The sequence below is a fragment of the Lampris incognitus genome, chromosome 2, assembly GCF_029633865.1.
Source record: "Lampris incognitus isolate fLamInc1 chromosome 2, fLamInc1.hap2, whole genome shotgun sequence".
Classification (NCBI taxonomy): Eukaryota; Metazoa; Chordata; class Actinopteri; order Lampriformes; family Lampridae; genus Lampris; species Lampris incognitus.
Window position 1 is genome coordinate 94,784,526 of NC_079212.1, and position 72,089 is coordinate 94,856,614.

The 72,089-nt window shown below is 45.1% G+C and overlaps 2 protein-coding genes across 2 annotated transcripts; both read right to left on the reverse strand.

Annotated features, from left to right (window-relative positions):
* Nucleotides 1-8,044: 8,044 nt before the first annotated feature.
* On the reverse strand, nt 8,045-10,407 carry si:dkeyp-67f1.2 (uncharacterized protein LOC556106 homolog). Its single transcript, XM_056274787.1, has 9 exons — nt 10,330-10,407; nt 10,116-10,223; nt 9,996-10,025; nt 9,610-9,733; nt 9,017-9,075; nt 8,826-8,870; nt 8,646-8,730; nt 8,425-8,551; nt 8,045-8,282 (listed from the first exon to the last, which is right to left on the reverse strand). Exons 1-9 carry the CDS (start codon nt 10,340-10,342, stop codon nt 8,196-8,198), a joined length of 678 nt encoding a protein of 225 aa, XP_056130762.1. The 5' UTR covers nt 10,343-10,407; the 3' UTR covers nt 8,045-8,195.
* A 14,706-nt stretch (nt 10,408-25,113) lies between these two features.
* Nucleotides 25,114-54,261, reverse strand: cfap20dc (CFAP20 domain containing). Its single transcript, XM_056300730.1, is given in 17 exon segments — nt 25,114-25,229; nt 26,166-26,260; nt 33,665-33,726; nt 35,592-35,834; nt 37,941-38,138; nt 38,457-38,498; nt 42,067-42,095; nt 42,098-42,394; nt 45,344-45,478; nt 45,593-45,697; nt 50,151-50,297; nt 51,013-51,163; nt 51,329-51,443; nt 53,095-53,167; nt 53,282-53,375; nt 53,953-54,042; nt 54,241-54,261. Coding segments are annotated over 17 exon segments (2,013 nt in total).
* Between the last annotated feature and the right edge of the window lie 17,828 nt (nt 54,262-72,089).

Genomic DNA, 72,089 nt, shown 5'->3' on the forward strand with positions numbered 1-72,089 from the left:
GGTGGTGGCCTCGCCTAGCCTTGACTGTGTTTTTGGTGTCTTCGTGTTGACCGCGGGGAGGTGTTTCGAAGGTGTCTGGCTGGGAGAGCTAGTGTTGGATCGGCTGGGGGAGCCTGGTCTGCTGCGTCTGGTGGGCCCAGGGACCATGGCCCTGCCTGGGGCTGTGCCTGAGGAGGAAACACCGAGGGCGGTCTGACAGGACGCGGAAGCGGGGCAGGCAGTTATCCTGGCGTTCGTTCTCTTGGACAGTGATTTTTTTTTTTTTGTAGTTTGATATGTGTGTTCTTGCAGTTTGTAGACATGTGTTTTTGTCTTTGTGTTGTACTTCTGTGGGCTGGGGGAAACGACATTTCGTTTCATTTCATGTAATGACATATTTCATTTCACATTTAATTTCATGTGCTTGCGTACATGAAATGAAATGATGAAGTGTTCCTGATTCCTGAAATATATTTGGACTGTTCACATACAACAGACCTCCATCTAGGGATATAATATATTGCATACTACTGTGTGGTTGAGTACGGAGTCCCTGAGTGTTCACGTCAATCTATTTATTTATTTATTTGTAGTTTGCTCGTGACCACTCAGGGGCTCCGTTGAGTATGCAACCTTTTTCTTTTCTGTTTTTTTTTTAAGGAATAGATTTTGAGCCCTCTACCATAGACTTCAAGAGAGCAGGAACCACAAACTGGGACCCAACTGAACCCAAAATATCCTCAGAACGTCCTTTGACATCAGCTGCAGGGTGCAGAGAGGAGCTGTTGTATTGTTCATCGTCATTACTGCACTGTGCCCTCCAATCCCATCTTGTTATTTGAGACTGAGTGGGCAGGACAAAAGGTCTTAAACTACTGAAGGTACTCTGTGATAAAAAATCAACAGCATTAGACTGGGTTAGATAAGAGCACTCACCTGGCCCATTCATGTGCTTCCTACGTTCCACAGGGAAATGGTGGAGATTATGATCTTTCTGCCAAAAGGGAAAGGAAGGAGAAACCGAATATGGTTACCTTATTCCACGCTGTAGCAAACAGTCTCAAGGAACAACTTTTTGCATTTAAGAATAATCACATTAGCCTGGTAAATTTAACCGTAACATGCATGTGACGGCATTACCAAACCTCCCCTAGAAATCCCCCCGGTTCAGAATGTACTTCTGTGCAAATGGCTTTTCTGAGTGTTGAGGCAACACAAAGACACATTATGATGGTGGAAAAATGAATGCAGGGTCAGCTCCAGCTCCATATCTCCAGTGGAGCGAGTGTTAACACTCGGCTGAAATGGAGGGCTGCCACCTCACTAATGACAAAACGCACACACACACACACACACACACACACACACACACACACACACACACACACACACACACACACACACACACACACACAACTTAATTCCTGCTGAATAACTTGGTTGCTGGAATCCGCGGACCTCGGTTCGTTATTTAATGACCAGGGTTCTTCCTCTGCCGTATTTTAAAACATGTTTGCTCAATCAAAGAATTTCAGACCATTTCTCATGGAGTCGCTTAACGTATATGCCGAACAGGCCCAGCTGGGCAGGGAGGAGATCATAAAACACAGATCATCTTTCACGCAGCTGACTGAACGGAGCTAAAGTTATTTATAATATTGCCTATACCGAGTAATGAACCAGAATCACTGTTTGTGGTAGGCTCACAGGGAGGGTCGTCCTTCAGCAGTCATTACATTCAGATAAGGTCTATATGTAGGCACCGTGCATGGGTAAAAAAAAAGTTATTTCAAACATGAAACGTGAGCCTCTCAGCTCCAAAACAATCCCCGCTGAAGTCGAGAACACGGCCCGGCCGGTCGACATATCGGAGAGGAAGACTTCGCATCTCAAATCTTACCCAGAAAGTACCGTAATGAGTGTCCCTGCCTCTCGGGCTGTAATCGCACGCTTGTTGTAGCGTGGGAGGACATTTTACCGACCCTTAGTGAAAATGGAACCGCTCATTTTATGCAACCTCTTATGTTTCTGTATAAATATGCAATCCCCTCATTTAAAGGTAGTTGACTACCGCGCGTGTATAATGTGGTGAGTTTAATGGCATCTCTGCGTGCTGCTCTTTTGATAATGAGGTGGGATTCCCGCTGATTGGCTAATTCCGCAAAATGGAAATTGTGTACAAGAGGAGAATTAACAGGACACGACAGGGTGGACATGGACTGAGGCCCGCTATCCAGTAAAGGCTAGGTTAGTTCATGGATGGTTAACAGATAAAAAAAACCCCCAAAACAAACCAAAAAGCCTGTTCGGTAAGAGCATTCACTGCCAGTTTACATGGAAACAGGTAAAAGAAATGGAAAACCAAATACTGTATCCCCCCAAAAATGCTTACGCAAAGTAAAACGGAGGAGTCGTCTGTATAAGGAGACTTAGCGAGGAGATAGATAACCCCATTGTGACATATTGACATGTGTGCTGAGGTGGCATGTTGTCATTGTCATCATTTTCCCACCTCCGCTCAGGCACATGATGCACCCACACAAAATTATTCACTGTGTTCACACGAATTTGTGTGCTATGTCACTCTGTAAAGCTGCTGTGTCACTTCAAGGATTACAGAGCCATGTAGGCCTATAACCTAGTGCAAATTGAAAAGGGAAAAAAAATGTACACAGCTTACCTTCTTTCCATGGGTGACTCCCATGTCCCCAGAGTCCGTGTTCACACACCGAAAACTCCTGGACTTCTCTCTCTCTCCTCTCTCTCGCTCTCTCCTCGCTCTCTCCTCTCTCTCTCTCTCTCTCTCTCTCTCTCTCTCTCTCTCTCTCTCTCTCTCTCTCTCTCTCTCTCTCTCTCTCTCTCTCTCTCTCTCTCTCTCTCTCTCTCTCTGAGTGCATGCTGGGAGTGACTGTTAGTCTGCAGAGTGAGTTATTCTTTCTCATTTTTTTCTTACTGTGTTATATTATTGTGGTGTGTAGTGTATTCTATCAGTTTAGGGGTTTTTACTGAGCAGGAAATTTACAGATTTAAGAAAATAGTGGTGAAGGTCAGGCAAGGGTTTCTTTTTGTCAGTTCGTTTGTGCTGTCTGGTTGTCTCCCCTTTATTTATGTATTTATTTATCTTCTCACTGAATGATTTTAAATTGGCTCATTGAATTTAAATGGAGCTAGAGACATCAGGGAGGGGGTGCAGCTATATGACCTGATGAAGCTGAAAAGTGTTGATGTGATGTTTGTCCAGGAAAGTTACAGTGGCGGGTCCGGTGAAACTGACTGAAGGTCAGAGCGGGAAGGGGAAGTCTTTTTAAGTTCTTTAACCTCAGGAAGTGGAGGAGTAGCTGATCTCTTCTCCAAAAAGTTCCTACCAATTTCTTACGAAGTTAAAGAAGTGATAGAGGGGAAACTGCTGGTGGTCAGAGCCAAGTTTGAGTGTTGCACGTTATCTTTTATATGCTCCAAATGCCAGCTCAGAGAGAGTCCAGTTTATAACTTCTTTAAGTGACACTTTGTGTAGCTGTAGCTCAAATGATTTTTTGTTTTTAGGAGGTGACTTTAATTGTACTCGAACTTATTATTTAGACAGGAATCATGTTAAACCTCGTGCCACTTCTCAAAGAGCAACTGATGTCATAAAAACATGACTTAGTGGACGTCTGGAGATGGTTGCACAGTCAAGACAGACGGTAAACTTGGCTCATACAAGATAAATTTTTATTTCCCTGGCTAGACTAGATGGGTTTTATGACTAAGACCAAAGACATGTGTATTGACTTTAGACATAATCCCTCCAACCCAGTCAACAGTAAGATTAATGGCCATGAGGTTGAAATTGTTGAGTCATACAAGTACTTGGGCACTATAATTGATAACAAGCTGATCTTTGATTATAATACCAATTTGCGATGCAAACAAAGCCAGCAGCACCTTTTTTGTCTGAGGAAGCTTGTTAAGTTTGGTGTCGACAGGTCCCTGTTGACTTTGTTCGACAGATCTTTCATTGAGTCGGTTATTACTTTTTCTTTTGTCGGCTGGTATGCCTCTCTCAACCTTAAACAGAAAAATGCACTAACAAAGGTGATCAAGGTCTGCAGTAGCATCACAGGTACCCAACAGAAAAGTCTGTCTGATTTATATAACAAGCGGATGTTAAGGGAAGGAGAGTCCATCCTGTCTGACAGCACACACCCCCTGCACCTAGAGTTTCAGACCATGCCTTCTGGTTCCCGCTTCAAATACCCGGTAGTCAAAACCAACAGATACAAACTCCATTCCCTCAGCCATTTCACTGCTAAACTCCATCAGTAAGAGGTAATACCAGCTCCACCTTGATAAACACTGTTAACACCGTTTACTGTTGCATTGGTTTTCGTTGGCTTTGTTCTCCTTGCTACATGTTGTATCTATTTGCCTTATGTGTTCTGTGGAGTGTTTGTGTGTTTAAATTTTGCCGCTGCTACACAACAACTGCCCCTCTGGGGACAAATAAAACCTACTTGAGTTGACTTTTGTTTCAAACATCATTTTAGCATTTTTAAGATGTGTAGCATTTTACCTGTACATTTTAGTGCTCAGTCTTTAGTAGTCTGCAATGCTTTTATTACAAAAGTAAAACAAACAAAACAAGGAATGCATACTGGCTTTTTAACACCAATCTACTGTGTGATGCTAATTTTAAAGATGTTTTTAGCTTATTTTGGAGGATTCATAGGTCTGAAAAGAACAGTTTTGCTTCTTTGAGACAGTCATGGGACTGTGGGAAGGTTAAAATCAAGCACATCTGTCAGCAATACACTATGGATGTCATGCGAAACATTACTAGATCATTGAGAGCTCTAGAGATTAAGATAGGGGAACTCCAAGATTTCATTGAGTCCACAGGAAATCGAGGGCATATTGAAGCTGCCAAATCCAAAACAGCTTTGTTAGCTGACCTACTAGGCACTAATGCTCAGGGAGCAGTAGTTCGCTTACGTTTCCGGATCATCAACCAGACGGATGTTCGATCCAAGTTTTTCTTTGGATTGGAGGAGAATGGGCAGAGCAGGTACATCCACATCTTAAGGTCAGCTGATGGAATAGAACTCACAGAACGCCACGGAATCTCAAGACAGGCAGTGCAGTTCTACTCTGAGCTGTGCAAACAGAGTATGTGGAGCGTGAATGGCGGTTTGAGTATTTCTATTAGGGTTTGCCCACAGTCTGCAGAGATGAGCTGGAGGAGCCACTGGTTTTAGAGGAGTTGTATGTAGCCCTGCAGGGGATGGATGGAGAAAAGGCCCCAGGCATTGACAGTCTTCCTATGGATTTTATAAGACCTTCTGGATGAACTTGATCAAGACCTTATAGAGGTTTTCAATGAAAGTTTTGAAACTCTGACTCTTCCCCTGAGCTGCAGGAGAGCAGTCATTACTCTGCTGCCGAGGAAAGGAGACCTTCAGGATATTAAAAACTGGTGGACAGTCTCCTTCCTCTGTTCAGGTTATAAATTCCTGTTCAAGGCTCTGGCTAACTGGTTGAAACACCGGATGGATGAAGTTATTCACCTGGACCAGACTTACTGTGTGCCTGGTAGGTACATCATAGAAAATGTGTCTTTAATCAGGGATGTTTTGGATGTCTCTAGTTCTTTGGGCACAGGCTTTTACATCTCATTAGACCAAGAAAAAGCATTTGACAGGGTTGAGCACCTTTATTTCTGGGAGGTTTTGGAGTGGTTTGGTTTCAGCCCATGTCTCATTGCTGTGATCAAGGTTTTGTACTGAGACATTCAGAGTGTATTTAAGATAAATGGGGGTCTGAGTGTTCCCTTCACAGTACACAGAGGTGTCAGACAGGGCTGCTCTCCATCTGGCATGCTCTATGTATTATCTATTGAACCCTTGTTACACAAAATTAGGTCCTGTATAGATGGTTTGGTTTTACCAGGATTTAATACTGCTCGTGTTTTACCTGCTTATGCTGATGATGTCATGGTATAGATTACAAACCAATCTGAAATTAATATTGTTGATAAAATTTTGTTTGACTTTGGTCTTATTTCTACTGCAAAGGTAAACTAGAGAATATGTGAAGCACTGGAAATTGGAAAGTGGTTTGGTGGTCTTTCAGTTTTACCAGGGAGTTAGCATGGAAAAAAGATGATATCAGATGTCTGAGTGTTTATCTTGGTAAGGAAGAGATGGTTAAGAGAAAAAGGGCATGTTAGAGAAGTGTTTTTGTGCTTTAGATTGTTTAATTCCTTTAATGAAGTGTGGTCTAAAACTTTTATTTTCCAAGCAGGATACAAGAAAAATAATGTAACAAAGTGGCAACTTTGTTACTTCCTTGCTGGCGAAGCTAAACTATCAATATTACCAGAAAGAAAAATATAAAACGAAAAGGGGGGCATCTGGGTAGCATAGTGGTCTACCAGTTTGAATTCTCGTGTTACCTCCGGCTTGGTCGGGTGTCCCTACAGACACAATTAGCCGTGTCTACGGGTGGGAAGCCGGATGTGGATATGTGTTCTGGTCGCTGCACTAGCGCCTCTTCTGGTCGGTCGGGGCAACTGTTTAGGGAATTAGGGGGAATAGCACGATCCTCCCACGTGCTACGTCCCCCTGGTGAAACTCCTCACTGTCAGGTGAAAAGAAGCAGCAAGGGACTCCACATGGATTAGAGGAGGCATGTGGTAGTCTGCAGCCCGCCCCGGATCAGCAGAGGGGGTGGAGCAGCGACCGGGACAGCTTGGAAGAGTGGGGTAATTGGCCAAGTACAATTGGGGAGAAAAGGAAAACTGAAGAAATAGTCCCAGGGTTCACCTTTGTTTTATTTGATTTTAAATTTCTTAAATGAATGAATAGTATGGTTATTTGTACATCAGTGGTGTTATAATAATGTCATTTGTTCAGTGATGGATGATGAATTTATAAGGTTTAGTAATGCTTTTCCATCCATCCATTACCCAAACCTCTTATCCTGTTCTCAGGGTCGCGGGGATTCTGGAGCCTAACCCAACAGTCACTGGAGGGCAGGCGGTGAAACACCCCGGACAGGCCGCCAAGCCATCACAGGGCCGACATATTCACACCTGGGGACAATTTAGTTCGGCCAATTCACCTAACCTACGCGTCTTTGGACTGTGGGAGGAAACCGGAGCACCCAGAGGAAACCCACACAGACACGGGGAGAACATATTATCCTCAACTGAAAACTAATGTTTTTAGTAATATTTTTAGATCAGAATTAGAATCGGAATACTGATTCTGATCTAAAAATATTACTAAAAACATTGATAATATTATTTCTATGTGTTGTAAACAGGTTGTTTCTCTGATTTTGTTTCGAAGCTGCTGTGAATCTGTGACATTTTATTAAAGTTGCTTTCAAAAGTAGAAAAAATAAAGTCTCTCTCTCTCATCCCCTCAGAGGAGGAAAAGTCGGTTAAAAGAGGGTGGATCGCAACAGATGGGAAGAAAGAAAACGTTACTCGTGTTGGGAAGGCCAATAGGTGAAAGTATTAGGTTTCCATTAATACTTCAAATAGTAAGACAGAACTATAAAATAGAAACTGAAAACCGTCTGAGGTGTCCTGGATGCATGGCATGGCATGGCCGTTGCATACCAACATGGGGATCGCTGGTTCGAATCCCCGTTGTTAACTCCGGCTTGGTCGGGTGTCCCTACAGACACAATTGGCCATGTCTGTGGATGGGAAGCCGGATGTGGGTGTGTCCTGGTCGCAGCACTAGCGCCTCCTCTGGGCGCCTGTTTGGGGAGGGGGCTGGGGGGAATAGCGTGATCCTCCCACGTGCTATGTCTCCCTGTTGAAACTCCTCACCGTTAGGTGAAAAGAAGCGGCTGGCGACTCCACATTTATCGGAGGAGGCATGTGGTGGTCTGCAGCCCTCCCCGGATCGGCAGAGTGGGGTGGAGCAGCGACCAGGGCAGCTCGGAAGAGCGGGGTAATTGTCCAGATACAATTGGTGAGAAAATAATTTAAAAAAAAGATTGAAAACCCTTTAAGAGAAAGCAGTGGTGCATCATCTCAACAACTCTGAAACAAGTGCAGGAGCGAGTACACACTTTGGTTGTTTATTCTGATCATGTATTTACAGAAATTGTGTTAAATCCAAACAACTGGAAAGGTTTTGAGAGAGCTCGTGTTAACCCTGAAAGTGGCCTTGCAAAACAAATGTGTCTCACTGATCAGCATGGATGTCTTTACCGTCCATCTGCTAAAACTTCCTGGGAAAACAGCCACCCACGTCCACTGACTCCGGCCAACCTTGATAGACGTTGGTTTCCTCTTCATTGGCAGCTCGCTGTTCGGAGAACAGACAGACAGACATGAGTCTTTTTGTTACTTGATTTGTACGTGACATATCACTCATCTGAACTTGAATAGCTGTTTTCAGTTAAAATAATACAAGCAAAGCAGATGCGGAATGAAAAAGGACGGTTGACCTTCTCGAAGGGACTCTTCTGGCCTATCCCAGAAGCTCCAGCGAAGACCCAGCTGTCCCTGTACTGCAGGGACATGATGGAAGCACTCCCCAGCCCAACAAATATCTCTTTCATTTCATCCGTCATCCTGCAGGGAGGCAATGATGGACTCGGGTTAGAAAAGTCTCATGGTGAGATAGGATGGACAGATGAATCATGAATCATCCGAGTTATGAACTTACTTTTTTGTCACATCGTCAAAAGACGCCACCAAAACGATCGTTCCCGGCTTGATCGCCTTCAGGTAAGCCAAGATGTCCTCCAGCTCTGTAATCAGAGAGAACAAGAACAGCAATCATCATTTGGGGGTTTCTGCCAATGTTGAAATTTGAGAAATGGCCAAACAAAATTGAAAGCCTTACTTTTATAATTCAAGCAGTCGACCTTTTCGACCGTCCCATTTTGACCTGGGATGGAAAACGACAGAGGATCGTCAGTACTGCAGCACCACTGTGTTTGTGTCAGTTTCGCAGCTCGTTCTGCAACATGGTTATTTACCAGATCTGACCAGCTGGGGCGTGCTGAGAGGATATCAGACGGCCTTTTAACTCACCGTTCACAAGCGCCATGTTTAGCCCCGGGCCCACGTTATTCAGGACGCTACTCATGATGCTGTCAAGACAAGAGGAAGGAAGGCTGAGTTTGTTTGTTTTCTCCCCTTTTTCTCCCTAATTGTACTTGGCCAATCACCCCACAGATCGCTGCTCCACCCCCTCTGCCAATCCGGGGAGGGCTGCACACTACCACATGCCTCCTCTGATGCATGTGGAGTCGCCAGCCGCCTCTTTTCACCTGACAGTGAGGAGTTTCACCAGGGGGACGTAGTGCGTGGGAGGATCACGCTATTTCCCCCAGTTACACCTCCCCCTCCCTGAACAGGTGCCCCGACCGACCAGGACACATACCCACAATCCGGCTTCCCACCCGCAGACACAGCCAGTTGTTCCTGTAGGGACGCCCGACCAAGCCGGAGGTAACACGGGGATTCGATCCGCCGATACCCGTGTTGGTAGGCCACGTATAGACCGCCACGCTACCCGGACGCCCCCATGAAGGCTGAGCTTAAACCACAGCTTTACTAGTTAAACATCCATGCTAGATTTAGTAATAAACAACAGTGTAAAAAAATGGCCAATGAACACATACACTTTACCCTCAACACAGATCTTTGGCCCCACAACATCAGCTGCTCCGCTTGTGATGTGGAAAGCAAAGTGGTCCAGGGGACAGCTCCTGGAGAGGCTGCACGGGGCTGTCGGTTTCTGTGCAGCTGAAAACGCAGCACACCGTGGGATGCAATTTCATGAAACAAAGGAACAAGAACAGAAAGACCGGGTCTGATAAGACTGTGGATGGCAGTGCCTTCACATTCTGATTTTATCATTTCCATCATGGAAAGACGGTGCAACAATTACAAAACCTCGACGAAAGCTGTCAATATTTTATTCAAATAACCTCAGTCTGACTGGAATATTGCCAAAGATGATGTGTTGTATTGAGCTTTTATGAAACTGAGCCCATTTTCCACTTACCAGTTTTGGTCTTTTCCATTGATGGAATTCCTGAAATGAAGGAAGGAGGCGTTACTAAAAAAAAGACATCCCAAATTTTCCATTATTTAAGGTAAAAGGGTAGCTCAAAAATAATCTCACCAAATATATCTTGGATACGCTTGGCTTTTTCACGCATGTTGGGTGAATCGATGGAGAGTCTCCATATTAACAGGGCGATAACAATGAGAGCAACCAGGGACACAAAATCTATCAAGAGATAATAATTAAAATATGTTCGTTTCAAATTTTGACCTTGAGGCCTGAAAGGCAGACAGCTCAAATGAGGCGTTTGGTGCAGGAGACGGGCTCTCACCTCGCTTTCTCATCTCCACAACCCCTCACAGGACTCTGGCTGCTGCTGCGAAGACGTGTTGAGCCGGTGTTGTTCCTGTTATCCGGACTTTCTGTCACCATGCTCGACTCTTTTTGGTTTTACTGTGCACTGGCGGGGAGGGGAGAGACGTTATGATCACAAAAACTCCTCCTGTGAATCATAAAAACAGGGCACAGTATCCTTTACACGCCCATCGTAAACATGTTCACCTGGTTTCTTTCTCAAACAGCGTTGCACACGGGAAGGCGCCAACCGTTAACAGATGTAGACGTGTTCCCCCATTTACATGCGCAAACAAGAGTGCGCAGACTGTGAGGCAAAAGGGGAACACGAGTCTTGTGTTTGTAAACGTTACTACCGTAACCTACTAAAAAGACTCACTGGCCGAGGGCTGAAGGGTCGGCCCCCTTCAGTCGAGCGGTTAGCGACGCCGCCCTGTGGTGTCGCACGCCGCAGATCGAATCCCGCCCCGGGCGGGAAAGTGCTCGGCAGCGGTGGGATCTGGAAGCGCGCAGAGCCTCATACGTCTCTTCGGAGCGCGTAAACGAATCGGGAAGTTGTTCTCCGGTGCTCAGCATGAGTTTCAACTGGTACTGCTTTCTGTCTTCATTGCGTAGACCTTCAACGTATTCTGAGATTTCCATTTTCGAACTTTTCTCCGTTTATGTTTCGTGTTCTCATGAATGACGCAGGGTTAGTACTCATAACCGGGTTTATTAACCAACACGACGAGGATGCAATAAGACAACATACAGGTAGCTGGCAGCCAGCACTGTTACCACGCGGGCCCCCACCCGGTAACCTGTATAACTGAGTGTTCCTCAGTACGGCGTCTGCAGTGGCTCAACAAACATCAGCACTAACGCAGTGACTGATCTACACCCCCCTTTCTTAGCTCTTGCACCTACAATAACAAACCATGTTTTCAATTATCAATACTTGCTGAATAACATATATTGAACAACTGTTCAATAATCACACAGTGAGAATTATCAAATACAAAGAAAACAATTTGCCCTTAATGAATAATATGAAAATAGTTGTCTTAGCAAAGCATGTAATTGTATCTTTACCACAGTTTAATTTTAAGTTTTATACGCTTTCCTCTGTGAGGTTCACAGGTACGCACGTCGTTTCTCGGCCACGTTCTGCCACACGTTCTGCGCGCGCGTCTTGTTTACAACGCAGCTTTTACGTCACGCGACGAGGGGGTCTATGGCTAATGCCGTTCAAGCAGACGCGGCCACAAACGTGTGCAAAACGGGGCTTTGCTTTGACGTGAACCGCCCATATGTAAAGAGGGCTGAAAGAAAATGGTCAAATCCGGCATTTACATGCAAACATTACAATGTACACCAAATACTGGCAAGTCTAGGATTATTTGCATACAGAAAATTGCCAAAGCACAAAGACGACACAAGGCCATGGTGTTTACACACAAGAAAAGCCTGCTAACATTTTGCCTAAAAAAGACGAGGATCACATTTAAATACCACGCAAAACAAAATTTTGAGATTTCAATTTTCAGCTTGTTCGTTTGTGAAAATTCATCAACAAGTCACATATAACACAAACACGCCTCATAGATTGACCCAATCAGACAGACAGACAGCAGCTGTTAGCCCCTCATACATCCAGGCTTTTATGCCGTCAAACACATGTTTCATCTTAAAAGACATCCCCAATTAAAGCTTTAAAAGGAAACACAAAGCTGGTCTTGGCAAAATAATTACATGCCCTCACTCGCACATTTCTCAGATAACACACAATGTGGGATGGTCAGTTTAATGGCCCTCTGATGGGCACCGTTTCAAAACGGGACAGCCTCTAAACCGGTTGCGCTATGGTGGGCCGCGTGTACGCGGGGTGGCATAATGACGCAACACTACACCAGCTGATTTCAGTGATTAGTCCTTCTCCGTCTGGCTGAAGGTGCATTGGCGAGTCAAATCAGCTGATGAAGGGCCGAGATGGAATGATTAAACCACACGCGCACCTCAGTGGCACATGATTGAGTACATCACTATTCGGTAAGCTCAACAATGAGTTGTGTATTGCGTTTTGTGGGGAAAATGTTCAAGTTTACGCGTGAAGGGATCGTTATAAAAACCAGCTCAAACAATGTCAGTTTTTCAAATCCAGCCTCTATCCACTAAATGTTCCCCTTTAGTGGCGGCTGGCCAGTACATCAAGAGATGAAAATCTACTTAAACACGTTAAATATAATTTAGTTGTATAATGCGAATAATTATGAAATAAGTGTTTTCGGTCTGTGAGCGCCTGTCACCAGCATTAAATATTGGCTCCAAATGGTGTTTGGTTGGTTTCTGTCTGGATATATATACTTCCTGGGTGAGGGGCGCCGGCCAAACCATACCTTATGTAAGCCCTCAAATTTGTGGCGAGCAGGTGACCTGAGGCTGCTGTCTGATTGGTTTCTTCAGATTTTCCATGGGGGCGCAGTCCTGTGCGCCCCAGTCACGCCCACTTTTATTGGCAGCGAATTGGTATTGTTTTAAGGTTTTTTGATCTAACGTGATTGGACAATTCTCGTGGCTGTCAATCATGTTCACACCCGCCACGACGCCTCGTCTCGACTGTCAATCATCCACCCTCTACGAACCCTGATAAAATCTATAGGCTACGTTGTCCTTAATAACTCTGTGACTGTGTGGACATTAAAGCAGCTGTCAGGTGTGCTGCGCCAAGGTAAATTTCGCCCCCCCCCCAAACATTTTTAGCACCAGCCGCCACTGGCTTGTATGCTGTGGCTACGGTCACAAGACTGGCCACCAGGCTCCCCCACCCCTGCAACCTCTCGCCTGGCCCTCTCAGCCCTGGGAACACCTGCAGTTGGACATTTGTGGTGAGATCCATGGAGTTCCCCACCACCAACGCTTCATGGTGGTCGCCTACGATCTACACTCAAAATGGCCTGAACTCACCACTTCCGGCACTGTGACCTCACAGATCATCATCGACTTCCTGGACTCTCTTTTCTCTCGCTGGGGCCTCCCAAAGGCCATCACCACTGACAACGGCCCTCAGCTGGTCTCTGCTGAGTTCACTGCTTATCTCGAAAGCAAGGGCATCCGTCATATACGCACTGCGTACTACCACCCCCAGGCCAATGGCGGCGTTGAACGTTTTCACCAGTCACTGAAGAACGGCCTCAGAGCACACATGGCCCAAGGGTGCTCTTTCACGCAGGCCATCCGTCACACTCTGCTGCACTATCGGGCCACACAGCACTCGACCACAGGCGTCTCCCCAGCCTCTCTCATGCTAGGCCGGGAACTGTGCATGCCCCTTGACAGGCTCCGCCCCTCCACACCTCAGGCACCTCCCTCTGGGGTCAGAGCCTCAGTCACTCGTCAGCAGACGCGGATGAAGTAACGGTTTGACCAGTCAAAACGAACCAGGGTGCCAGACATCAATGTGTCAGACTGGGTCAGGGTCCGCAGGCCCCACAGGGACAATAAAATGGCTTCATACTGGTCCTCTCCTCTCCAAGTCACCCATCAGCTGGGCCCAGCCACTTACCTCCTCAGCGATGGCACTCGGTGGCACTCCAGTCGTCTACGGAAGGTGTCAGCTCCGCCACACACAGCTGGTGACACAACCATAGCCATTCCCTCAGCATGGCGAGACGCCCCGGGGCTTCATGCAGCTCCTACACGGGCCCCAGACATTTCTGGGCCTCAGCTTCCCCTGCCATCTCCCTCCCCACCTCGGCCTGCCCAGCCTCAGGCCGCCCCGCGACCTGTTTGCACACGTTTACGCCCTGGCCACCTAGAGGACTTTGTGTCAACCTTTCATGTTTGAAATCCTGCCGGGGGGGGGGGGGGATGTAATGTCTGCACACATCGACAGTGCTGCATTTGATTTGGTGCTGTTCTATTGTGTTGGGATCGATTGGTGATGCCTGCGGGCTCTGGGTTGTTTGATCGGGTCTGCCTTTGATGCTGTGTCAGTCTAAATAAAGAATGCCACGGAGAGGTTGAGTCGAGCGACAGCGCTGTGTCCTGACGTGATTTAAAAATACAATACCACCTATATGCTTATTTAGGTGTCATTAATAATAAATTATTAGGCACACCGTTATTACACAATGCCTAACGTGGCTTGCTTTATTCCACCGTATTGCAAGACTGCACGAACAATATTCCTCGCGCTTCTCCCCACGTCAACAGGTGACGTCACATACATACGGGTGCCCTTACATGCCAAACCGGTACATGACATCCCTCCTTTTCTGGGAAATAAACTTCAGGTTATTTTCAATTCAAAAATATGAACCCATATAATGACAGTATCAAAACTTTCCTAACCAAAACACATACCACATATTATGTATGCTTTCACCTTAATTAGAACCATGTATTAATTCTCCATTAACACATATTCACTTATGAACAGTCTGTAAACATATATGACCTTTTAACATGTTAATTTCACATTTGCATCATCAAACAACAATCGTCACTGAACTTGACCCAACAGTTTTTTTTTTTTACATTTCTCCAGTCTATGTCATATCATCGTCTGCCAGCCTCGATGGCAAGCGTCTCTCTCTTGGAGGCCTGTCTGCCCCCGGGGTGTCATTGCTGGTGTTGCTCCGCTCTGCGTTTTGAGCACCCAGTGTCTCTCTGTTTGATGTGCAGTCCTCGGCATCCTGTGATGCTTCTGCTCCGGCAGGTGTCTCCTGAGTACTGGTGTATCGCTTCACGAATGTTGTGTTCCGTGTGTATCTGGCTCCGGTTGGAGATTCGACGACAACTTGGTTTCCTGATTTGCTCACCACCTTGTGTGGCGTTGTGTTGAATAGTGTTGTCAGTTTATCAGTCTTTTCTTGTCTCACCAGGACCGTGTCACCGACATTGACGTCCGAGTACCTGGCGTGACGCCGTTCGTCTGCATAGATCTTTGATTGTCCTTTCTGTTCTGCGTCTCTGTCTCTTACCTCCAGATCAGCGTGTGCTGCTGTGATGCTTGGCAGCTTCCCCCTCATCTTTCTTTTGAAGAGCAGCTCCGCGGGACTCTTCCCTGTGGTCGCGTGATCGATGCTCCGGTATACTGTCACATACTTTCTAAGTTCTCGCTTCCAATTGAGTCCATCTGAAACAGCGATGCGAATCCTCTTCATCAGCGAGGCGTTTTGACGTTCTACCTCGCCGTTCGCCTGCGCCCATCGTGGCGTTGTTTGCTCATGCTTGATTCCGTTGGTGTCACAGTACTCACTGAACTCCTCTGATTTGAACTGAGGACTCTGGTCCGACCTCAGTGTGACGGGAAGTCCATGTCGACTGAAGATTGTCTCTAGACTGTCTATCACTTTTGACGTGGTTGTGGACTTTAACACGTCATACTCATAGTAGCGGCTGTAGTAATCAACTACAACTAGAATCGAGTCACCTGTCGGCAGGGGTCCGAGTAAGTCAATGGCAATATCTTGCCAGGGCCCCTCTGGTAACTCTGTTGGTCTTAACGGTTCCGGTGCGTCTGGCCGAGCAACAACTTGGCATCCGTGGCACGACCTACAATGTCTCTCGGCTGCTCTGTCCATTGTTGGCCACCAGACTTTGCTCCTGAGGTGCTGTTTAGTTCCGACAATTCCTAAGTGTCCTTCGTGTGCTAGTGAGAGAGCGCGTGCCCGCAGTACTTGTGGTAGCACAATACGCGTTCCACGTAGAACCAACTGTCCTATTACACATAACTCACTAGCCACCGCTGCATATGCTGCGCACTTCTCAAAGTGTTCACTCTCAATAGCTTTACGCACCTCGATCAGCTCCTCGTCGTGGGCTGATGCCTCCTCCACCTCGTGGGTTGTCAATGCTCTGGGTGTGGCACTCACTGCAACGAATCTCACGTACTCGTCGGATCCGTGTGCATGTTTCTGTTTCAGTGCGCTGTTCCCCAGCAGACGTGATAGTGGGTCTGCTATGTTCTTTTTGCCCAAGATATGTACTACTTTAAAATCATAAGGCTGTAACCTTAGGACCCATCACTCTATACGAGCGCATGGTTTCGAGCGTGGGCTGTATATAGATTCAAGAGGTTTGTGGTCTGTAACCAAGTCAAATCGTCTACCATAGATGTATGGGTATAACCTTTCACACGCCCATACCAGACCTAAGGCCTCTTTCTCTGTCTGAGAATACCTGCGTTCACAGTCGGTTAGACCACGACTGACATAGCAAATGGGAACATTTTCTCCATTCTGGGTCTGTACTAACACTGCTCCTAATCCCACTGGACTAGCATCTGCAATGATTTTGATCGGTGCATCTTTGTTAAAGTAGGCTAGTGTCCCTGCTTTGGCTAAGCCCTCTTTCAGCGCCTCAAACGCTTGTTTCTGTTCTGGACCGAATTCAAATGGAGTGTCTTTTATCTTGGCCTCCACAGGTGCCCGTAGGTTGAAGGGTATACGCCTGAGTGGCTGTGCTACTGGTGTCACCTCTGGGTCTATGTGTAGCTTTATCTGTTTTGTTTTCAGCTTCCCTACCCCCTGAAATACAGTCGGGTACTGCTGCTGAAGTGATCGGTTCATGTCTCTGACGGCTGATATGTTGGCACCTATTTTCAGTACACCTAGTTTCATGGCCAACTCTTTTCCTAGTAGTGGTTCTCCATCACCTCTGATTACTATGAATTCTGCTTGTTCACAGCGTTCTCCTATTTTTACTTTGCATGTGAACGCCCCTTTAATGGGTAGAGGTTGGTTAGATGAATAGGAAAATAGTTTCCTTTCCGGCTTTGGGACATATGAGTGGCACCTAATTTTCTCTGACTTTAAACCCTCCCAGGTCTTTTCGTCTATCACATTGCAAGTAGCCCCGGAGTCGACAAGCATCTTCAAGCTAACTCCTCCCACATTTATGTTGAGCCTATCTGACTTGTTTGTATCACTCAATACAAAGGCATAAGCATGTTCTTCTATCTCTATTTTATGCACTTTTTCCTTTCCTGTTGCACCTTTTGTTTTGCATTGCTTTGCGAAATGGTCTCTACCATTGCATTTGCGACACGTTTGGCCGCGCGCGGGGCAATTGGGGTCTTTCCCAAAGTGGTCTGAATGTCCACATCTAAAACACGTTTTGTCCATTTTGTCCGTTTTTCCTCTATCCGCGCCCGGTCTCCCTTGTCCTCTCTTCTGATATTTCCCTCCTTTCTGTGAGACACGACTCACAGTCGCCTCTGCTTTCCCCTCCCTCACAGACATCTCCGCCATTTGTTCTGCAATTTGTTCACACTGTGCCGCCAACTCGAGAGCGCGAGCAAGCACCAAACCACGCTCCTCGAGGAGTCTACGGCGAACATAACTTGACGTGCATTTGCTTACAATTGCGTCTCTAATCTGATCGTCTCTGTCTCCACCAAAACCGCAGTCTTTTGCCGCACGTCTCAAGCGTGTAGCGAATTGTTGTACTGTCTCCCCTTGATTCTGAGAGATTTTCTGAAATGTCTGGCGGGCGAATGTAGCATTTACTTGAGGCACGAAATATCTGTTCAAAGCTGCAACAGCGGCATCATAATCAGTCACCTCTCCGGTGCCGTCCAAAGTGGAAAAGATGTCCTGTGTGTCTGGACCTGCGTGATGCAAAAGAAGTGCTCTCCGGCGCTGCTTCACTGCATCCTCGGTGTTATCATCGATGATCAGACCTTTCCCATCAGCAAACAGTTCAAATGACATTAGCCATCTTGTCCACCGCGGCCCCAAAGTCGCCGGGTCGGAGTAGCAATCAAACGCCGGTACGCATGCTGTCTTTTCCATGCTGCCGCGCTAGCTAGCTACAACCGTTAGCTACACTTCAGATCTAACTAAACGTTACGAACTTTAGCTCATCACTTAGCTTAGGCTCGGTACATCACTCGTCGCCATTGTTCTGATCCGTTATTCCCACCTATATGCTTATTTAGGTGTCATTAATAATAAATGATTAGGCACACCGTTATTACACAATGCCTAACGTGGCTTGCTTTATTCCACCGTACTGCAAGACTGCCCGAACAATATTCCTCGCGCTTCTCCCCACGTCAACAGGTGACGTCACATACATACGGGTGCCCTTACATGCCAAACCGGTACATGACACTGCCTAAATCCTGTTTCCCCTCGGACCCACCCTCAAATTCATGATAGAGAAGGATCACTAAACACACACGCCATTGAAATGAATCTTACTTTACTGGAAAACTCTCACCAGGCCTCTCTCGTCCCACCTCTCTCCAGCGGCTCCCTGATCGCACTAAGCAGATAGGGCTGGTCCTCCATCAGCTGTACATGTATATATGGGCTGGGCTGAGGGCGTGACCAATTACAGCACCGCTACACCACGCAAAACACTGTTAAAGATGAACCAAAGCGGAATTTTATTTATTTATTTATTTTTGCATTTATTTTGTTCTTACATGTTAAAAGCAGACATATTTTGTTATATTTAAATGTATTCAAAGGCACTTTATTATTCCTCTTCCCTCGTGGTTTAATTTGGGCTGATCCAAAATGGGAGTGGATTAAGGACTTTGGAATAAAACAGGGTGTTCAGTCATTTCTTCCTTGTTCAAGGTTTAATGACACGCACACGTTTTGTATTGTCATTCAGTTTCAGAGTGCTATGATTGGTTGTTAGTGATGTTTAGTTTGATCCCCCCCTTTTAAAAATGTGATCCTCTCAATTTCAAAGATCGTGCTGAACCATTTTGAATAATTCAATACCTCCTTGCACCTCGTCCCATTGTCTTTAAATGGAGAAACGGAGTATTTGGTAATGGGTTTGTAGTGGGACAGCAGCAGTCGTTCAATATTCAATCAATCAATATTGACTGAATATTGATCGACTGAGGGGAAACGAGACAAAGTGTAATACCTCATCAGACCAGCAGAGGGTCTTTGTGTACTACAAGTGCTGAAGTAGATGGGAGACAAGTATCCAGAGAATAATACAGGATAGAATTATATATAGGCAAACTGAAAAGCCATTGATATTTATTCATACCAGTCAAGTAATGCGTTTTTGTTTTGGACAACAAACAAAACAACACGTATGTCTGTTAGAGTCTAGGGCAGTGGTATTTGATGATGTGCCATGGAGGGCTGTGAGTACGCAGGTTGCCTTGTCATCGATTAATACACCTTCACACAGACAGGGGAGGACCGCTATGGTACTGGGTTGGGGGAAAAAAATCATTCACATCCCTAATAAGCATATAGTCGAATACCACTGGTCCAGGGTAATACTGGTCAGACAACGTCATAGCTTGCAGATATCAGCAAACGAGTGCCACTTGAGGAGAAAACAAAATGTCCTGGTGGCAGGGGGAGGGGGAGGGGGAGGAGGAGAAAGAAAACGTGCCAAGAGGTTACAGCACTGCTGGCAGGTGCCAGAAGGACCACTGAAACAAAGAGGATTCATTAACCACTCTGAATACATTTCTAATGTACACCAAAATAAAACACGGCAATCAGTACTATTAGTATGCAGCCCAAATTAGCAGATGAAACGACACAGCAGCGATTGCTGCGGGGCAAATAACCACAATTACATACATCACAGTGGAATAATGACACCTCATCAGTGATTAGCCAGCACTGGTATCCTGCGACACTGGACTCTGGCAGGGGCCACTATCCTGTGTGTGGTGCAGAATATATTTTGTCAAAATGGCGTACCTGCTTCAAAATACACCCCAGTCCTGAGACCAGCTTCATATTTCCGTAGTTTTTTTTTTGGGAGGGGGGATACATTAATTGTGTCATGGAAGCACACTAAAGGGAGAGCGAGAGTGGACGCTAATTATGCAGATCAAATGGGTCTATTTTTAACTGAAGTTAATTAGAGTTCAGGGCAGCACAGTGGCTTAGTGGTTGACACAGTCACCTCTCACAGCAAGACGGTCCTGGGTTTGATACCAGCCCATCTGTGCCGAGTTTGTATGTTTTTCCCCACGTTTATGCGGGTCCAAAAACATATGTCTCGGGTAAAATGGAGTCTCTAAATTGTGCATCGAAGTGAGTAAAAGTATGTGTGTGTGGGGGGGGGGGCTTGTGATGGACAGGTGACCCATCCAAGTTGGCCCCCTGCACTCTCCCAAATGCATGCTGGGAGAGACTCTGGTCCTCTGGATCCAGGTATAGATAGATATGGATGAATAATTATAGCTCTTGAAACGTTACAAACCTTGTAAGATCTACTTGATTTTCCTAACATTTCATAGTTGTCAGCTTGTCAGGTGATTGTTAATCTAATTATTTGAAAATGATAAACGGGTGTTTTCACAAACATCAAAAAAGTAGTTATACTCGTGGCATCTCCTGTGGCCCACTTTATTGTATGATGCTTTTCACACACATTTCAAGCTCCACAATGCTTGCCCAGTATGATAGTGTTGCCATTTCTGAAGGAGCAAATTCTGGGTGAAAAAATTATGATTTGGATTTATTGCCCTCCATAAAAACAATGTTGCTCCACTTCAGACAACCTCTTTGTACATGAATGTTTCTTATTTTGTTGGATTTACATCTTTTCATCAATCTTGGCAGACTGATATGAGAACTGGAAGCATAGGATAGAAAAACATGACTTCAACCTTTGTTTTGAGGCTACAGATGGCTGTTAATCAGATCTGTGTTGTGTGTTGTAGAAGATGGGTGCACTGGCGTAAATATAGGTGGTGCAGCCGGTGCAGTGGCACCAGGGCCCGTCGCTAGGGGGGGCCCGTCAATATTTCTGCATGCATTGTCCTAGTCAAATGTTACGTGTCTGTTTTGAGCATATGATGATAGCTTGTTTAGCGCGCGCAATATCATTTACCTATCTAGCCTACCTAAGTAACGTCAGAAGAGTAAAATCAAGCAAGCAAGCATGAGTTACACACATAAAAGTGGATGTAAAAAGAGGAAGGAGAGCAAGGGAAAAAAGGAAAGCTGCAATGTGTGCTGCGTGCATGCCAAACCATGCAATCTACCAAGTTTTGAGTGTGATGTTTGCTCCCCTGTTACTGTCGAATGACAAGGCTATTAGCTATATTACAGCCTAGTTGCTTTGTTGACTTGTTTCATTGCCTTGTCGACTGATTTGATTTAGAGACCGTCTGTTTAGGTTTCCGAACTCTGTCCGTGGTGTGTCCGCTCTCCGTGGTTCTGAAGTGTAGCCAATATTTGACATACTGACCTTTACAATAACTAATCTGTGTAAACTTTGTCTGTTACTTTGATATTTCTATTTTATTTGTTATATTTTATGCTGTGAAGCACTTTATGATTGTATATCTGTGAAAGGTGCTATACAAATAAATTACTAAAATTACTTACTAAACCCACCAGGTGTGTGTGTGAGTGAGTGAGAGAGAGACAGGGGGGGGGGTCTACGAGGGTTGCTTGCACCAGGGCCCATAATAAATATGTTACGCCAGTGGATGGGTGTGATGACCCATCTTCTACAACACACATTGTTAAAGCAGCAACGTCAAAGCTTACAAAAAAAAGGTGGACCTTGACAAGTGTGACCAGCATATCCAGATCCCGACAACAACCAAAAACGCAGCCCAATCTTTGAGATTTATTCCAGGAGATCCTATTACAAAGAAAAATGAAAATTATAAACATGTCAGCCCTGTAAGGTACTATATGCAAAACAACTATCAAATTTTGATATTGAATAATAGGGAAAATATTATCAGTAACAAAATGCTAATTGCTGTGATGGATGGCTCAGAATAACAACTACAGTCAGGACATCCTCAATACACAGACCTCATCAGACTCCTCTCCCACAGTGCAGGGCCCCCCATGCTGGTCTCCGGGCCCCTGATCCTCAAGATGCTGCAGCGTAGAGTATCTGTACGTCATCTCACTGAAATAAAATGAAGTGACAGACCAAGGTAATGTGAAGCGATAAACATTTTCAAATCGCTATTGTTCATGCTTAAATTAAAACAAAAACAAAAATAGCTTACTTGACTGGGAAGCAGTATTTTCTGATGATTAATACAGCTGCAACAACCGCTGACAGTGTAACAAAGATCACAGATGCAATGATCCCTGGATGCAGCCTTGGCCCAACCTATTGTGACAAATGAATCCAATAAGACTGCCGGGCCTAATAGAGGGGCTGTTTAAGACCCCATTAACCATTAGGGTACATTTCATGGTGTGTGGCTGTCATATAAAAGAAAATATGGTCGGGAGATATATGGGTTATACAGTAGCATTGCGTATCAAGTTGGGACAATCAATGCTGGTATTTCTGCTCAAACGATGAAGAAAAACAAACAAACAAACAAACAAACACACACACACACACACACACAAAACCCACCAATATCTTGAAGGATCAGTGATTATAGAAATGTAATTTTATCATCAGCATTTCAAGTTCTGGATGAGGTCTTACATCTTGAGTGGCGTTAAGGCAAAGGTCTGATTGATAATAACACAATAATACACATTTGTGGTAAAACAGGTTTCGATGACCACGTGTTTTCAGATTGCACACTTTCCCAATGCTTTCCATTTCTGTGTCTTTGAATGGTCGTGTCGGGGTCGCCTCATTCATCCATCCATCCATCCATCCATCTACACCCGCTTAATCCAATTCTGGGCTGGCGCGCGGATGGAGCCTATCATGCGTCCTAGCCCGTCAGCAGGGCGCTGGACTACACACTCTGATGGAGTCAACTCTCGGCGAGTGATTGAAGCGCATTTGCGGTTTACACTTCCGTCAACCATCTTTTTTTCCCCTGCCATGGAAAGCACTTTCTGTACGTTATCTGACTTGGCGGTTGTTACTAAGGGGAATCCACTGACACCACTCTCGTGTTTGAAAATACAAATTCCCAGAACGAAACGAAAGTAGAAGTGTTGTAAGTTTGTGAAGCGGTGTCTTAGGCCTAGCGCGTGAGGGTTACGATAGCGCAGTGTTATTTACCTGGAAGGCTGCTTGACGTTTAGCCTCACCTGTTCAGCAGACATGGCGAACCGTCACACTTCGCTCATGGTCCGGCGGCGACGTCCACCCAGTCCTACAAAACAGAACATGACAGAGCTCCGACATTAAACCCAACGGCCCGGTAAACAGGCGGTCTGTTACGCGTGTCGACGAGCCACGCTGGCTTACTGACCGGTTATACTCCACCTGTGACTTCGTCGAACGGGCCCAGACGGCGTCACATCACAGGCCCCGCCCACCACTTCCGGAACACGACCCCGCGCTCACCTGACTGTTCATCCGGCCAGCGCGCCGTGTAACGGACGATTTGAAGAGCCTTGGGGATACTGTAAAGTTAGTAAATTATACATTTGCTGTCATAAAACTTTTTTTCCTCCCAAATAACCATTTATCGTTGATTATGTCTTGCACATGTACCGAAAAGAACAGAATATTAACACGGGACAAAGGCACATAGATACGCAATTCTTTATTGCAGCCATTTGCCGTACGCTAGCAGTTTAGCTAGCTTTGACAATAGTTCAACAGTTTGACAATATTTTGAAAGAAAAGCGGTGCAGGTCACCTCAAAACCCCGATATATTCATAAAACTTACTCTTACCCCGGTGACATATAAGTAGGACCCCACCACGTGGCCTGTATTTATAGCCCTACATAAATGAAATGAAGATTAAAAATACATTTGTGTGCTCTTGATAAAAATCCAAGTTATGTTTCATGTCCAATGAAAACATGTTTTGCACAAGTGTTTTCATCCCCTTTTGTTCATCATGATATATTTACATAAACTGGCAGGTTGCCCACATGCTGATGGGGTTCACAGGCTACCTTTTGTGGTTGTGTATGAGGATGAGAGAGAGAGAACGAGAGAGAGAGAGAGAGAGAGAAAGAAAGAGAGAGAGAGAGAGAGAGAGAGAGAGAGAGAGAGAGAGAGAGAGAGAGAGAGAGAGAGAGAGAGAGAGAGAGAGAGAGAGAGAGAGAGCGAAAGAGAGACAGAGAGAGAGAGAGAGAAAGAGAGACAGAGAGAGAGAGAGAGAGAGAGAGAGAGAGAGAGAGAAAGAGAGAGAGCAAGAGAGAGAGACAGGGGAAGAGAGAGAGAGAGAGGCGGCAGTGATAAAAATACACAAGGTAAACAAATCAAAACGAGCACAGTAGCAATTAGATGTTTATACTTCCAATCAATGTATAATCAAATATAGTGTTTTTATTACCAGATAATAGCGGAATCTACAGTGTTATAGATTTAATAACATTTTATTTAAATTAGGTTCAAAGGTAACAGCAAACTAGCGTATGAGTTAATAACAAGCAGAAGGAAATTAACGGTGCAAAAGACACCTTTCTAAAGGGCATTTGCAAGGTTGACAAGGTAATGATCTAATTATTAACAAAGACGCCTTTCAAGACATCCAAAGTTACCATTTTATATGTTTGCATCGTATTTGACTGAAGCTGCGACTGCCATTTACACTGCAAGTGCTACAAAATCTATGTCAATATATGTACAAAAGATTTGACAAAACTCTACTATTCTTTCTCAAAGCATTACTTTACATATCTACATAGGATGGCTTGTCTGTCATTTAAGAAGAAGTTGTTTTGGTCTCTACTGATGTGCACAGATGTTGCTGAGCCACATAAAACAGCTGCTATTTTCTCACAAACAAAAAGCATCAAAAACAATTTCTCCCCTTATAAAAAGAGTCATTTATAAATAATACAGATTTCTAAAAAAAGAACCCATTGAAACTAAACTTTTTTAATTCAAAGTCACTGGCTTTCAATACATTTCCACTGTCAAACGTTTAGTCAGGCTAATTCGTAGTACTTTCCCGTCTGTGGATCAAAGTAGCAGTTCAGGCGAGGATCATAGAGCAGATTCAAATACTCATCATCACTCTCTCCGTTCGTTGACAAATCCTTTTCTGTAAAATAAAAGTAAAAGTTATTCATAGTTGAGCCAAAAACCCTTACAAGCAATTACTATGTATACTGATAAAATTCTTATCTTACCACTTATAGCATTAATTCTAACCACCGAAATGTGTTAATCGCAGAAGTTATGCTAGTTCCTATCTGGGGTAGGTCAGACGAGCCACAGATCAGAACCGCTGAAATGAAATGCTTCCTAAGAAGCTTTGAGGGTGTGGTGACCTTCAAACTCAGGTGGATTTTAAAGTCTCTGTTGTCTCCACTTTTTTCTCTCATCAGTCAAGGCATGGAGATTTAAGACACCGGGACCCACATCCACATTATGTAGCTGTAAAAAGCTTTCCCTACGGTACTCTCCCTACTTAAAAGCACCAGAATTTAGCTATTAAATTGACAGGCAGTTAAATGTTACAAAGGTTATGGAATGCTCCGGGAGGAACATTTTATCTAATCAGAACTTCAAAGATGATAATGAAAACTAATTATAGGACACAATGTGTAAGAGGTTTGAGAATGACGTTGTAAACTGAAAAGGTTTCATCAATTAACCTCGTCAGCGCGTCTCTCAGGCGCCAACCTGTAATGAGCCTGTTTCTATTGACCTATGGAGTTGTGCGGAGGACAGAGGCCTACCATCTCATGGGGTTCTCATTCTTAATTGGAAACCGTTTTACTGGCTTATATGATTTGCTGTGTGCCATAAGTGTAACACCTCTGTCTTGGTTACTTTTGATACCCACGAATACTCCCACATACATGATGCGATACTGCATGAGATGTATGTATTCTGTGTCTGGAGGGCCGCCTGTTGAGCGTGTCAAAGATATTGGTTGTGTGAACTAACAAGCCTTTGTTTGTTTGTTGTCTCCCTGATTGTGTTGAGAATGTGAGGGTGGCTGGAGGCACGGGGGGGCAAAATGACAGGATACCTCTGATTAGGTCTTTATGATGGTGCTGTGTGTTTTCTGCCCTCCGCTGCTGGCTGGGAGGAATAATGGGAGGGCTAAGCATGTCTATCCACTCCCTGAGGAAAAAAAAAATCATGACAACACATCACCATTATGCTCACCATCCAAAAGACTCTAGGTAGCATATCTATTTATCTGAACATGGTTTCTGTATAATAAATTCCCCAACATATTTTGCTTCTCAAAAAAAGCCAAGCCATCTTAGCCCGCTCTTGTCCTTGAGTTACTTCACTGATGCAGTCATCGTCTCATCCTTGCAGGCTGCACCGGAGGATAATTTATTAGATTCTGACGCAAGTTGTGATTTCCAAGAGTCTCTATCCTGTCTCAGAGTAAAGGGCTCAACCTCGCCTATGGCTGCGAGAATGGGGAGGGTCCAGAGTTCCTTGACACTGTGTAATGTTACTGCAGGAGCACTTCTCTCTATAGATGAGTTTACCCTCCCTGCCGGGCTACCCTCATACATCATTCTTCTTCCAGCACAGCAACTTTGGTCTTAAAATTGTATTTGAATATTTACGGATGGATATGAATAAGAGGGAAAAAAAGGGGCAGGGGGTGTAAAATCAAGGTGGTGAATTCTTATTTTACAGTACTGCCCAGAGAAGCCTGTGCTGACTGATTTTACATTCAACCCGTGTTATATTTGAAGTATGCAACTCTGCAGTTCTTTGAGTTCATCAGTCATTTACTTTGCCTCGGGACAAAACTTTTCCAGGGAGAACATTACTGCGATGCCTGTGATGACGAGGCTAATAAATCATTTCCTTTTATGATTTTAATGTTATCGGATAATTCTGCTGAACTCATACCAGGTTTTCTGTGCAAGAACAATATCAAACCTCTTTCCTTTTCCCATCTGCAGCATTGGTTGAGCTAGCCACTCTGAATAACACAGTATCTTATGAGTTATAAAAATCCCTCATGGAAGTCCATACTTGAAGCATATGCAGTTCTATCCATGCCACCAGGACAGTGTGTCAGGTAACCTTAAATACTGATGACAAATACTTTTTTAGTGGACAATAGCTAATGCTAAAGCAGTTTTGGGGTTTGCATACAAGTAAACTGACGTCTCCTTGGTAGGCCAAAGGTGACTCACAGGTCAGAGGTTAGAACTACAGCAAGCAGCCACAGTCACCTGTATCTTAGAAGGGATTGGTAAAATATCACTTTACATATATGTAACCCGCACTTTGCGTTCGGCCGTCGTCTCCCTACACGCCCTGGGACTCTGCGTTGTGTTTGTTGTAGTATGATGTTTGCGTGGAAAAGGAAAGAGGCGGAGGCTTGGGATCATGGCTGAGACCTGGACACTTTACTGGCACTCGCTTACACTTCACCTCTCATCAATCAGCTGGCCGCTGGCCTCATCATACTCACAGCTTCCGGCAGAAGAAACAAAAAAAAACATGTTTCTTTCTCAATAAAATTAAAATAAAAAGTGCAAATGTGCAAATAAACACATCTCATATCAAAATGCTACCTTACGGCAAAACCAAAGCAAATGTCATCCATTATAAATTAAATAAGGCACTTATTACCCATAAAATTAAACAAAAAACCATGGATAATCTGCTCAAATAATACTGCATCCTGCGTTATATGCCATGCTAATGCTCAACAGGCTAGCCAACACTTTTTGTCACATTTCTCTTGCCAAATACAATGTTCGACATCAAACTTTAACGAGGTTATAAGCAAACTTGTCTATTAACACCACAGAATAAACAGTTAGACAATATGTGCGATATAAATCAATATTTTTATGATAATGCAGACCGCCAGTAACACTGCTCACCTTCCGGCAGAAGAAACAAAAAAAAACAACATGTGATCAACGTAGCCTTTTGCCCGGGACAAGACTTAGGGGTACGGTGTTGCAAAAGGGACAAGCATCGCCATTTGCGGCATTCCCAGGGGAACATACAGCGTAACAGTGTCACCCTGTGGCGGATTTACATTACTACCTTACATATACATAGGAGGTTGCTCTAGCAATGATTAAATTAGGGTTTGATGGGCGTCCGGGTAGCGATATTATGAACCCTACATAGGCCTCGCCAAAATCCCGTTTCTGGCTTTGTCACGTGTGCGCCACCGTAGCAACGCGAAAATATGTTGTTATGGGGTTAGCGCTCATCAAGGAAACGCTGTACACCCACAATTTAACCTGTCTAAGTTATCCACAATCAACATTAACGTTTTTAACTCAATCTTTGCTTGCTCCACGTTTGAGCATAGGATACTTCACCCCTTATCATGACTACAAACAAAACGAGCTCCTATATTGTAGTAATATGACTTTTACATTTATACACAGGTAACAACTTACTGATCAGCTTTCTTAAATGTGAGAAAGTCTATTTATTAGATATATGTTCATTTTCAGACAACTAACGTTACTTACCTCCGTTCTGTTGTTGACAGCCAGCAGTCCAAAATTACAAAAGCAGCCAGCTGTCCAAAATTGCGAAAAATACAAAATTACAAAATTGAAGGTAGCTAACGTTAGCTTTGCTTCGCACCGAGTTGATAGTTGATTGTTTCCTTAGCAACGCAGCGGAAATCCGGCGTCCGTTCGCGAGATTTGGGACAGGGTACGGGATTTTGGCGAGGGCTATGTAGGGTTCATAATATCGCGTCCGGGTAGCATAGCGGTCTATTCCATTGCATACAAACACGGGGATTACCGGTTTGAATCCCGGTGTTTCCCCCGGCTTGGTCGGGCGTCCCTACAGACACAATTGGCCGTGTCTGCGGGTTGGAAGCTGGATGTGTCCTGGTCGCTGCACTAGCGCCTCCTCTAGTCGGTCGGGGCATCTGTTCAGGGGGAGGGGGAACTGTGGGGAATAGCGTGATCCTCCCACGTGCTACACCCCCTGGCGAAACTCCTCACTGTCAGGTGAAAAGAAGCGGCTGGCGACACCACATGTATCGGAGGGGGCATGTGGTAGTCTGCAGCCCTCCCCGGATCAGCAGAGGGGGTGGAGCAGCTACCGAGATGGCTCGGAATAGTGAGGTAATTGGCTGGATACAACTGGGGAGAAAAAGGGGGGGAAACACACACACACACACACACAAAAAAATTAGGGTGCCATGATATTGTGCCTCAGCAGTACTTAGAGAACCGTGCGCCCATTTTGTACAAGCTGGTGTGACAGTTTGAAGAGAACATGAAAGGAAAACTCCGGAAGGAGATGATTAATGAACGTTAGTGCTTTACTGTTGGCATCCATACCACACAGACCTTTTCAATAGACTTGGTATTGACTTGTTCCCATGTCTCTGGTCTATTCTGTGTGGGCACCATGCCAAATCAAATTCCTTGACACTGAATTTCATGTTAATCAATAAAACCTGATCTCGAACATAGCTGTAATTAAAAAGAAGCCAGCACCAATTCTGATACAGAGAAATCTACATGAAAACTCTGCCACATACACTTATTACAGAATATGGATACGAAAAGACCATTTATGAAACAGTGTTTAACACGGACTAGGCCCAAAATTCTTCTTCATAAAACCCACACCATTTCTGTAAAAAAAAAAAAAAAAAAAATCAGAAATACAGCAAATCCACATTTTTTTCATACTCCCCAGTGTAACCAGGTTAAAATTAACGTTTTTATTTTATTTTGTTTGAGTATGAAATATCACCAAATCCTGTCTGTGTGCTGTTATTTGTGTTTACTACATTTTATTTTATGTCATTATTTACTTTTATGTATGTTTTCCAACGACCGTCATATACATGTACTGTCGCTTTAAGAGAGAGGTCTTGTGGGTACACGGAAGAGGGAACGCGGGAGAGGCCATTTTTGTTTTGTGGGAGGAGTCTCAAGCAGCGATCGAGCCGTGCCACGCGTGTTTCTTACCGTAGCACAGTTTTGCTGGTTGAGGAGAACGTAACCTTGAGTATCCCTGTAAGAAGATACTGCAAGCTGTGGGATAAAATACTTGTTTATCCTTTCTTACATCGGAGTCCCGTGGACGGTTTCTCCTTCCAACGCACACGAGTGAAGTCCGGGCAGTGGTTGAACTTCGACCCCCACGTCCGTAAGAAACACCGCTCCCGCTGGAGGACTGGACGTTTGTCGAAGGGTTTGAAACCAAAATAAATGGCAAGGTGGGCCAAATAGAGTCCTGTGTGTCCCCCCTCCTTCCTTGATCATGATGATGATGATGATGAGAGACTGAGGGCCCCCCACAACACCTGGGGCCCCACCGAAAATAGAACACAACGCAGAGCTAATGATGAGAGTGACGGGCGTGCAGCAGGCTGACCAGCATAGGACTGCCCCCGTTACACCAGTTTTAACCTAATTTAAAAATCAATTATAAAACTCCACTTTTTCGCCTTGTATTTGAGCTACATTGTCCATATTCAGGCAAAACTCTAATTTATTCCTTTTCATTTTTCCTGTCTGCACAGAGCCATTTACCCCCCTGTTAACTCCCCTCTGACTCAACAGTGGGCAGGAACACGGTAAAAGATTTAATGGAAACTATTTTCAAGGGCAACATCTTCTGCTACCGCGTCTCCAGAGACAGCACATTGTTAAGTAGGGTGGGCAAGACTATATACTGTATTGTTAAGATGTTAAAACCATTACATTTCTGGCATAAGAGGACCTTTGATGGAGGTCTGACACAGAGTGAATGGCACGGCCGTACGCATCCGCACGCCCCGAAACGCTATTTGTTCGAGATAAGCTCTTCAAATATGGCCCGCAATGAAATGTTACTCAAGTAACTCTAATTTCGTGCCATTCTGGCGGTGATGTTCAAATTAGACTCTCTTTCAAAAGGAGTCTGTTTTTATCTATTGATTTATTTTTTTCTGAAACAGTAGATTCGCCAATCCACGTTTATGACAGATGCCGAGGAGATTTAAATGCCGCGCCAGCCAAAGATAGACAAACGTACCACACAATGAAACATGTTAAATGTGTGAGGGGAAACACGAGCAACCTGAAGTAGCGCCACAGAGGCATTTAAGCTGTCAAGAAAACCGTGGCACTCCGAACAACAGCGCCTTGGTGCCGGGACACTAAAGAAAACAAAGAACTCGCTTTAAGCGTGTCTCAAAATGCAAGGCAGAGAAGGAAGAGAGGGGTGAAAAACAAACACAAATCCAGCTCGGCTCCTTCGCAGCATGTAAATCAAGAGTTGCGTTTGAGTCTAATTTCAGCGGAGCAGCAGCGTGTGCCGCAGTCCTGTGTGACGCAGGCCCGGGGATGGAATTTAGCTTCTATGGCCATATTTATTTCAACAGACATATTTCAATAGACAGCCGAGCCGATAAAACGCCTTCCCGTCCGGACCACAGTATCAGGGCAGGTGAAAAACCAAAAACGCCGTTAACGCTCTGCCCCGCGACGGCTTATAAGAAACGATTCTGTTCATTTTAGAGCGCAGCTAGTTTAAAACTAAATTAACACTTAACAAAATATTTGAAGGCACGTAGCGCTACACATGTTCACAACAGGCTCCCTGTGCTTTTCATCAATAAACCAAAGATGTCGAAGGAGACGACTGCATAATTGAAGTGGTGGAACTATGATGCAACGCCTTTGTCTTCCTCTGTAACATGCCGCCTTGGAGTGTGTACTCAGTATACTCAAAAGGATACGGAGAGGCGTGTGGAGGGAGAGTGCTCATGTGGAGAACAGACTGTGACTCTGCCGGCTGGCTCTTACGGCGCAGGGGGCTGAGATCATAAAGATTCCTCTAAAGAAAGGCGTATTCATCAGCCCCTCCATGATAAAGCAGTTCTAACTAGACAGCAGCATGCTCGGGCCTAGAAGCTGGGAGGACTGTGCTAATAATAACCAGCGACAGCCTTGGATATTAGCCAGACGGCAGTCACACATTATCACTGTGGTACAGGTGGAAATGTGTGACAGGAAGAGCCGCTGCACACTCGCACCACCTCTTTACTCTTCATTTTTACTTTATTTTATTTCCCCCCCCCCAATTGTACTTGGCCAATTACCCCACTCTTCCGAGCCGTCCCAGTCACTGCTCCGCCCCCTCTGCTGATCCGGGGAGGGCTGCAGACTACCACATGCCTCCTCCCATACATGTGGAGTCGCCAGCCGCTTCTTTTCACCTGACAGTGTGGAGTTTCACCAGGGGGATGTAGCATGTGAGAAGATCACGCCATTCCCCCCAGTTCCCCCTCCCCCCTGAACAGGCACCCCGACTGACCAGAGGAGGCGCTAGTGCAGCAACCAGGACACATACCCACATTCGGCTCCCCCACCCGCAGACACAGCCAATTGTGTCTGTAGGGACACCTGACCAAGCCGGAGGTAACACAGGGATTCGAACCAGAGTACTCATGTTGGTAAGCAATGGATTAGACTGCTACGCTACCCAGACACCCCCTTACTGTTTACTGTCGTGTAAAAACACAACTTTAATATATTAATTCCACTGTATTTATCTCACTCAATTATAGAGCAGATTATATACTTTACACAGACAAGTTAAAATAATCCAATTAATGTGTCTCATTAAGGGCATTAATGAAGCTTTTCCAGCAGCCAGTTCACTCTGCCCGTCTATGAGCAGATTTATAACCATCTCTTTGTACTGACATGTATTTTCACTATTGAATGCAAAATGACTTTAAAAAGACGTATTCTTGATATGAAACAGACAGGTGCTGAACAAAAGACTGAATTAGGAAAAAGGACGAGCAGCCTGTTTAAAGATTGGGCACGACTGGGGACACAAGAGCCCCGAACTGTTCTCGCTCAATACTCCCTCTTTCCCAGGCAGCATCTCAATAAAAAAACAAAACAAAGGAATTTCAGCCATAAATAATTTTTTAAGCAAAATAAGAGGGAAAGAAACATTATACCTTTGACAATAAAATGACAGTTAGCGACAAAAAGCCGAGCTTAACACATTCATTCTCTATTCATTCATTCTCGCCTATGGCCTCAGGAAGGGAGATAAGCTCCGCTCTGTGCAGCTATGTGACAGTTGACATTTAGTCTAAATGCTGCAGTCGCTGATTACCATCTGATTATGATTTTTAGGGTGGCTTTCATAGATACGCAGCCAAATCCAACCACAGGTTTAAGGCTGATGAAATATACATGTATAAAGAGAGGGGGAGGGAGAAAGCAAGAGAGAGAGACAGAGAGAGAGAGACAGAGAGAGAGAGAGAATATTTTTTACCGTTTGCTAATTTCAAAAGTTCAAGCATCACTACAGACTATTTATGAGTGACTAAATAATCTGTTACCAGTGGAACTAAGATGAGGAAAGGATACTGGACCCTTTTAGATTCATATTTATAGTCTGACTGTCATGTAGGCAGGCACAAATGTAGTTAATGTACCATGTGTGTCTCTTCTGCCTATGTCTCATGTTTCACATGTTTACATCTCATCACTAGAATCAGATAAGTACTCCTACCGCAGGTGTGCCACATATGCTTACCTGGGATCTGAGTGCAGGGGGGAGATCATCTCCCTATAATAGTGCTGACCCTGGTTAGTTGGCTGGACGGACAAAAAAAAAAGAAAAAGAAAAAAGAGTGCGTCAATGATGGGGCCAAGGGAACAAATCATGTCTGCGAACATTTTTCTTTGTAGTTTCATGGCTGAAGTAGTTAAACAGAATGTTCAACTCAAACATCTCAAAGCCATATTAAATATATGTATGCATGTATTATAAATAGATTAGTGTTTGTGAATACAAGCATCTTTTTCCCCCCAAAGCTGCTGCAGAATGCAGTGAACATGGCTCCAGCACGCAAGCAATCATTCTGGAACAGCTTCTATGACATTGAATTTACTAGTACCTTTTTTTTTAGATCCTAAATTTGGCTTTAATTTGTTTAATACCTGCAAGTGTCGAACCTGAAAATGTGCCAACATCCACATTGTTATCAGTATCTAGAAGGGCGATCTGGTTGTTGGGTTTTGAAGTTGTTCTGGTGTTGCTAGAGGACAATCCCAAGTCAAAGGCCCGCTTTCTTGTTTCAAACATGTCAGACCATTTTTCAAAGTATTTAATATAGATGGAACTTGCTTTCTTTGACAATATGTATTATGGTTAGGTTTTGTTGTTGTTGTTTTTTTTTTGCTTTGACAATCCAGACATGTAAGACATTGTTCTTAATTTGCTGATGGGGGTGCTGTTGCCACATGGGTTTAGAATTCCAGGGCACAGCTAGCATATGGCATATCGCTACATCACTACAAGGTGAACAGGGAGACGACCTGTTTGAATAAGTAGCATTTATATTTTGATGTATCTGTATGGAAAACTGCACATAAGAACTAGGTATCCATAGTTTTACTGATGGTCACATGTTGGCCTCCTCGTGAGGGGGAGTATGAAATGAGAATCCCTGCTGTACGGCAGCTTGTGGCTCTGCCACATATTAACAGATCAACCATATGAACTGATACATGCATACTCCTACAACTAACACATATATAATGGTGGTATCCACTAGGCATCCTTCAAAGGACCCGTTTGGGCCAGGCAGAGTAATGTTCTGCCCTTGTTACGGTGAGGTACTTACGTTGATGGGTCATACATCTAACCAACCTTCGATAACCTGAAGCAAAGCTGCATTTTCTTTGTGATTCCGTGGAAATAATATCAAGTGATGAAAATAATTTTCCGTCACAGAGCAGACTGGAGTAGGTGGTACTGGCACACTATTTAAAAGACTACATGAAACGACATTCAGAGTGTATCTTGCTTCAGTAATCTGACATATTTCCAAGTAATATAGGGAATTTGACAAAATGAAGGGGGGGATATGATTTGATCTTTCAGGGTTTGAATGGATGGGGCTCAACATTTTATGATAATATTGATCAAAGTGTCACTTGCCCACTTGTTCAGATGCAATCACTAAAACGTCGCTGTTTCAGAGGACGTTAAGGTGATTCGATTTTGGTTTAAAATAAGTTAAAATTGAATTTTTGTGATTTTTTTTTTTTTGGTGTAAGTTCTTGAATAGGTCATAATATGACTATTTGACTGGAGAAATAAGCTAACAAGGTAAAAATAAGTACATTTTCATTTCAGGCCGTGAAAGGCCAATTAACGCATTTCTACCTTCATTTTATATCTAACACTGAGAATACATCAGTGGAAGTGGTGCATTACCACTCCACGGTGCCACAAGTTGGAAGCCTGAAATAGAAAAAAGGCGAGAGCAAAGATGAACAGGGTCACATACACATTACCCGCAGGGGAGAGAGAAAGAGAGAGGAAGAGGGGGACCCCCCCACCCAGATGGCGGAGAACATCAGTGTGTCAGTGTTCTGTTTCAGTGAAGCATCGACACTGAAAAGGGTCAGAAAAGTCCTTGAAATGACATGGAGAGAATAGGACGGGTACAGACCGCGAGGATGTGGCTCCAGGTAGAGGCGTCGTCACTGCTCATACTGATGCTGACGTTACATTGGTGACGCTGAGACGAGCTGAGGCCCGAGGCGCCACCATACTCTTCTTCCTCCTGCTCCCTTTGCAGACTGGCCAGCATTCGTAGCTCCTCCTCCTCGTCTCCCTGTATTTCCTGACTGCTGAGCAACTGCAAATCACAATGGCCTGATCCCGTAGGCGCCTGTCTCATCTCTTCAGTCTCCTTCAAATCAATTATAATAAAATGCACACAGTTAATTCAAAAGCATTCAAAACTATCTTGACAGCATACCTCAACAGCCACTCAAAACATGTCAGTTTACATTCTATCAGTAAATACTGTATCATCTTGGTCCTCTAGGCAGGCACAGTATTTAGTCCATCCAAGGAAGCAGTTTTGATTCTTAAAACTTGCAACCTGTGGTCCTGCACAGAGTTCAAGACAGAGCCGGACATAAAGCGTTTTGCTCGACACTAAGGAAATGTGTTTTGGTAGTGGAGCCATTGATTCCAGGAGAGTGCTATAGTAACTTGGTTTGTCTGACATGAGGTGCAGGGGGGGCCTGGTGTTGGGAATCAATGGCAGTCGATGAGAAAGAGCTGCGGGGAGGGAAACAAACACCTTGTCAACTTTCTCTGACAACCTTTCAATCACAGCTTTTACCGCATGCTGCCTGCTGGGGATAGTACAGGTCAGCAGACAGGAACAGCATTGACTATGGAATGCTGGAATGTGTCTCAGCCGCGAGAGGTGAGTGATGTGAGCGTGGGAAGCAACGGCCTCCTGACAGATCTCCCCTGTGGCCCTGTGATCCCTCCACTTGGATGTCTCTGATCCTGGATCCCTTCAAGGGTCCCCCTCACGGTGAGACAAACCTCGCTGTGAAATCCTCCTCAGCACGGCATGACAAATTCTTTTTGCAAGTCCCCTTTGGTTCTTTAAATCAGCGGCATATCACACTGTATTGCGAGTGGAGAGAGACAGGCTGACACGACGTGTCATACCATCAGAGGCTTAACGCAAGGTTGAGCGTTTAACAAGCTTCCCTCTCTCCCCTTCTCCTCCTAAACCCACTTCCCACAGTTCAAATTAGAGGATCGGAGCCAAGCCCATCCAAAGCAGACTTTGGCATGCACTGACATTGCCACATCTATTCTCTGTCAGCAGGGACATTTCCTCCAGCTCCAGGATTCCTTCAGTGGCAGAAAAATTGCATTTTCTATTATTTTCAAATCACACTTAATCAATGTTCCGTTAATTTGACCAAGGTGAGCCAGAGAAGCGCTGCTGAGGATTGTGCGTTTTGCTTTCTTCTGACCAGTCTGAACACTTGCATCTCCACAGTCACACATTCTCTTTGCAGCTTCTTTGATTTTGTCAACAAACAGTGTGTGACAAGGAGGGACGAGTGTTAACAGGGGACAGGTTATCTCATCCTTTTCATCTTTTGTGAAAGAGACCATATCGGACCAACATTCCCAAAGCATAAAAGATTACGTCTTTCCTTTAGGAGGGAAAAGTCATAGACAGTTCCTTTTAACACTGACAGTGTCATTTGAAACACAAGTCCCACTAAAAATGTTTTAAATGTTGGCTCCTTTTTGTTTTTAGTGTTGATGCTAGATTTGGAAGAAAAAAAAAAACTTCACTGCAAACAACAGAATGTACTGTTCATAAACTACAAAATCAATCTGGATTATGGTACACAGCGGGGCAATGTTATTAAGGGTGATGATATCAGTTTGCCGCAACTCTGATTTGGATTAAGTGGGCATAGACAATGGACGGATGGATATCAGCATGTCATCAGTGTAGTAATACATAGACAGGCATGCTTGCATGCTTGTTGAACACTGACAAGCTAACAAGATTTTATCCAGAGCAGCAAATGCCTTTTGTGGTATCCTGGCATAAAACATGGGGCTGGTCGGGCATCCATCCCCCGGTGAAGATGATTAGGAGTGATGGGCACTTGACAGCTGCTCTCTTCATTGTACAATAACAGACAAGGAGGAAATTGCAAATGACAAGGTCAGAAAACCTTATCTTTCAAAATATTGCTCCTCTACCTCACAAACTTATGGTAAATTCAACGTAAAACTGTAGATGAAGCCTGATAAAGATGTCTGCATGCTAAATACGAAGCAGTACCTTGTCTAGACTGCATTCTTCTGGAAGGACTTCTCTTAGGAATCTCCTACAAAGTGATGTACTGCTGTTCTCGTCCTGGGTCCTGTTTGCTACTCTTGGTAAACCTGCCCCATACTCATGGCTTCGTCTGCCACCGCTTGGTGAGAGGCATCGGGTTGGGACAATCCCAGCTGGTACATGGGTGTATGTGGGCATGATGGTGGTGGTTGGGTAGGGCTCATTGGGTGATGTCTGGTTAGTGCTATGAGTTCCAGGCCGGACTTTCAGATGCATACTATCGCCGGTTGGATCAAGAACTCTGGGGGTGCCAAGGCTGGAGCCAACATTTTCCCTCTTCTGGAGCATTTTGTTGTATATCTTGTCCTGGAAGATTGGCTTTTGTAAACATGGTGCAAGTGTGGAATTGTTTTACTGTAACAAAATGGAGGCAATCATCATCCATTGGCTGTATCTTGGCAGAGCGTGTTTTCTTAAATACACTGAATATATGATTTGACATTAGTAAATGTTAACAAAGTCATACGTTTTTGTACTTAAATTGTATGTGTGCGTAAGGGAAGAAACGCCAAACTAGCGAAAGATTAGAATTTGCAACCAGTCATCATCATTTTGATGATCAGGTGCCAGTTAGCTCACGTTGAAAGCAGACTTATTTGGAGTATGGCTAGCCAGATACTTTATCAGTCTACTCACCTTTCTCTTCTTGAATACAGCAGTCAGCCGCGGGGATGAATCCTGCAGCACAAAATCAAAACAGCAAAGTATAGGAAATCACTTGTTCCCTTAGCAACATATTCAACACAGAACATATTCGGTCAGCTCACTCGTGTGGTGTCTCCGGGACTTCTGTATTTATACATTAGCATGAAAATACAAGACATAATTTAATTTAAAGTTACATAATCTACCAATATTCCTCCGTCTTGCCTGGCATTGTATACTTCCAACTGAAACTATACACTGCTAGCCACTCTAATAACCGGCACATTCGTGGAGTCCTCATTATCAGACCTCAGATAGATTGAGAGGATTGAACCCTTGGAATAATTGTGTTTATATTTCCAATGAATCGACATATCTCAGTAATTTCAAATGCAAATTTAAGACTTGTCCAACAAAATGAAATTACCATAACCTTACGTCACTGCTGCGACATACTGTAATGCTGCTCTCTCTCTCTCTCTTTGTTTTGCAGTGATGTAGTTTCATAAGTCACTTGAATTTATTTTAGGGTATTTAATCTGTTGCTTTATTTTTTTATTGTTTCATTTTTATATACAAGGGGGGGAAAGCAACGTGTGCCACTTGGATGTTTTGAAATTTGTTTCATATTTTTAGTTCACTAAAATGTATTCAAGGCAAGTTGTGATGTACGATGTTTGGATATTATGAGTGTGCATGTGTACAACAAGCATGTGTGCTCAGGGCCATGTGTGGGAGCGCCATCTGAGTGTAAGAGAATGTAAGTGAGGATGATTGAGGTTTTTACTGTATTATTGGATTATCTCACTGTCTTGTTTTTATTGCACAAAACAAATACTCTCTCCCTGAAGGCATAACAAAGTTTACCTTGTGCCCTGTGTCTTGTATCCTCCATACCACAAACAGTGGATGAGGAGGCGGCTCGTGGCCTCGCTTTGCTTTTAATATTTCTCTATGTTTAATAACAAAAGTTATTTCAAAAGAAATGTATGAGGCTGATGCAACATCTTGAAACAAGATATTGCTACGAGTTTGGAAAGCAACAACCTGCCAAAGATGAATGAAAAACAAAAAAAAAAGGCTGGCTAATTGCATCAGATGGCAACTTGCCAAGGGCTGGTCTATCAGGAATTATTTGCAATTACGTAGGACAGCAGAGTTATGTAAAAAAAATGCATCATTACTTATATTCAACTTCAGCCTCCCTATGGTCATAGTCAATTTTGTTTGAAAGACAAGTTGCATACTAATGAGGTGGAAGAACAGTTTGGACATTTTAAGTTTTCTGCCCTGTCGATGACTGTCACATTTTGGCACCTTTTCCATATTTCTCTTTAAATTCAGCAGCTTTTAGGATTATACCTAAAGGATAGCTGGGTTATGTTGCCTGTAGATTATCAGCACCTATCAAGTAAAATGAATACGTAAGTATACCTATCGCACAAAACACATTGCAAAGAAATTTTTTTTCTACTGATTGCATACAACTGCTGAAAATGTCAGCAAGCCAAATCCCCTACTGTGCACTGGCGAAATAAGAGACTCACAACTGTCTCACAATCTTCGTTGCATGTCATACCGTCTCTTTTTCATCGCATACCATCTAATAAGGGACAAATGCCATATTAAAAAAAAGAGTGGACATGCATGTACATAGCTTTTAAATGTGTTTGTTCCCAATTCAGTGCAGTTCAGTGATGGATGTTTCTTCTCCGGCCAAAAACACTCATGCATGCAAAAAACATTCATGCACTTAAATGAGGTCCTGCTGCAAAATATAAATGATTGTGACAGTGTTTATCTAAAGATATTGTTGTCTCAAAATTAGCTGGGTTTGTTCCGTTGTGCACTGAAACAACACAAAAATGATTAGCTCGCCGTGATACACAACTGAATAAAGGGGGGATGGTGAAAAAGAAACGGACAGCTCCGGGGTCGGCTGAATGTGCTGTCACTGAGCAGTTAAAGCTGAGACAGAAACACGGTGCAGGAGAGATCGATCAAACCGGCCTAATTAACCAGTGCATCATCGCTTATGTACCTTGAAAATGAAATGATTTCCCTCAGGAGGCAAATGAACTCATAAAGAAACTAGGTAAAGCCTCTTTGAAAAAAGGCTTGTGTGCAGACAGATGTGTGTATGAACTGTGTGTGTGTGTGTGTGTGTGTGTGTGTGTGTGTGTGTGTGTGTGTGTGTGTGTGTGTGTGTGTGTGTGTGTGTACATGTATGCATTGTTTGAAAGGCTGTGTGTATCGGCCTATATGTATCTGTGTGTGTTGGATCTTGTATGGACACCTGAAAGCCTGGTTTGTTGTGCCTTGGGCAGACGAGACTGTAAATGGCGAAAAACCTTCTTTCTTTTTTTCTTCTGTATGTCAAAACTGGAGTTGGTTTTTTTTCACCTTAGGGTTACATAAATTGACTGACCTCTATGCTCTCTCCATCTGCGTGAACCCAACAACATTTCCACCGACTGAAAAACAAAAAGCCCAAAAACATAATGCTACTTATTTAACAGGAAATATAAAGACTGTTGTAGTGCCGTAAACAAGTGTTGCTGTCAACCATCACCAGCTAGCTTACAGGGTAAAAAAAAAACAGCAATCTGAAATCCACTTGTTACAAGATTCATCCAAAATATAACCGAGAGAAAGAGGACGGTGGCGGCGGCGGAGATACGGGCAGGGGGAGGAGGTTGCCGCAAGGTTATTAACAGAAAATGAAGAGTGTCTGTCAAAACGACACCGAAGACTGTGCCGGCAAGTCAGCCCTGACATACATTACTTTAATGCAGGGTCAAGAATCATCACAACAGCACAGCTAAATTTAGGATGATGTAAAATAATCAAATTGACTATCAAATGAAGTTCTCGAGTCTGAATTATTTAACTCTTTATCAATTTTAGAACAAGTAAAAGCAATTAGCATTCCTTTGAATATATCTTCAGCATGTTCATTACCCTGCTCGCAGTGGTTAGACTTCTGCTCGGGACACAGAAAATATTACTTTGCAGCTCCTCATTATGAGGTTCCCAGCTGCCATGATAAATACCCGATGATGAATAGCCTCAATGACCTCTGAACCAAGTGCAATGTATAAAGTATATGTATAATTGTAATTTGTTTGAAAAGTGCTATGTACAGAAAGTTTATTATTACTATTGTGTCATTATATTCATTCATTCATTATCCAAACTGCTTATCCTTACTTAGGGTTGTGAGGATGCTGGAGCCTATCCCAGCAGTCATTGGGTGGTAGGCGGGGAGACACCCTGGACAGGCCGCCAGACCATCACAGGGCCGACACACATTTGTTATTATCAATATTTATAGATGAGGAATTATTGAGGGATATAACGATTGAAATTTGCCCAGAGTAATGTACATGATAATGATCATGATTAATAATGTACACTTGCAAGAGGCACAGTTATCTAGATTCTATAGCTGTGATTCTCATTGCTTGGGCTGTCAACCTTTAACCCATGAGACTGTCTCATTGTAGTGTGCCACAGTTCAACACACAAAACTGCATGCCTGTATAGGTGCATGTGGACGCGTCTGTGCATACTTGTAGTTTGTCTCTCACAGCAGGCATACCTCATCGCTTTCGCTTCCCACGAAGTCATTTCGGGTTTGGCCCTGTTGCACTCTGTTTTATTCTGAACTGGATCATCACTTGTCTCCATCTCATCCTGGTTGCCATGTCCCTGCCCTCGTCTGGCTGAGTGAGGCAGTGATGAGAAAGTGAACACCTCCTCCCCCAAACTGAGCAGGGGCCTGGACCCCTCATCACTCTCACCATGGCTAGTGTTGACCTGAGGGTCAGAGGTGCAGGACCCTGGGCTTAACCAGCAGGAGTGAAACTCAGCAGGTCTGATAGTGGTGCTGTCACGCTCTTCGGCAGAAGTGTCACGCAGAAACTCATCTACGGGAAAAGATGAGACAGGAAAAGAAGGCAAGAGTAAAATAGCCCCTGAAATTGATATTTGCCTTACAGTTACAGCTTTGTTATTTTGACTCTTTGCAGCGATAAATTGTGTCTTTGAGACTGAACTGGCTGTGCGTACAGTGATTATGTTATAAACTGACATATAGTTTAGGGTTTAAATTGTACAAATCATGTTATGCCTGAGTAAGCATTCCAATTCTGAATGCCTAAGGACTAAATGGAGCAAGCTTCTTGTGCTCGTCTTTTGTGCCAAGAATGAATACAGAATAATGATAAAAATCTAATTACAGTGAGTAATATATCCTTTTCCATTTCCTCATCATGTGGCTTCTGTAATTCTTAGTTCATTTTCATATATGCAAATAACCTCCGAATCACAATATGGGAGAATTATATAAATTTCATGAAGGCTGCCAAAAGCAGAGCACTCATTTCCTTGTGCATTTATTTATTTTTGTAATAGCAGCAAAATGCCAAAGCCTTAATGATGGGAAATTCAAATATGCATTAGTGGATCTTTAGTACTGAAAACAGCAATCTTGAATTCCATCTTGAACACAATAAAATAAAATAAAGTGAAATAAAATGAAACAAACTACAACAAAATAAAATAAATGTGGACTGCCTCAGAGACCGCTTGCTCAAGATAATAATTTATGCCTTTTGTTCTGTTTATCTGAGCACTGTCGCCTCGAAAAACCTCACAGTAATGCTAAGAATTTAAAAACACTGGATGTCCATGGAGGAAAAAAAACCTTGAGAAGATTTGTAATAGACAGAGTTTATTACCTTCAGCCTGGAGGGGCTATTGCATGTTGTGTTTGGTCGTGTGTGTGTGTGTGTGTGTGTGTACCAGGCCTATCAGCCTAAAGTTGTTGTTTTTTTTTGTTTTTTTTGCACAGTTATGTCTGTATGATCAAGAACCTCTGGTGGTTGTGGTAATTCAAAACCTTGGAAAAAATGTTTGTTCATGCTACCGTCGCTCCCTCTCTTCATTCACTCTCAGCTTGCTCGACCAACGTTGCTCTCTGTCGCTGCCCGTTCTGAGTCAAATGTAGAAGTGAGTCGCGGATACGCACACATGTGCATGGTTGACTTAGTAGCCAGTGTCAAAAACATTATGTACTCGGGTATGAGTCTTAAAAGTAAACAAGAAGTCGATCGTATTTCACCAGCCAGCAAATCATTTACTGCTGATCTCAGCACAGAACTGAAGGAACACTGGATGAACCAAAAATATTGACCTCTGTCTTTACTTTCATAATCTAATAAAGCTGGGTAAACCGTTTACACTCGTGCATGTGCGACTCACATCTACGATTGACTCAGATTGGGCAGCAACATGATTAAAATTTTGAATCCTCTGTATGGAGTTTGCATGTTCTCCCTGTGTCTGCAGTGGGTTTTCACCGGGTGCTCCAGTTTCCCCCACCATCAAAAAGACATGCATGTTAGGGTTACCACTCCTGTCTGTGCCCTTGACTGAGGCATGGCAAGACAAACTGGAGTTGGTCCCCGGGTGCTGCACGGCGACTGCCCACTGCTCTTAGCTACACAGCTAGGATGAGTTAAATGCAGAGCATAATTTCCCTATGGGGATCAACAGAGTATATCAAAATTTAAAAGAATAAAAATTCAAAACAATTTTGATAATCCAAAAATTGCTAAAGTTATAAAGGAACAACTTCCCATAGGTTGTAGTCAAAACAGGAAGTCTTGCACTGCCTGATCTGAGTCAACCGTAGGCGCATGCGTGAGCGTTACCCAGCTTTATTGTATTATGAAAATAAAGACTGCGTTAGGGTTCGACCGAAATGGTTGCATAGCAAACCTTTTCTTTTTGGAAAGTGTAAGTTCATGTTAGACTTGGTTGCATTTATGTGAAGGTCTGCCTAGGAGACATCCACAGACTGACAGGCAAAACGTTTTTATTAGGTAGAATGTTTTTAGCTTGAGCACTGCATATCTACAACTTTTTTCCATATTTCCCATTAAATCGACTTGGGCGCTGCACAAAAGTCTTATGATGGCAGGAAAAACACTGGTTTTTCTGTCCGTGTGTGTGTATCTGTCAACTGCTCATCTTGCATAGCTACTACTGGGCCTGTCAGCCTAATAATTTTTGTGCACAATTATGAATGTAGGCTCAAGGAGCTCTCGTGGTTGTGGTGATTCAAAACCTTAAAAAAACTGTTTTATACCGCAATTGAGTGCTAACTCCTCAGCTGGTTTTTCCACCTAAGTCCGAGCACCGGAGGGGAAATACGCCTGGCTGAGATCTGCATTCTACTGAGTGCACTCTTCTAGTTAGTTTTCATATTTTGTGTGCCTTCAGGATGACAGCTTAATCCTTTAACTCTATGACAAGCTTGATATCGAAGATGGAGGCATCTCTCTGGATCTGAATGAGGTTACGCTTCTCAACATCTCAACAGTGTTATCGCTGTCTTTAATTACCTACTGTGTGGCAAACCCAAGGCCCAGGAGATGTCCCTCTGATTTTTATTTAATGTGCCACATTATCATTAATGAACTTACTGCTTTTGGTCTGTGGGCAGGATTCCTGCAAAGGAGCTCTTTGCCGTTGGGAAGTGCCCATAAACGAGCTTCCAAGCACATTTGCACACATTTTGACAGTCGGATGTAATTCAACTAAAATCCTACTCATGGCCTTGGCACTAGTTACAAGATTATATTATACATACATACATACATACACACACACACACACACACACACACACACACACACAGACTTTTTAACTGAAAAACATATGTATATATATATATATATATATATATATATATATATATGTGTGTGTGTGTGTGTGTGTGTGTGTGTGTATATGAGTTTGAACATGTGCTTTTCTTTATAGAGCCAACTTTCTCCTGCTCTCGCTCTGTTTTCAACAGATGAGAGCCTGACCTGCTGTTAGCTGTCCTTTTATCTCTGCCGGGGTCAGAGGTTGCTGGTCGCGCCCTTGCCTGCTGACTGGAGGAGTGGACATCTCTCTGGATTCATCACTACCTTTATGGCCATAAGGCGCAACATCTGGAAAAGCTGTTGACCAAAATTGGGTACCAGAAGATATTCAACCTTAAATCCTTGTGTGCAATACTCCACCAAAAAAGAATAAAAAAAACAGAGAATAATATGTTTTTACATATGGCTCACCTGCTAATTTCTCTTGCCCAGCACTGTGGACCCTCAGCTTCTTGGAGCCCTGCCTGTCAAATACTCTGTCCTTTGGGGGCTGGGGCTGCGAGGATCCAGGTCTTCCTGTATCCAGAACTTTCAACATTAGCACAGTTCTATAAACCCAAAACAGTCAAACAACAAGCTTCTTAAAGCTTGCCAGAAGCCTATCTACAGTTTGATTATGCACTGTGAAAATCCCCATTAATTAAGGTTTTTTAGTAACTGAGCTCCTTACAATCATCCAGTGTGAAAAGAATAGAACCAGCTACTGTATATTCAACTAAGCACTGGAATTTTAATCACCCTTTTTGCATTCAGTCATGCTCAAAAGACATTGTATTACCAAGTCTAATATCTATTGTTGGTCATGTCATGAAAAATTCTATGAGTAATGACACAAGGTTCATCAGTGAGATGAATTTGAATTAACTTTTCAATACAGCATATAAATTTAAGATGTATAGTGTTCCAATATGAGCAAAATAAATAGATCACTTTAAGTATGTAAGGAAATTCATTCATTTATTCATTCGCTTCACCCCACTTAATGCAATTCAGAGCTGCAAGGGGGCAGGATCCAATCCCAGCAGGCATTGGGTGGAATGAGGGGAGACATCCAGGCCAGGATGGCAGTCCGTCACACAGCCACACACACACACAATCACACCTATGAGCAATTTAGAGTCTCAATTTCACCTATCGTGTGTGTATTTGGCATGTGGGAGGAAACCCACACTCACAAGGGGGAGAGAATGCAAAATCCATACAGCACAGCTGGGATTGAACCCTGGACCCTCTTGCTATGAGGTAGCAGTGCTAACCATTGAGTCACCATGTGACCCTAATGAAGGCAAAAAGTTAATAAAAATAAAAGAATTAACAACAATTGGTGCTAGGATGTTAGGATATTAGTTTTGGAAACTGGGAAGCATAAGACATATACAGTTTAGTGCATGCTGATGCTGTTCAGGCATCCAGGTAGCGTAGTGGTGTATTCCATTGCCTACCAATATGGGTATCAAAGGTTTGAATCACTGTATTACCTCCGGCTTGGTCAGGTGTCTCTATAGACACAATTGGCCGTGTCTGCAGTTGGGAAGCCGGATGTGGGTATGTGTCCTGGTTGCTGCACTAGTGCCTCCTCCGGTCGGTCAGTCGGGGCGCCTGTTCGGGGGGAGGGGGAACTGGTGGCAATAGTGTGACCCTCCCAGGTTAAAAGATGCAGCTGGCGACTCCACATGTATCGGAGGAGGCATATGGGAGTCTGCAGCCCTCCCCCAGTACAGCAGGGGTTGTGGAGCAGCGACCGGGACGGCTCAGAAAATAGGGTAATTGCCCAAGTACAATTGGGGAGAAAAAGGGGGGGGGCAAAAAATAAAAAAGTAAATAAATAAATAGATAAAAAAATATGCTGTTCTTACCTGCGAGTTCAAAACCAATTTCACCCCTATGTAGAGTGGGGAAAGAGTCTCCACATGTTGATTTATCACTCAGGTCACCAAGTTTCTGACTTTCTATTACACTTTCCTGGTTTACTCTTGCACTATCACTGGACCTCTGTGAAACAAAGCAAAAAGAGGGTGTCCATGAAAGACCACATTATTATTATTATTATCAACATCATTATTTTGCATACTAATGGAAGTCATGGACGCTGGGTGAGAGCTACCTTCATAAGCTTTGTCTATCACAGAGTAAGACAAAATGGAAATGTTTTGCGTTGAAAGTACAAAAATTGGTGAATAGTTCATTTCACAGTATATCTATATGGACACCAATAAGGGGGAACAATATGAAATAGTGACTCAACATGTAATTTAATAAACAAAAATACTCGCGCTACAAGCCCATACAAGACCACGGGGGGGGGGGGGGGATCATTTAGGGATGAATGTTTTTACACCACATGAATTTGACAGCTAGGAATTACAGTGTTCAGGATAGAGTGTGCCTTTCCATCCACTCCTTCCAAGGGTCTGGCACTCTTCTTCCATGTTTGTGAGGCAAGTCCCAAAACCCTGGAGCCAAAAGCTATGTGGGAGGACTCCTGGGCGTTTGGTTTTCGGCAACTGGTTGGTCTGCCAGTGGTAGAATGATCTGGCGCTGCAAAGATATTCATGTAATTTTTAGGTACATTTTTGTTTTATTGCAGAGGGAGTTCCCTGACTTCCCCAAAACCTCATGCTGAAGAATTCTGTGTACAAACAATCAGTTAACAATTAGGTTGGTTAAAGGCATAGAAATTGAACTCTAACTTGGGGGGGAAATGCAAAGCGTAACAGATATCTTTTATTTTCAGGAAGATTAATTATAAGAGTTATGTTTTGATTACAAAGTTTCAATAGCTTTATCTGAAACCAAATTGCCAATTAAGTAGAATACAAGGTGGTAGACAAAATTTCCTCTGGGAATCTAAAATAATACAGCTTGAGGGACAGTTCTGAAATGTAATCAAATCCAGTCAGACCAATTCTTTGGGATGCTGTTGTAGGGCACGATAGAAGACACAAGTTTTGAATTATACAAAATAACTGGGCTGTACAATCTCAAACAAGACTGTTTAAAACATTTATTTTATTTAAATCAGTTATCTCAAGCACCGTAATTGTAACAGGTGCTACAGTAATTACCATACTATTCTGTTATGTACATCATTCAAATGCCACATCCCTATGAAGTCTGAAATATGCATACATTATACCCTGAGGACACGTCTCCAGAAAGATGCAACCTCACATGCTCAGAAAATGATAATAAACAACACGCAAAGCATGCAATGGAAACTGTACATCCTTTCCACACCCTTCTTTGAGGCACACAGACAACATACAGAGTGCAAAATAATGCCTGGTGGTGCTGTGCCCTGGCCCTGCTGGTGTTCCTCTGTGCCGGGGCCCTGACGCTAACAGCTAAAGACACTTTCTGTCTGATCTTCATCAGAACAGACACTGCCATTGTTCAAACACGGGACACACCATGTTACAAAAAGTGCTATGCTAGACCTGCTAAGGAGGAAAAAGCATCCGAGTTTGGTTCTCCACCTACTTTATAAGCAGATTGTTTGTAGAATAAACAATGATGATATTAAACGAATAGGTCCTACATTTAGGAGTGAGCGAAAATCGCTCATTTCCAACTTCTTATTCAGAGATCTCGGTCCATAGCAGTGTCTGTAACAATTAGAAGAATTGATTGACTGACTGACAGTGCATTTCGGGCATTTGTTTGTTGGTACTTAAATGATACTTAGATGTCTTTGGAAGAGAACCCAGAGAAGGGGGCCCATCTGGTTTCTGCACGAAAAAGTAGCCTGTTTGTTCTCTCTTTTAACAAAGGTTGACAGACAATGTACTGGAGTAACAGTAATCACTAAGCGCCTCTTCTCACAGTTAGATTGGATGCCTACTTTAATAGCAATCTCTTTAATTATTATTAGGCAAGTTATGCTAATAATGCAGCCGCTAATTATGAAAGCTCATTTCTTGTGCGTGATTACTGTTCATTTCTATGGGCACCAGCGGGTGACTCAACAGGACTTAGACAGCTGTCAGAACAAATAAATAAGTGTCGACAATAAAGGCCACCGAGGCGGAGCAGCACAATGGAACTGAGCTGCTGGTGCATGTCTCTTTTATGGAGAGATAATTGCAGTTGTCTGGGTGCAGGTAAAGTGCAAACGAGAAAAATAAATAAATTAGACCACAAAATTATATTCTATCAAAACAAATCCATTGTCAGCAATCCTGTTTGTCGGAATATGGTCACCATATCCATACATTCATACACCTCAGCACTTACCAGTGTGGATTTCCAAAAAGCGTCATTCAAGGTGAGATAAACGCTTGTGCTTTAGGTAAGTCAGGTGATATGACAGCAGCTTAAAAATATTAATAAGAATTTGGAAAAACAAAACAATAAACAAATATGGTAGTCTTATGATACAGCAAATGGATAGAGTAACTATTTTTTCCTCCTCCTTTTTCTCCCCGACTGTATCCAACCAATTACTCTTCCGAACCGTCCTGGTTGCTGCTCCAACCCCTCTGCCAATCCGGGCAGGGCTGCAAACTACCACAAGCTTCCTCTAATACATGTGGAGTCGCCAGCCGCTTCTTTTCACCTGACAGTGTGGAGTTTCACCAGGGGGACGTAGCGTGTGGCAGGATCGTGCTATTCCCCCCCAGTTCCCCCTCAACCCTGAACAGGCACGACTGATCAGAGGAGGCGCTAGTGCAGCAACCAGGACACATACCCACATCTGGCTTCCCACCTGCAGACACGGCCAATTGTGTCTGTAGGGATACCCAACCAAGCCGGAGGTAACACGGGGATTCGAACCAACAGTCCCCGTGTTGGTAGGCAACGGAATAAACCGCCATGCTACCCAGATGTTCACATAGAGTAACTTTGAGTAAAGCAGTATTACTGCTATAATTATAATTATTAGATCACCGTTAGTAGGAGAAGTTGTAGTAGTTATAATTGCGATAGTGAGAACTTATTCAAAACCTTGCCTTACTTGCTTTTTACCTACCACAATCAGAGCTCACCAGCCCGGTCCTCACACCTGCTTGTTGCAGCCGCTCCATGTTCAACACCTGGGTTACATGGTGCACATCTGGCAGGAACTGGCAGCTACGCAGGATTATGTCCACGACACTCACTCCACTGCACAACATGTCTACAAGAAAGGTGGAAGCAAAAACATTTACACAAAACTTAAAACTGTGTACAGACTAAATGACTCTTCTCATAAAACCCATTCTGAAGATATGACCTCATCTTTTTTTTTTTTAGAGAAAGCAAAGGCAATGTTAGGATCTCTAACAATATAATGCGACAGTGCAGTCTTTACTGGAAATGTGGTGGGCAACATTGAGGTGTGCACTGGGTGGCCAATAATCTGCAGCGGTAGGCACTAATGAGCCATATCAGGGCTAAACAAAACCACCACTGTGCTCTCAGAAAAATGAAGACAAGTAATCTACCACAGAAAATAGGCAATTCTCTGTTTTTCTCTCTTTTTATCTATCACAAACTCACATACACAGACACACACACACACGCACACAAGTCTAAAGTCACTCAAACTGTGATACATCAATGGCCAACAAAGGACAAACAAAACTATTAGGGGTGAAATGCATAGACAACCCATATCTACTTGTTTATCATTGCTGCATCTCTATCCTCTCAAAGTGAAGATAAGAGCTTTCAGGGCACATAGGCAAAAGCTGCCAATAAAAGGTGGGACGAATGACATGACAATCAGTGGTGTTTGTGATCCTAGGGACACGATATGGCACCAACAAGCATTTTGTCACTCAATGTAAGCTGAAAAACCAAACAAAACTCAGTTTTGACCATTTTTGCGTGACGAATTTCAACACCGCCACCTGATGATGTTCCTGTTGGATCGGTTTTCATGGTGAAGGTTCTTCGCAGTTTGCAACTGGCGGAAACCGTGATGCCGTCCAATGTCAAAAAGCCAGTGCTCTTGTAGAGCCCACCAGTGAACGATACAAGATCAATGCGCAAGTTGCACCACTAAAATAACGGAGGAGACATTATTTTGCAGGTCAGAGGATCTAACAGAATAACAGGTCAATAATCTACGATGAAATATGAGGCAAAATTGTCAGAAAAGCACAAAGCTGAAAGCAGTGTTAGAGACAGCGTGAGGAATACATGAAAGATTAGCTGAATACTCACAATATTCACTTCCAGTCCAACAAAAGGTATCCTTGCATGCAACGGTGTAGCAGAGAGCTCTTTGTGTGCTGTTGACAGGTAGAGTCTCCTTTTCAAATGCCCTAAATCAGTTATGCTATAAGAAAAAAAAAATAAGTGAAGGAAGTGGTGAATAGTAATTATTTTATGCAAAATTATCAAGGTTAAACCATAGCATTATGCATTACACTGAGGTTGAGCCAGCACAGGAATAGTATATGTGCTACGTCTATATTCCTCGCATACAAACATCAATTTCTATGAGGATTGAGGATGTGCTGATGGTGAAATGTTACACGAACGCTAAGTCCTTTGAGTGTTATTGATAATAAAAAAAGAGAGGAGAAAAAAAAAACAACAACTCAGACATCCAAAACAAAATCCATTCCTCACTCTGCAAGGACTTCAAAGCAGACACCTGTCAGGAGAGATTATTAAAAAGGCAACTGCCAGGAACTATAAAGGGTTCAAAATGCTGCTATGAAATGTATTTTTCTACATTATATTTGAAATGTTAATAACCTTACTTTGAATGCTCGCACAAAAAGGCCAAACAAACACATACGCAAACACACATACTCACACGTGTACACACACACACACACACACACACACACACACACACACACACACACACACACACACACACACACACACACACACACACACACACACAAACACCTGATCTTGCCAAAACACAATGTGTTACAGCTTCCCACGAGACCACCCATTTGAGAACGTCTTCATTTCCAGCTGAAATAATGTGCCTGGCCTCTGATTTCTGGCATGAAAACGAGCAAAAATAGAGTAAGATTTGTAACAATGGCTATCAATGCTAAATAGCATCAACTGTCCTTGCAGTACGACAGGTTTGGTAACAGTATTCACCTCTCCCTCCCCAGAGTCAGGGTGTTGCCCTGGCGAGAGACAGTTACTATGGGAAAGCGATGTCAGCAATCAGTTCTGGCAACTGCTCAAAAATCAATAATCAACAGAGACACAGGCAGTGAGATAGTGAGACTCTCCTTATAGAACATAGAAGAAGAAGACAGGGGCAAAGAGAGAGATTTGTGGGTAACATATTATTGTATCCTAGAAATATTTGGCTTTCTTTGTATAGATTTAAAGGTAACGATACAAGAAGACAGCAGCGGCGGCATCACTGCATAGACCCTATCAAAAAAAGCCAACAGCTTTATTGATCTCAAAGGGGAATGCTCTTAATGCTTCATTATGCTGAATATTCTCATTAATGTATTGCTGTAAAATTGGCTTTGATGACTGTCTACAGCAAGAGAAAAAAACACAAAAGCAGCCCACCCTACACCCCACATTATTCATAAGCTAATATTCAAGAACAAATACACCTCTTCCATTTCAGTTTAAGCCCTGGCCTAATTTATTAAAATACTAGAGAAAACAAATACTGATGTGAAATTGTTTCAACTCCACAGTATGAGAAAAAGCATAGCCGACAGACTTGTGTCCCTACTTTACAAAGTTGTTTTCTGAAATGCAATTTTTTCCAATCTCATAGGAAGTCCAGGATACCATCTGAATTCCTTGTTGTTACATTTCATCCTTCAGAATACTAAGTATAGACAAACTGTATTTTATTGATCGTGAACCATGGGAAACACGCTCCATGGTATTTTCTTTCAATGACTAACTGTATAGTAGCAAGGTCAACGCCACACTATACTGTGCATGTCACAGAAATGTGAGCTAATGAAACCAACAACACTTACACAAGCTCGGTGGAAAAGTCTTTGAATTGAGGGATATTCACTTGAAGGACCAAGAATCTTTGAAGGAGGCCAACTGGGGGAAAAAATAAGCAAAGAATAATGGTGCTGAAAGACGAAATTAGCCAAAAATGTACAATGAAATAATCTTTAAAACCGTTACAAGTATTTGTTATTAAATTGGACTCACGAGCCATTTTTCTATTCTGTGGCATCTGCATTTTCACAGTTTGGCTATTACCCTCCAGACAGTAAACAAATCCTTTCACATCTTTATCGAATTTCTAAAAAGAGAAAAAGAAAATGCAATAAAGAAAGAGCACGAGAGCTTGCTCGGCAGGCTTTTGGTTTCCTTATCTGCAGCTGTTCACTTCTTTTATCATGTCCCCAAAGTTTTCACTCGCCAGTTATCAAAATCGACAAAAACCCAATCTGTGACGTCATCAAATTAGCCTGTCTAAAACGGCAGAGGGAATATTTTACAGCAATTCATCTCATACATCTAGCATTGGGAGGGGGGCGAGTTTCAACAACTAAACAGCGTTTTAAATGCTTTGTTTCAGTCATCTCATGCAATGCAGTTCATTTGGAGCTTAATACTCGTAATACTCAAAACACCTTGGCAAGTGTCCAGCATAACGATTAGTCTTAAAATGGGGGGGGGGGGGTATTAGCAGTTTATGTCCAGTGTCAATGTAAACTAGTAATAAGACACATTAGCCCCTAGCTAATGGGTCTGACCCTTTAGCCGAGCGGTTAGTGATGTCGCCTCGTGGCGCAGTACACCCCGAATCGAATCCCGCACCGGGCAAGAAAATAACCGGCTAAATCAACAAGGGGTCATCTTGGAAAGCCTTTCACCTTTCGTATGGCCGATTGTCCTCCAGAGAGTTTCCATTTTGTCACAGGCTCTCTCCCCTGTGCGCTGAAGACCTCAAGCACGGCTCCGCCCTGTGTGAGACGTTATTAGTGTTTCATCAGGTCGCCTAGCTACGCAGGCGAGTGAATTGTGGTCGTTACGTCTATCTCAACAGGTTAACTAACGTGATAAGTGGACAGCGTCAACACCAGGAGACGCGATAACTCAGCTATACGGGAAGCCAACGCTGTGGCGTTAACCGTGGTGACCAGAATAAGCCCTTCACCTACCTGGTAGCAAACCTTGAACATTTTAACGAATAACTATATTCAACCGAGCACCAACTTGGCGTTAGCAATAGTTTGCTGCCATTACGTCGGCCACATCATATTTCTGAAAGTTCCCTCGGCGAAGTTCAGCAAATGTTAATTGGCATTACGCGTCCAGTTTCTTTCGGGGAGGAAAAGAAAAAAAAATCCTCACAAGTTGTTGACTTTACCTTTTGAGGCAAGTAGCAAAATACATGTTTTGGGTCGTTTACAGTCCGGGTCATCGAACTACATCGTTAGTTAACGCTGCTAGTTCAGCTGTCGGCAGTTCGGCTTCCGGCACGGCTGTCTCCATGGTTACCTGACGCCGTTCATCCTCGGGTCCGCGCATACGTCAGTAGGGCTACACCTTTAAGTCTAAAAGGCCGGCGTTACGTTTAATTTACAAATTAATGGTGTGGGGGGGGGGAAATGTCCAGAATACAATTCAAAAGCAGCATGACTCGAAGTCTGGTGGAGAGACGTGGAAAATTGGGCTGTAAATCCCCTACCAGCTACTGAGACTAGTTAGGCAAATCTTGTTGTGTTCTGGGCCCAAAATATTGTATTATGTCGTTCTCTTCTGCCCTGTTGTATAATACACTGTGTTATTTATGTTTTATTTGATCATTCTTTTCTTAACAGCAGGACACTTCATGCAAGTCCAATTTCTGTCGAAGGCCAATGTAGCACACTTGATAAGAATGACACTTACAAGGGCTGGTGTTTATCCCAAGTACCCCACACCAAGTTTGCCTGTAACAGAAATGTGTCTGGGTGGAAGGCCCAACATCAGACAGAGAGACACAAACACACTGGTAGGGAACAGTATCCAACAGTATTTATGAGAGAGTAGCCCTAGCTGTACCTAAGAATATGGAAATACATTAATTCTATAATATTCTGATTGATTCTGAGAAGGACTTTGGGGATGATGATAAGACGCTCACCAGTCCTATCAAGGCTATTATGAGTAGTTTGCAGTCACTCACAGCTGATTATTTTCAACTGTGGCACTGTGGAAGGGGAACGTCTTTATAGGGGGCATTTATTAGTACCTGTCCTGTCCTGCTTTTTTTATTTATTTTTTTTACAAAGGGCAAAAGGCAAGAGCTAAAATCATATATCGGCCTAATTTACGTACAGTATGAACATATTTCATATTCCAAATGATGCTGATAACAAAGCATATTAATATGACAATATACAAAGGGGATATTGACCTTTTCAAATAATATTGATTTGAAATGAAATGTGTGCATTTCAACTGCATGTGCAAGTGCAGTATCAATAGTCTGCTAGATACTAGAAACTAACCAGCCTTAGAGCATTGAACTGTAGTCATCATTGAGTAAGCCTGGAGTAAGTACACAGGTACTTTGTGTAAAACAAACAAACAAAGAAGTAAACCAACTCATATTAAAAGTAAGCAATACTTATCTGAAAAAAAACTCCCAAGGCATGGTGCCAAGTCCATCACAGAATCATATACACAGGTATATTGACCATTAGACCATCATACATCTGTGTGTATGGTCCTGGGTTGGTACTGTGATGATAATTGCAAGCCGCAGTAGCCACATACAATGAAGGGGTTTTGAAGGAGAGAGTTGCCTTGGAGTGTTTCGGAGATTGTTGCCCATTCACTCCGATAAGCACCTCTCTACTCTACATCTTAGCCAAGCTACAAAGCTTTCCTTTTCTCTGGTTCTCATTACTTCACTGTACATACATTTGACAAAACATATTCATTGCAGCTACTGCAAACCAATGCTGACATTACTACTACCTCGTCAGCTACTACCACTAACAACTGTGACTACTCCTTCAAGGATGAATCATTCTCTTGTTTGGTTTGAATATGCCGACACGGTGAGAACAAGTTATATTGATCCCAGCCTTTTGCCTCACATTTTCCGAAGGAGCCCAGGACGACATCTGTGGTGAAAAGACACCCTTACTCTCGGATGACGTACTCTTGGTTCTGTTCTTTAATGTTTCAGCTACAAGGTCATGTGTGGGTCTTTTTTTTTTCTCCTATCCATCTCTCAAGTGTGCTTTTATCCACAGCCTAGCCTAAAACAGATTGAATATCAACCCTTCCAGCCTTTTTCCGAGTGCAGTCCAAATTACAATACTCCATATCCCAGAATGTTGTTTGCTTAAAGGTCACAGGCATTTCACTCAACCAAATTTGTGACGGATGTTTCACATTGACTTTGTAATTTATGAAATAGGATATACTGTGCGAGGCAGTAGAGTTGGAATGAGTTATGTGGCTGCTGTATGGCATTAATCATTTAATTTCTCTTCCAGCAAAACAGAGTACTGTATAGTGCCATCCAAGCAGTTGTCTTGCAGTTTTGTCTTGACGTCTGGAAGAAACATGCCGTCGTACCTAAAGCTGCAGGAAGTGAGGAGTTGTTCTTATCCCAGGAAGATTTTTCATATTTTGCTTTTTTTTTTTTTACATTGTTGATGTTGTATAATCTGTAAACAATTGCCATAAGGAACTTCTTCGTTTATTGCACACTTTTCATGCTCCAAGGTGAGTTTAAAGCATAGTAATGGGAAAACTGTTGTACTCCGCGTTTGCAATTGTTGTTTTCAGGGTATCGGTCCTGTGTGGAATAGCTTTCACTTCCCTAAATTCGAGCGGTCAACGGGGTTGTTTAACCAAATCTTTGCTGCGGGGAAATTCTGGGGAGACTTCTTTTTTTATTATTATTGAGTGCAAACACAGGTTTGTTCATCGGAGTCCATGCATAGATTTAGAAAAAGCTTGTTTCCCATATTATACCTGACCTACCCAGCAAAATGGGGAAAAACAGCAAGGTATATAGCATGTTAAAGTCTCAGCTTCCTTTGCAGAACATAAATGAATTGTTGTGTCATTGTCACCTCATTTGTTTACTCTGGCAGCAGGTCTATAATGAGATCAAAAAGATTTCTCCTTAATTAGGTACTAAGGGAGAGCACATCCGGAAGTACAATTATGCAAGGCTCACTTCTAATTACCATGTTTCCAAGTATTTGATGAAAGCATAACGTTGGTCTCAGCTATTCTGGGAATAATATGGAACAAAAGGGACCACAGAGAAACCAATATCTCTTACTGTGCAGACGGCATCGTCTCCGTGATTTTTATTTGCGGGGCACGCTTTCAGGATGTAAACTTTGATATATTAAGCTACTTATGCGGTGCCTCCTTGCATGCCGTTTCAGCCTTGTTTGTATTCCCTCCACCCCTCGGGTGCAAAAAAAGTGGCATCTGATGACACAAAGACAACTGTGATCTGAACAGCTGAAATGAACATCCGTTGGGGAAAAAAAACCCAACAACATCCATTTGAGGACCGGAGGACTTGAGCTCATCGCTCAGTTTATCCCAAAAAATGTGCTGATATATGTGAGCCAATTAACCTTTGATTTGTTATTCGCAAATACGCACCCAAACTTTGAATGCGATGTGAAGATATTAGGTGCAGTGCTGTGGTCGAGACCAAGACAACACCCTCACCAACCAAGACATGCACACTTCACAGCTGTGCAGACATAGTGTTGCTAAGTTGTGATGGCTTGAACATCCAGACTATGGCAGGTGACACACACATTGTCCGGCTGGGTGACCGACAACAGGCCACAACTGCAGGAGGAGGTGGCAGAGAAGAAGTGGGAGACTCATTTCCCTTTGCCAAATACTAATACTGATGATAATGATAACAATAGAATATGGTTAAATGTATCGCTTCTTAAAAAAATTGAGTCTTTAAAGACTTTAACTTCCTCATCGAGGCAAAATGGGTTGAAGACTGAAAGGAGACCGAGATCAGGGTTCACTCTTCTTACAACATGGATTATTTTTGAAATAACACAATTTCCTTTTTTTATTCCTCTATTTATCTTTTTTTATTTACAGGATTTTGATATCCATATGCACATAGTGCAGAGAACAGGAGACATAGAGGTCCATTATTGCACAATATACAACACTCAGACACAACAAAAATAATAGAATTAGTCTGAGCAGAATAGAAATACAGAATAACATTATGTAAATTTAGAGATTTGGGGAGTTATTGTCTTCAGTCATACATTGATATTTATCTGTTTGTGATGGGGGGAAAACATTTGCAGTTTTCAGTATTTGTAAGACAGGGCAGATGACTGTGTAAATGTGTACTCTGCATGTATTAATTTTGAAGCGAGTGTGATTCCTTAGAGACTTGACTAAGCATCATCTGATGATACATTTACAAAATCTGCCCACTTTGGCCTGTTGCTCTCTGTTTCTTATAATCTTGAATTACAGACACTTTCCATTTTCTGCATACATTTCTCTCCTGTCAAACATGCAGACTAAATTTTCCATTAGTTTTGGGCAACAAATATTGATTATTCCCCTGGAAACATCCCTGTTGTGCTGGTAACACCCACAAGGCACTGCACTGCTAAACAAGAGTGTAAATAATCCTGATGTATTCTGTTTGTTTTTCTTTATATTCTGTCACGGCGGGAGCAGGAGTTGGCGGCCCAAGTGCAGACGCGGTAACAGGTGAAACAAAAAGGTTTATGGAGCCATCAGGAACACACATAACTAGAACATGGGACAGACATGGCAACATGGTGATGATGTGGTAATGAATTGGTAACATGGTAGTGACGTGCTACTGACATGGTAACATGGTCGTAACATGGTACAGACATAGTAACTAGGTGATGACATGGTACAGATGTGGTAACATGGTGGTGACGTGGTACAGACATGGTAACGTGGTGGTGGCATGGTACAGATGTGGCAACATGGTGGTGCCACGGTACAGACGTGGCAACATGGTGGTGACATGGTACAGACGTGGTAACATGGTGGTGACGTGGTACAGACATGGTAACGTGGTGGTAGCATGGCGGTAACGTGGTACAGACGTGGTACAGACGTGGAACACTCTGATAACCATCAGACTAAACAGCCAAACTTAAATACACATAAACGTGATTGAATAACAATGAACAACAGCTTTGGGGCAAATGGGTAACAGAGGAAATGTGGACAGGACTAAGGACTGGGATGGTGTTGACAGAGCAGGACAAGACACGAGACACAAAGCAGGGCTGGAGTGACCGGAACCAGAGCCACCGTGATATATTCAGTACACCTGACATGGCAAATGTTGTTTTAGAGCAATTTCGTCCAATCTTGTCACGGTCCTGGATAGTTTAGTGACTGCTAGGCTCAGCAGCACAGACAACGCCTCGTACAGTGTTTCTCAACCCAGTCCTCAAGGAACACCTATCCTGCATATTTTCTTTGCAACCCTGAATAGGTACCTGTTTGTAGTTATTCAATCAATCAGCAATGAATTTTGTCAGATGTTGCACACCTTGCATAATTAAGTGCTGCGAGATGATTGGTCGAGTAAGTACAAGCAGGGCTACCTATGCAGGGTTACAATGAAAATCTGCAGGATAGGGGTTCCTTGAGGACTGGGTTGAGAAACACTGGCCTCGTACCTAGCTGCATCACCTCCACCCCTGTGGTGGGGCGGGAGACTGCACACCTTGTGGTCATGCCATATTACGGCACTTGGACGCAAGATGGTACACATGACAAACAGAGCACGGCAAAGCGAAGCAATCACAGCCAACTCGCCTCTCTACAGCGGAGACTTGACATTGATTGGGACGGGCAGCATCATTAGGAGGAAACCAGAGACGCGGCCGGCGCTGAACAAACCTGAACCGAGAGATCAGTTAATAAATCAGGGCTTGATAAAATCCTTAATAATATGCAGTTATTCCTTCGTTATTGTTAAAGAAGCCTCCCGTGAGGGTACAAGAGAAAAGACCACGGCGCCGACACCCTCTTAATCATTCAGTCAACTCAACAGCGCCTCTTCATGTTAATTGTGGCAACCTTTAAAACTCTTTAAAATTCTACAGCCGCCCCGGACACCGAGCCGCGGTAATGATACCTTAGATGAGATGCGCCGCCTATGCAAATCTAGCTATTATTAATCGTTTCGATCGCCACATCCAGGTTGCCATCAATGGAGAAGGGTCGCGTGAAATAGGACTCTATCTTCTGCACAAGACAGGTCAAATGTCAAATCTGCTGCGTCAAGGCCGTTGTGTTTGATTCCGCCTTAGTTTAGAAAGAAGCATGTGTTGCATTTACCTTGCATACAATTTGCATCTCGCTGAGGCAATTTCAGGTATCCTCTTGTAACCGGTTATTTTCGTGCCCGGTGAGGGATTCGATACGGAGTGTACTGCACCACAAGGCGACATCACTAACCGCTCGACTAAAGGGTCAGACCCGTTAGTGAGGGACTAACGTGTCTTATTAGTAGTTTACAGTCGTCACCCTCCCCGGAAGCGCGCCCTCGCGCTTTGTTATTCCCGCGCTCCGAAGAGACTTCTGAGGATCTGCACACTTCCGGATTCCACCGCTGCCACCAATGTAACCGGTTATTTTCTTGCCCGGTGCGGGAGTCGAAACGGGGTGTACTGCACCACAAGGCGACATCACTAACCGCTCGGCTAAAGGGACAGACCCGTTAGCTAGGGGCTAACGTGTCTTATTAGTAGTTTACACTCTCATTTTGATGGCCGCCTTAAAATTAAGTGCATCGTCGTTCCACGGCCCGTCTCCGAAACCTCACGAACTTTTAGGGTTTCCCTCAACAGTTGTTATATTACACATATAAATACGGCGTTTTGGTAAACTGGCGGCGAGAAGGCTTTGCGCCGTCAGATTTTAAAAGAGGCACGGCCCTCTTTGCTTTGAGTTTGCCCTGTCGCAAGCCTTCGTTTGGCGACGCACGATGATGAGAAGACGCCCTCTACACATTAGCAAAGGCCCTTTTCTTGCCCGGCCCCCCCCAAAATGGCTTCGCTCGAATTTGGTTATAAACGCCGTCGCGTCTCTGATGCTACGTTCAGACCAAAGGCGGCGAGAGTTTTTTTGTTCGGCGCGAATGCGTGCAAAGTCAACGGGAGGAGGCGAATGGGCGGGAATAATTCGCGGCGAAATTACGGGCGGTGTTACGCGGGAGTTCCAAAATGTCCAGCTCGGGCGAAGAAGAAGCCAACACGTTCGAGTAGGGTTAGAACCCGCCTTCATGTTGGGAAAGAATACACGCCCCCCACCCGGAATTCCGGTGAAGTTCGCCAAGCTCCGGTTTACGCTATGAACCCAAACCGAACGCTGACGCCGGTTTCGGCGGCGCAAGTTGATATGAAGCAGAGCCACCGCAACGGATCTCTGTCGCTCATCCGTGATGCTCACAAGTAAACACAAACTGCTCGTGTGTGGTATTTGTTGTGTGCGGTCTAGCAAACTTGCTAGTGTAAACTAATAATAAGACACGTTAGCCCCTAGCTAACGGGTCTGACCCTTTAGCCGAGCGGTTAGTGCCGTCGCCTTGTGGTGCAGTACACCCCGTATCGAATCCCGCACCGGGCAAGAAAATAACCGGTTACATTGGTGGCAGCGGTGGGATCCGGAAGTTTGCAGATCCTCAGAAGTCTCTTCGGAGCGCGGTAATAACAAAGCGCGGGGGAGGGTGACGACTGTAAACTACTAATAAGACACGTTAGCCCCTAGCTAACGGGTCTGACCCTTTAGCCGAGCGGTTAGTGATGTCGCCTTGTGGTGCAGTACACCCCGTATCGAATCCCGCACCGGGCAAGAAAATAACCGGTTACACTAGCAGCGTCGATGTAACTAGACCGCTTGTTGTGACGTCAACACAGCGAATTCGCGTTCTGTTCGAACACACCTGGCGGCCAAACTCTGGCGAACAAAGCGGCGCCAACTCTCTCACCGCCTTTGGTCTGGACGTGGCTTGAGAGTCCTCGCTCTCTTGCCGCTGGAAGAGCAGACGGTTTTCCGCACGCCGGTCGTGTAACGGGGCCTCCGGGGAGCGATGATTGAAAGAATTTCAAATCTGCTGAGACAAAAAAAAGGAATTTCGACGGTAAACAAAACGGATTCCCGTTCTGTAATTCTTCTGTCCTCTGCACCGGCACCGTTTGTATCCCGGCCTAACGCGGATTTGGTATTCAGATTATGTCCAGGTAGGATTTATACCCCCCCCCCATTAAAATGACTCTCCAAGCGTCCACGCTGCGACCGAATGGCTTCCTCCTGTGCAGTGTACAGGCTGGCTGTCATGGCAAAATGCTCTTGTAATAGTCACAATATTCAGAGAGATGGCCACCACTTAGACGTCTGTGTTTGTCATAGGCACTTTTCCCCCCTTAAATTGCCTTGACGCAATTGAAGAAACGCTGTAAATAGCAGAGAGAGAGAGCGTCTCGGGAGAAAGCCCGTGTTGTGCAGCCGTCGCCGTCGCCATTGTTAGCTTTTGCAAGAGCAAATTCACAGAAAATAGCTGCTTTTACGTAACGCTCACCCAGCAGCACCGGTGACCAGTCATCTGTGAAAAGTTAAAGTGGTGCTTTGAGAAGCACAGAGCGAGATACAAGTTACTCCCTGAGATCCTCAGTGTCGGTTTGCTTCGCAGTTGCTTTTTAGTTGGAAGCTTTCATCAGCAGCAGAATCCATTACCCGGCGAGGCCGGAAGTTGGTCTGCAGCGGGTGAAATTGGCGCACGAGCCGGTCGGCGCCTGGCGTTGGGACAGGTGTGCTCATTGTGTATAGTCATTTTGTGGAAAGTGGAAACACGGTTGCTTTGATTTATTTGGTAGCTTTGCTCCAGCGTTGGTAATAATGCAGCCGATTGTGTACCTGGCCTCTCCGAGGGGAGGATTTGGGGGGGATGGAGCTTCAAAGGGGCTTGGCTGCGTTCACGATAAATCTGTTTTTTTTTCACGGCTTCCCAGTGGCAACCTGCCCACCTAAGGTGCACGTTAGTGTCATGTGTATAGGCTGTAAAATTATGGGCTGGCTTGCATAGTTAGGTTCCTTGCGTGGTTATCTTTTTATTTTTTTTATTTTTTTTTTAATCCAAAGGATGAAAACCGATTAATCACAGAATTTCTCATTGCATGCAATCCGCTGCCATGGCCTATTTTAATTTCCCAAATTATCTACTCCATATGAGTGATGAGAATTAAAGTTTATTGGACGGGTTGCGCTGACCTACTATTTAATTTGAGGGCGGACACTGTTGTGTCCATCCAGCCCAGAAGATAAGGAGGTGGGGTCAATTAGAAGATAACTTTTGCGGGTGTCCCTACAGACACAATTGGCCGTGTCTGCGGATATGTGTCCTGGTCGCTGCACTAGCGCCTCCTCTGGTCGGTCGGGGCGCTTGTTCGTGGGTGGGGTGGGGGGGGGACTTGCGTGATCCTCCCACGTGCTACGTCCCCCTGATGAAACTCCTCACTGTCAGGGGAAAAGAAGCGGCTGGCGACTCCACATGTATCGGAGGAGGCATGTGGTAGTCTGCAGCCCTCCCCGGATCGGCAGAGGGGGTGGAGCAGCGACCGGGATGGCTTGGAAGAGTGGGATAATTGTCCGGGTACAATTGGAATCCCCCCCCCCCCCACTCTCTCACCCCCCCCCAAAAAAAGATACAATTTGCCACTTTCTGTGGCAAAATTGTCTGGGCTATGGTGACCGGTATAGCCGGTATATTTTTTTGCATTCACAGTGCGACGCATGCCAGTGATCCATTATCCGAACCGCTTATCCTGCTCTCAGGGTTGCGGGATGCTGGAGCCTATCCCATCAGTCATTAGGTGGCAGGCCCGGAGACATCCTGGACAGGCTGCCAGGCTATCAAACAGGGCCCACATACACACATTCACACCTAGGGACAATTTAGTAATGCCGATTCACCTGACCTACATGTCTTTGGACTGTTGAAGGAAACCAGAGCTCTCAGAGGAAACCCACGCAGACACGGGGAGGACACACAAACTCCACACAGAGGACGACCCGGGATGACCCCCAAGGTTGGATTACCCCGGGGCTCGAACCCAGGACCTTCTTGCTGTGAGGCGAGCGCGCTAACCACTGCGCCACCGTGCCGCCCGTGTAGCAATGATGGCAATCTTAAAACTAATGTAAAATTGAATCTTAGAAATTCATGGCAACCCATTCAGATCAACCTGCTCTTTAAACTCTTCGCTACTAGAGAATTCTGTTTGAAAATTCAACATTTTCTATCTACAAGCCATATTTTGCATTGTCAGAATTTGTCACCGTTTTTGTGTTTCCACTCAATGGAAAGTGTGGATTCTCATTTGCTGACATCTGTGTACCGCAGTCGAAGGTGCAGCTGCTGAGCTTTCATTGGTTTGCAGCGAGCTTGTTTGGTGGAGCTTGTGGATGGAGGCTCTGTGGAACAAAATCACAAAGATCCAGCCGAAGGCCGTTGACTAGATGCTTTCAGACATTGTAAAGATCTGTTGCTGTCTAAAGAAAACCTCAGACAACAAAAATCCACACAGCTAACCTCTCTTGAGCAGAACATTGTGATGAGGAGAGGAGGACAGACTTCCTTTTACCCATCTAATAAGCAAAAAACAAACAAACAAACAAAAAACCTGGCAAAAATCAATGGTGAGTAATTAAAAAAGTAAAAATGCCAAAAAATATGAACAAAACCCATCTTGCACTTGAACTTTATTTGAATTTGTGCAACTATTTCAATAAATCCAAATGACAGGAAGGGACAAGAGAGAATGGGCTGGTGAAGTGAATCTCAACATTATCAAGACACAACAGTTTGCAACAGTGAATATGTCACTAAAGACTCGCCGAACACGAACAAGTTGACTGATTCAAAGCAAAAAAAAAAAAAAAGGTAGGCGCTGCGATGGCTGACTCATAACCGCACAGGCCATCAAGACAAATGGTGGACGGATGCTGAGACACAGCTTCAGACTCTAGAACGGTGTGACGGTTTCTAAATAACCACGACCTCTTTTACATATTACCCAGGGCCGCACTTTTGACCTTAAACAGAAACATTAGGGGCCGATCAGAAAAGCTTGCACCTCAGGGTGTCCGGGTAGCATGGCGGTCTATTCCGTTGCCTACCAACACGGGGATCGGCTGTTCGAATCCCTGTGTTACATCCGGCTTTGTGGGGCGTCCCTACAGACAAAATCGTCCGTGTCTCTGGGTGGGAAGCTGGATGTGGGTATGTATCATGGTCGTTGCACTAGCGCCTCCTCTGGTCGGTCGGGGAGCCTGGTCGGTGGGGTGGGGGGGGAATAGCGTGATCCTCCCACGCGCTACATCCCCCCCGGTGAAACTCCTCACTGTCAGGGGAAAAGAAGCGGCTGGCGACTCCACGTGTATGGGAGGAGGCATGCGGTAGTCTGCAGCCCTCCCCCGGATCAGCAGAGGGGGGTGGAGCAGCGACGGGGACGACACAGAGAGCGGGATGATTAGCCAGGTATAATTGGGGCGAAAAGGGGAGGGGGGTGCGGAAGGAGAAAGGCTTGCATCTCAATCTGTCCCTGCGTTCGTTCTCACGCTCCTCCGCGATCGAGTCGCCGGGCCTCTGACCCACATCCACCCACCCACCAGCGTTATGTTCCAGATAACTGTCAAACATTTGCTTTAACTTTAGTATCTAATTTCTGTCCGAAAGGCTCAGAGTTTCCTGGCATCGGCCGCGCTGCATTCAATTAGAGCGACTGTGTAAAATGTGCCAGATTTTATGGTGAGCGGTTTAACGGTGCGCTGAACAGTGGGACAGCCTCTGGTCTAATAAGCCGCATAACCTCTGAGGCCGAGTCTCCTTTTATATTTGAAGACACATCTGGGTCACCTCCTTAAACGGGCAAACGCATTAACCCTCCGAGGGATGGGCACAGACGATGTTTGTATGCGCTGTTCAGTTGTCTTAAGAGCAACGTTTCCGACAGCCGATTGGCCACGCGGCCCTCTTTACACGATCTGGACTCGGCGGGTCCGCCGGGGATCATCCGGGCTTCCGCTGCGGCGCGAGGCTCGCGAGCCACCGCGGCGCTGAACTAGTTCCAGAGAGTTCCGCGGAATTCAAAGGGTCCTTGCTTTGGGAAGTGTTCCCCTCTCGCAGTTTTTCCACCGACAGTGTGATAACGTGTTCGTTATGAAAAGATGTAGTTTCACCAGATTCGGGTTTACCGATTTTATTCAGTCTCACGGAACAGCGGACAGATTCACACGTTGTCGTTTCAGGTATCACCTACTTACTCTCTGTATAGCTCAACTCATCAACTTGATAACCCCAGGACTCAACTGTACCTCCTTATGGTGTGGCGTGGTACTGCAGGTAAGTATAGTATTGTAACGTGCATGGATAAGTAGACATGCTGGCCGCTGGCCGGCGGGTCTGACCCTTTAGTCGAGCGGTTAGCGACGTCTCCTGCGGTGCGGGCGATACGGGTTCACGTCCCGGCCGCGGCAGTTCCTGTGGTTGCGTTGTCCCCCGAATTCGCTACAATATGAACAGCTAAGTCAAGTACACCACAGACAGTATCGGCTGCTCGGCGGGCTAACGCGGCAGCTTACCGGAAACACCTCCGCACCACTACCCGGAAACGCCGCTCTCGCCGCACGGCATGCAGAGCGGGGGAACTTCACATCCGCTCGATAAAAGTTGTTATATAACGATTTGATGTCGTCAAAGCTGCCTCCGAGCCATTTGTCAAGGCCTGATGGAGAGGCATGATGGAGGAGAGGGCTTTGTTTAGGCAACAGTTGCGTAAGTGCTCTGAGCCGCGGAGGCCGCGGGCTGGATTTCGAGCTCCAAAACAAGGCCGTCAGTGCTCCGCGCCGAAACTGCTTCACCGAGTCCAAGCAAAGCCGGAGGAGAGGTACGGATAAACATTCAAACGTCCCTGTGAGACGGGGGTTGGGGGTGGGGGGTTGTCCTTGCCGGGTGGACTGTAGGGGCTGCGGAGGCACGGGTGTGCGAGGGTCCTTGAGCCCTCACCTGCACAGCGTTCTTTCATCGCCTCGCGTCAGGCCTGAAACTAAGAAGTCTGTAGGCTTAGAGGGAGAGGGAGGCCGCGCGCGCTGATCGATTTAACGTTTCTTTACTTGTTACGCTCCTCTTTTTCCCCTGCGCACATTTTATGGACGTCAGCGGGTTGGGCGGGAAATGAGAGAAATACTCTGTGACTGTAAAGTCAGTCTAGTTGTTTGTTTTAATGGGGTGGCCCTTTTCTACCTAAAGCCATATTCCCATCCATACGAAACAAATCCATAACATTTTAACCAGTTCCATTCTAAAATTAAACAAATAAATAAATAAAACATATCTCGCAAGCTAGGTCCAAACTCCTGCTGTGGGTACCAAGCAAGACGTGCATTTTAGAACCTGTTTTTCTTCTTTCTTTTTGTAACACCGGCAGGCTGCTATCATTGATTATTGTTTGCTGGCTATAGCAGCACCGCCGGACTCAAACTGTCCAAGTCAAAAATCTATAAAGATGATTATTTTGTTTATGTAAGCTGTCTGTATCATCATTATTACATTGGAAATCATGTTTTCCATTGATCCATATAATGCAACTTACTTTGCAACAGGATGCATTTTAAGATATAGTCGATCGTCTCTGCAAATTCTTGGCAAAACATCCCGAGTCTCTCGAGGAAATCAGAATTTGCACAGTGGAGCCTATTGTAAGTACAAAGCCCATATATATATATATATATGTAGAGCCGAAGGAACGGAGAAGACCGTAGGTTCACACTTTAGCCGTGTAGGCAACTTTCTTTTTTCCACGGTAAATCAGAGAGCAACCAAACCACAGCTCGACTGAGCGGAGGTGGCAAGAATAATCAGAAAACTGGCTGGACAACCATAACTTAACCCTGCGTTAACCTGCCAGGGCAACCATGACTTAACCCTTAGTTCCTGGGTTGAATTCTGTCCCCAATACGTGTCCACCACATGAGCCCCCCCAGAATTCGCCCTAGTAATCGAAGTCAGGCAGGCGCGGGGGGACAACAGGCCGTCCGCGGCGGCTCCGGATAACAGGGGCCGGAGTGTCTCTGGGAGGCATTGACGCGGGCCTGTGGAGGTCGGCCTGAGGAGCAGAAGAGGCAGCTCGGGCCTCCACGGGGGGAGGAGGCGGAGCCGGGGGACGACCGCGACGAGGAGGTTGGGCTAACTCCAACGGCTGCGTCAAGTCCAGGTGTGCGGGTTTAACTCGGTCCACTGAAACATGCTCGGCCGTGCCCCCAAAATCCACCACCAGGTGCTTAGTTCCCCGTTCCAGGACGCGGAAGGGGCCGTCATAAGGGGGTTGCAGAGGGGGGCGGTGTGCGTCGTGACGGATGAACACGTAGTCCGCTGACTGCAGACCTGGGGGCACCTGGGACACCGGCGCGCCGTGTTGGGCGGTAGGGACGGGTGTGAAAGCTCTGACCCCGTCCAGCAAGGAGGCTCGTTGGTCCACAGCTGACCAGGGACGCGTTGCATTGGGCATGAAATCGCCTGGGACTCGCAGCGGCGTGCCGTACACCAGCTCCGCAGAGGAGGCTTGTAGGTCTTCCTTCGGGGCGGTCCGCAGGCCCAGCATGACCCATGGGAGCTTGTCGACCCAGTTGCAGTCCTTGAGAGTAGCCCGAAGCGCAGCCTTCATGGACCGGTGGAAGCGCTCACATATGCCGTTCGCCTGAGGGTGGTAGGCGGTAGTGCGATGAAGCTTGACGCCCAGAGCCTCACCCACAGCACTCCATAGCTCTGAGGTAAACTGTGGCCCGCGGTCAGATGAAAGGTCGGAAGGCGTACCGAAACGTGAGACCCACGACCCAATAAAAGCCCGGGCCACATCAGCAGACGTCGTGGATGCCAGGGGAACAGCTTCAGGCCAGCGCGTAGTCCTGTCCACCACAGTGAAGAGGTAGGTGAACCCATGGGAGGGGGGTAGGGGACCAACCAGGTCGACGTGGACATGGTCAAATCGTCTCTCCGGCACTGCGAAGCGTTCCAGGGGCGCCTTAATGTGGCGGTGTATCTTAGCCCGCTGACAGGCAACACACGAGTCGGCCCACGCTTTCACGTCTCTCTTAAGTCCCTCCCACACAAACTTAGCAGAGGTCAGGCGCACGGATGGCTTACCGCCTGGATGAGAGAGGCCGTGCACAGCTTCAAATACGGGGCGTCTCCAGCTGTGCGGGACGATGGGCCTGGGCTGTCCTGTGGAGACGTCACACAGGAGGGTGGCACCTGTGTCGCTGAAAGGAACGTCCTGCAGGCGGAGCCCCGTGTCGGAGGCCCGGAGACGGAGGATGCTCGGGTCCGTGGCCTGGTCAACGGCCATCTGTGCATAGTCAAGGCCTAGGTGGACCGCTCCAATCACTGCCCTAGAGAGGCAGTCAGCTACCTGGTTAGACTTACCAGCGACGTGCTGGATGTCGGTAGTGAATTCCGAAATGTAGGAGAGTTGTCGCTGCTGGCGAGCGGACCATGGCTCGGCCGTCTTGGACATGGCAAACGTGAGGGGCTTGTGGTCCACGTACGCAGTAAACTCGCGGCCCTCTAGCAGGAAACGGAAATGCCGGACAGCGAGCCAGAGACCGAGGAGTTCCCTGTCAAAAGTACTATACTTGCGCTCTCGGGGTGTAAGCTGGCGACTGAAAAAGGCCAAAGGCTGCCAAGCCCCCCCCACCCACTGTTCGTGAACCGCACCAACAGCATAGTCCGATGCATCCGTGGTTATGGAAATAGGCGCTGTAGGTGAAGGATGCGCTAGCAGGGTAGCCTGGGAGAGCGCAGCTTTAGTCTCGGTGAACGCACGGTCCCGCTCTGCTGTCCAGTCGACCGCCTGGTTGGGGGACATGCCTTTCAGCGCCTCGTACAGTGGCCGGATGATAAAGGCGGCTCGGGGAATGAAGCGGTGGTAGAATGTCACCATCCCGATGAACTCCCTGAGCGCACGAGCTGTTTGGGGGCGCGGAAAGGCCGCCACCGCTTCCACCTTTGAGGGCAGGGGGACTGCCCCGTCCCCAGTGATGCGATGCCCGAGGAAATCAATGGCTGTCAGCCCGAACCGGCACTTCGCCGGGTTGACGATCAGCCCATGCTGGCTGAGGCGTGTGAAGAGGGCATGAAGATGGGACAGGTGTTCTTCCTTGGAGGCGCTGGCGATGAGTATGTCGTCCAAATAGACGAAGAGGAAAGGAAGGCCACGGAGCACTGAATCCATCAGCCGCTGAAAGGACTGGGCCGCGTTTTTGAGTCCAAATGGCATTCGTAGGAATTCAAATAGGCCGAATGGGGTAGTCACCGCTGTCTTGGGGATGTCTGAGGGGTGCACGGGAACTTGATGATAACCACGGACCAGGTCGACTTTTGAGAAGACGCATTTGCCAGACAGGTTTGCAGAAAAGTCCTGGATATGCGGGACAGGATAGCGGTCGGGCGTGGTGGCGTCATTTAGTCGGCGGTAGTCCCCGCATGGGCGCCAACCTCCATCAGGCTTAGCGACGATGTGGAGTGGGGACGCCCACGGGCTGTCAGAGCGGCGGATGATCCCCATGCGTTCCAGGTGCTCGAACTCAGACTTGGCAATGGCGAGTTTGGCGGGGTCGAGACGCCTGGCTCTGGCGTAGACCGGGGGCCCCTTCGTAGCAATGTGATGCTCCACCCCATGCTTAGCGGTGGGTGCAGAGAAGGTAGGCTGGGTGAGGTCAGGGAACTCAGCGAGGAGGCGGGTGAACTTGTCTGCCTCTGAGAGAGAGTTGGCTAGACCTGCATAGGCCGCTTCCCTCCGCGTACATGCGAAGGAGGAGAAGGTTAAGGCATCGACCAGACGGCTGTTCTGAATGTCCACTAGCAAACCGTAAGCGCACAAAAAATCAGCTCCGAGGAGGGGAAGCGTTACATTGGCCATGACGAACTCCCACGTGAAACGTTGTCCACCAAAACACAGTTCTACAGACCGCACGCCGTAGGTGTGGATAGGGCTGCCGTCAGCCGTCGCCAACTGGGGGCCCCGCTCCCCGCCCATGATGTCGACGTCAGTAGCAGGGAGCACGCTTCTCTGTGCGCCCGTGTCACAAAGAAATCGCCGACCGGAGATGGTGTCGAGGATGAAGAGTAGCCTGCTCGTATCGCCAACACTCATGGCCACTACTGAGTGTTGGCCCTCTCGTTTCCCGTCGGCCTGTAGTTGCAGGGGGAACGGCACCGTTTAGCTTTCGCACCAAATCGAGCGTGGTACATACAGAGTCCAGAGGGCTTGTAGCGGTCTGATGCTGTGGCGCCACCGTCGGGCCACGCCCGCGATGTCGGCGGGGGGCCAGTGAAGGTAGGAGCCAGCACCCCGGCATGGGAGGAACGTTGTGTAGCGACGAAGAATCGGTCAGCCTCCTTTGCCAGCTCACGGGGATCAGTGATGGTGGAGTTAGCGAGCGCAGTCTGGACGTGGGGCGGCATGTTGCGCAGAAACAGCTCCATAAACAGGAAACATGGCTTTTCTTGACCCAGTAGGTTTAACATCCTGCTCATTAGCTCCGATGGTTTGCCATCTCCCAAGCCCTGAATTGCGAAGAGGCGACGTGCTCTCTCCGTTGTTGACAGTTCAAAAGTTTCAAGGAGGAGATGTTTAAGTGCGGCGTATTTACCATCGGCCGGTGGGTTGGTTATGAAACCGCTTATCCTGGAAGCCGTAGCGCACCCCAGCGCTGCCACTACGTAGTAGTACCTGGTCTCGTCTGCTGTTATGTCTCTGAGCGCGAACTGTGCCTCAGCCTGCGCGAACCATGTAGCCGCGGAAGACTCCCAAAACTCCGGCAGTTTAATTGCAACGGCGTTCGTAGCCATAATGTGTGTGGTTTCAGAAAACTTATCCGAAAACCGACGTCGGGGTCACCAGTGTAGAGCCGAAGGAACGGAGAAGACCGTAGGTTC

What these genes read in the sequence shown, in the direction of transcription:
- si:dkeyp-67f1.2 (XM_056274787.1), bottom strand. An exon ending in AATGGAAAAGACCAAAACTG is followed by an intron (nt 9,734 to 9,995) that starts GTAAGTGGAAAA and finishes CTGCGTTTTCAG; the next exon opens with CTGCACAGAAACCGACAGCC. An exon ending in ATCTGTGTTGAGGGTAAAGT is followed by an intron (nt 9,076 to 9,609) that starts GTATGTGTTCAT and finishes TTGTCTTGACAG; the next exon opens with CATCATGAGTAGCGTCCTGA.